Source organism: Lolium perenne, chromosome 4 (assembly GCF_019359855.2).
Source record: "Lolium perenne isolate Kyuss_39 chromosome 4, Kyuss_2.0, whole genome shotgun sequence".
Lineage (NCBI taxonomy): Eukaryota > Viridiplantae > Streptophyta > Magnoliopsida > Poales > Poaceae > Lolium > Lolium perenne.
In genome coordinates, this window is record NC_067247.2 from 168,741,403 (window position 1) to 168,812,918 (window position 71,516).

General features: G+C 44.2%; 5 protein-coding genes across 5 annotated transcripts; 2 read left to right on the top strand and 3 right to left on the bottom strand.

The window, feature by feature from the left end:
* Positions 1–33,375: 33,375 nt before the first annotated feature.
* Positions 33,376–37,841, top strand: LOC127294755 (heterogeneous nuclear ribonucleoprotein Q). Its single transcript, XM_071818896.1, has 9 exons — positions 33,376–34,364; positions 34,476–34,916; positions 34,996–35,106; positions 35,576–35,716; positions 35,816–35,995; positions 36,082–36,286; positions 36,371–36,552; positions 36,655–36,737; positions 37,231–37,841. The coding sequence occupies exons 1-9, from the start codon at positions 34,092–34,094 to the stop codon at positions 37,451–37,453; spliced, it is 1,839 nt and encodes a 612-aa protein (XP_071674997.1). The 5' UTR covers positions 33,376–34,091; the 3' UTR covers positions 37,454–37,841.
* Positions 37,842–39,390: 1,549 nt separating this feature from the next.
* On the bottom strand, positions 39,391–44,256 carry LOC127294756 (uncharacterized). The gene is made up of 5 exons (XM_051324638.2): positions 43,359–44,256; positions 40,639–40,685; positions 40,343–40,518; positions 39,825–39,843; positions 39,391–39,736 (listed from the first exon to the last, which is right to left on the bottom strand). The coding sequence occupies exons 1-5, from the start codon at positions 44,146–44,148 to the stop codon at positions 39,632–39,634; spliced, it is 1,137 nt and encodes a 378-aa protein (XP_051180598.1). The 5' UTR covers positions 44,149–44,256; the 3' UTR covers positions 39,391–39,631.
* A 5,300-nt stretch (positions 44,257–49,556) lies between these two features.
* Positions 49,557–51,537, bottom strand: LOC127294754 (pentatricopeptide repeat-containing protein At1g06140, mitochondrial-like). Its single transcript, XM_051324634.1, has one exon. The coding sequence runs from the start codon at positions 51,494–51,496 to the stop codon at positions 49,649–49,651; it is 1,848 nt and encodes a 615-aa protein (XP_051180594.1). The 5' UTR covers positions 51,497–51,537; the 3' UTR covers positions 49,557–49,648.
* An 8,891-nt stretch (positions 51,538–60,428) lies between these two features.
* LOC127294753 (scarecrow-like protein 3) lies at positions 60,429–64,173 on the bottom strand. Its single transcript, XM_071818897.1, is given in 3 exon segments — positions 60,429–60,840; positions 60,842–61,765; positions 63,046–64,173. Coding segments are annotated over 3 exon segments (1,368 nt in total). The 5' UTR covers positions 63,424–64,173; the 3' UTR covers positions 60,429–60,774.
* Positions 64,174–64,880: 707 nt separating this feature from the next.
* On the top strand, positions 64,881–68,194 carry LOC127347445 (uncharacterized). Its single transcript, XM_051373632.1, has 2 exons — positions 64,881–65,580; positions 67,953–68,194. The coding sequence occupies exons 1-2, from the start codon at positions 64,881–64,883 to the stop codon at positions 68,192–68,194; spliced, it is 942 nt and encodes a 313-aa protein (XP_051229592.1).
* Positions 68,195–71,516: the final 3,322 nt, after the last annotated feature.

Below are 71,516 nucleotides of genomic sequence, written 5' to 3' on the forward strand. Positions count from 1 at the left end.
CTCTTACTCTCTCTCTCCTCCATTGTTGAACTAGAGAAGCTTGCACTATCTCTCAATCCCTCCATGATTCTTGCCCCCATTTGAGGGAAAAGAGAGAGGAGATCTAGATCTACATTTCTACCAATCAAATCCATCTCTTTGTGAGTGGAACTCTCTAGATCTTGATCTTGGTATTCTTTGTGAATTCCTTTGTTCTTTCTCTCTTATTCCCCCAATAGCTTTTGTAGCTTTGTTGGAATTTGAGAGAGAAGGACTTGAGCATCTTTGTGGTGTTCTTGCCATTGCATTTGGTGCATCGGTTTGAGTTCTCCACGGTGATTCGTGGTGGTGAAAACAAGAAGGTTGTTACTCTTGGGTTCTTGGAACCCTAGATGGATTCTAGGCCTTTGTGGCGGTTTGTTGGGAGCCTCCAATTAAGTTGTGGATGTGTGCCCAAATCTTTGTGTAAGGCCCGGTTTCCGCCTCGAAGGAAATCCCTTAGTGGAACCGTGACCTAGGCCTTTGTGGCGAGGGTCACCGGAGATTTAGGTGAGGCGCCTTCGTGGCGTTCGGTGTGTGGTGTGAGTACCGCATCTTGGGGTGAGGCCTTTGTGGCGTTGGTGTGCATCGAGCAACCACACCTCAAGGTGAGCCTCTTGTGGCGTTCGGGAGCACTAAGCCACCGCACCTCTCCAACGGAGATTAGCACTCGCAAGAGTGTGAACTTCGGGATAAATCATCGTCTCCCGCGTGCCTCGGTTATCTCTATACCCGAGCTCTTTACTTATGCACTTTATCTTGTGATAGCCGTCGTGCTTGAAGTTATATATATCTTGCTATCACATACTTGCTTGTATTGCTTAGCATAAGTTGTTGGTGCACATAGGTGAACCTTTGCTTAGAATAAGTTGTTGGTGCACATAGGTGAACCATAGTATATAGGCTTTGGGCTTGACAAAGTAAACGCTAGTTTTATTCCGCATTTGTTAAGCCCATCTCGTAAAAGTTTTAAACCGCCTATTCACCCCCCCCCCCCCTCTAGGCGACATCCGTATCCTTTCAATTGGTATCAGAGCAAGGTCTCTCACTCTTAGGCTTCACCGCCTTGAGAGTAAAGATGTCGGCTAGAGGATTAGTGCACAATAACTTGTTTATATTTGATGGCACAAATTATGCTCTATGGAAAATTTATGTGCTTAAAATTTTACGGGGTATGTCCCCGGACATGGAGCGGTTTCTTGACATGGGTTTTTCTTCTCCTAAGGATCCTCACAATTTATCTCTTGAGGAGGAGAAAAACTCTTGCCTCGATGCTCTTGCTTCTCATGTGTTTTCCATTGTTGTGAGCAATGTAGTTACTTCATCAATCATGCCTTTTGGGAGCTCTCATGAATTATGGACAAAGCTTCAAGACAAATATGATGTGTCCAATATTATTGAGGATGATTGTATTGCTTCCACTTCCGGCCGTGATGAGTTGTCACCTTCATCCACTTCACCAAAGTGTGTCAAGACACAAGGTAATGATATGGTGAGTGGTGATGAAAATTGCAATGTTGATATTGAGCTTACTATTGATGATTCTTCATCTCTATCTCATTGCAATGCTTCATCTACGGACTCAAACACATCTAGCACTAGAAATGATTTACATGCTTGTGTTGATAGTCCTTGCATATCATGTGTAAGTTGCTTGAATAAATCTAATGATGATATGCTTGCATTATCTTGTGGCCATGATAAAAATGCTTCTATTTACTCTAGTTGTTGTGTGTCTAACAATGTAGAGGAAACCAAAGATTCTATTAGTCAAGACAAGATCTTGAAAAGAGCCTCAAGTATCTCCTCATCTTTATCTCACGGTCCTCATGTATGCCTTATGGCCAAGGGTTCCACGGTACCTCCTACCATGGAACCTAATATGTCTCGTGGTGATAATGATGAGGATGAATATGAAGAAGAGGATTGGGTTGTCTCTCTACGCGATAAGGGTAAGAGTGTATTCAAGGTTCTTTGCAAAGATAAAATTGCTAGCACTCACTTCTTTGAAATCTTGACTACCGCTATTGAGAGCCAAAAACTTATTTGGATGCATGAGAACACCATTGATAAAATGGGTACTCTTGAACGTGAGTACGCCAATGATGTGGCATCTCTAAAGGATGAACTTGAAGAAGAACAAACCACCAAGGAAGCTCTTGAGGAAACCTTTGCTCTAGAATTGTCTAGAGAAAAGGAAACCCATGATAAAGCTCTTGAGGTGGCAAATGAACTAAAGCTAAAAAATGATAAGCTTGTGTTTGTTAATGCTAAACTCCTTGAGGATTTTGAGCAACTCAAAAAAGGCTCAAGGGTTATTGAGAGTGTGCTCACCAAACTCACCGAGTCGCATGAGCAACTTAAAGCTTCTTATCTAAAAGAGCATGACAACTTGCCTTCTCCTATTTCTATTAATAATGATGCTTGTGCTACTAACTCTACTTCTTGTGAAGCATCTATCTTGAAGGAGAATGTTGAGCTAAGGGCTCAACTTAAATTGCTAACTAGCAATTATGGGAAATTGGAAGAAAATCATGGAAAGCTTTCTAGCTCCTATGAGGATCTTCTAGCCTCTCATGATAGGCTAAAGTTAGCTCATGAGGCTATAATATCTAAGGCAACACCTTATGAGCGTCATGTGGGTACTAGCACTACTACTCAAAATGTTATATTGCCATGTGCTAGTTCTAGTAATTCATCCACTCATAATATTGCTAAATCTTGTGATGAATTATCTTCCTTGCCTTGTTGCTCTAACAATGAAGGTTCTACTTCCTCTAGTACTTGTGTTGTTACTAACCATGTAGAGGAAATAAAAGAGCTCAAGGCCCAAGTCTCTTCTTTGAAGAACGACTTGGTAAAGAGTCATGAAGGGAAATGCAAACTTGACAAGATGTTGAGTGTGCAACAATCCCCCGATGATAAGAGTGGACTTGGATTCAACTCCAACAACAAGAACAAGTCCAAGAACAACAATAAGAAGAAGGGCCAAGTACAAGTCAAAGACCCGGCCAAGATTGTTTGCTTCAAGTGCAAAATTGAAGGGCATCATGTTAGATCTTGCCCTTTGAAGAAGAAGCAAAAAGGGAAGCGGCCTCAAGCTCAAACTCATATTCAACCTCAAGTTGAAGAAATGCCACTTCCCAAGAAGAATCAAGCCAATGCTCCCATTGTGGAGAAATCTAGTGAGAAGAAGGAGAAGAAAAGAACTTGCTACATATGCCGTGAGAAGGGCCACATCTCCTCCTTTTGCACTATTGGTACCTCATCCAACTCTATCACCATTGATGATGTTTATTCTCTTCGTAAGGATGAGGGTGGCAATGTGATTGCCAAATTTGTTGGTGCTCAAAGTGGTGTCAAGAAAAGAACCATTTGGGTTGCCAAGCCTATTGTGACTAACCTCTTAGGACCCAACTTTGTTGGGGACCAACAATACAAAACTTGATCAATAGGTGCATGTTGGAGGGCATTGGAGACTTGGCTACATCATGAAGAATTAAGGGATCTTCATCATTTATATTATATCAAGCGAAGTCTTTTGATTATCTTGCTACTATCATATATCCAATGTTCCTCCTTGCGGTAACATGTGCTCAACTCATTTATATTGAAAGTTACTCGCCCCTTTGCATGTGTTAGTTTTTGTTCCTAACATGTGTTTGTATATGTTGTGCTTCCTACTTGCTTTTCTTGAGAATTCAAGTCTATGCATGTTGGGTTGCACACCATGTATTTGTGTTTGTGTTGGAGCCACTTTGCATCTTGTTGTATCTTATATGGCTCTTATGAGTGATTAATGGACTATCCCATTTTGGGGGAGTGATATTCCTTTGGGAATTTAATGATCCTAACAATGTGTGTACATGAGGAATATCACTTAGAATTGATATTGCAAGATTATCTAGTCTCTATGTGATATGTCGTATTCATGAGAAATTCAAATTCTAATGTCCATTAATATCTCTAGTTGGATCTTATTTGCCTCTTGTGAAAATAAATTCCTTATCACATTATGGGGGAGTAATAAGCTTTGTGCATATTACAAGCCTAGAAAATGTGAACATTTGAGGTTGTGTCACATAGAATTGATACCGTAATTTATCTCTCTCCTATGTGGCATGTTTGCTCAAACAAGTTCCAATTTGCTTAAAATGGCTTCATTGCTAATATCTTTGTGGATCTTATTTGTGAAAGTTTTTCTTGGCATGGTTTTTCACAACGTGTCCTTCAATACATTTTTGGAAAACCATGTGCTTCAAGTCATACTATTAATTGCTTTGCATGTTGGTATGAATACTATTAATTGCTTTGCATGTTGGTATGAATACTATTAATTGCTTTGCATGTTGGTATGACTAATTGAAGCTATCAAGAAACTATCTTTGCATGATGGTTAACTCTTATGTTTTACCATATGCTTTATTCGTTGTAAATATGATCTCATGAATTCTTACAAACTACCACCGGGAAATATTTCCTAATACCTCTTGTCCTAGGACAATTGGTAATTATGAGGTAGACATTTATTGATCATATCTACATTGGCACTTGTGTTTAAATTGCCTTATTTATTGCCATGAATTTGTTGTGCTTTGACTCCCATGTGTCTTCCTTGCATCTTATGAATCTAATTTGTCTATTCAAACTTTCTTAGCATTTTTGTAGATATAGGTAGCGTGATGATCCTAGTTTTGTGCATTTTGTATTCATATGCAAAATCCTAGATAATGCACTAATCTTGGGGGAGCTCTCCTATATTTGTTAGAATGCTTGATATCTCTTGAGCATTATCAAAATTTGGTTTTGGGAGACATAAATCTTTTTGGTACTTTGTGCCATCATAAAAAGTTTCGAGGGTTTGGTTTATTTGTTGGAACCTTGCTCTCTTGGGAGTTGGTTATCTCATTCCTTTGTGTTTAGGTTTAATTAGCTTCTTATAATGAGATAATTCTTTGGAGTCAATCTTGTGTTGATTTGATTCTTTGATATAATTTGGACAACCATTGTCTCTTGGTTTATTTGGTGTTTTGTCCAAATTGTATCTTCCCTTGGTTCTTGAAAGTATTGTGCATGCATATTTAATATATGTATATCTTATGGCATGTGTCACTTTTTTGATCCAATATATAGGGTAAACTCTATCAAATCCTAATTTGGCTAAGATGTGCATGAAATTCAATTTCATATCTATATGCACATAGAATTGTGGAGTTTGTCCTATATGTTGTAGTGTGTCTAACTACTTCGGACCCAATTAGTTTGGGGACCATTTTGTACTTACCTTTGTGTTAGGTACAATGGATATGCATTGAATGCTTGTCTCACTCTTGGAAAGAAGTGGTGACTCAATGGTAACTTGAGGCAAGCTAGGATGGTCAACGAACACATATCTACTACATCCACACCAATGCTATCTTGGTAACAAGTATCTTCTCATGCATACTTTTCTTGTATCCAACCTTATGGTTGCATCTTGGCATGAATCTCTTGATTTGCAAATATTGTGCTTCTTGCAAAAGTCTTAATGAAACCTCTTTATTGTGAATGTGAGTAATTTGAGATGAGTGCATTTGTTGGGAAGTATTTTAAATCATGCTCATGATTCATCCATCCCAACTATGCTTATCTAGCAATATTATTGCATATCAATTCCTCAAGGCTCTCACATGTGCAATATAGATGAAAGTGCAAATTTAGTTACTTCTTTTGGTATCCTCGTTTGTGATACTTGTTGCCTTTCTCAAATGCATCCCAACTATCTTCTATCCCTTGTTGATATTTGTGATGTATTTTAGTTGTTTGTGGTTGAAGTTCATGAATGTACAATAAGATAAAATTGAGCCTTTGGCCATGCTATTAAGCAAAAAAAATTCTTATTGGTATATTGCATGACTTCGTCTTGGATATCATACTATTCTTCTTGCGTATCTATTTTGTGTGTGCATGTTTCTTTGTGGATAAATATCTTTGTGATATTTCCCACTTAGAGAAACTTATACACATAAGAGATGATACATCTCCTTTTGATATCTTATTTATTTATTGCGTGTTGATTGGTCATGCTAAGCAATATAATTCATTGAAGACTATGATGATGCTTTTTGCTCATCCTTGTAATAGTATTATAATATGCTTTATCATGACTTTCACATATCCTCTTGGTTGAGCCTTCTTATTATGGTGCCTCTTACTTGTTGCTCAACTATTTGTTTGTTGCAAGTGTTAAGCTTATTTTTCTATCTATGATCTATTGCAAATGTTTGTGTTTTAAATGGTAATGAGGGAGTGAGGATTCCATGTTATGCATATTGTATTCAAATACAACATTTTAATTTATGCATGTACCTTGGGGAGCTTCCTCATTTGATTTAGAGCACTATCTTTTGGTGATCATTAGAGTTTGGTTCACTTGGTATCTTTTGTTTTTTGAATGATATTATGGGAGTGATGATTCCATGTTTGTGCACTTTATACTCCAATGCAAATTGTCTAGTTTTGTGCACTAACCTTGGGGAGCTTCCTCATATTATTTAGAGTAATCTTCTTGATCTTATCATAATATCTATGTTTCTTTTGGTATCTTCTTTGTGGTTCATTTGGTTGCTTGCTCCATTTGTTGAAGCTTCTAGACTTTGTTATCTTTTTGCAATCTTTGATCCTATCTATAGTGTGATTCCTTCCGAATATTCGTCATTGGATACGTGCATTTGATTCCACTCAAATTATGAGAAATGCACACGCTATGGAGGAACTCTCACTATATTGGCCTTCTAAATTTTTCACCCATTTCGGCAATTGGTGCCAATGGGGGAGAAGTTTGGAGGGTTTAAGGGAATTTGGTTATGTCTTTGCTTTGTGCTTAAGCATGTGCCTTTATTGCATTGCATCTTGTTGCTTTGCATATTTGAATAGTTAGAGGAAACTCCACTAGGCTTTGAATGCCAATATATGCAATGAAAGTCAAGATCATTCACACACGCATATATTATGGGGAGTTTGCTCTATATATTCAACTTGTTTGCTACTTCAATTCCTTATATAAACCCTCTCAAAGAGATTGTCATCAATTACCAAAATGGGGGAGATTGAAAGTGCATGGAGCCCCCATGTGTGGTTTTGGTAATTAATGACAATCCCTATGGACTAGTGTTTGCATTGAGTTATATTTGTAGGAGTTGTCCATAGGCAATTCTTGAACCATTTGTTGGCTTCAAGGTTGCAATAAGAAGAAATTGATGAAGGATATCAAGTGTCAAGTATGTCTTGAAGAAGAAGATGAAGTGAGCCCTCAAGTGACTTCAAGACATCAACATGATGAAGAATGAAGTGCAAGTTCAAGATGAGCCATCTCGAAGAGATCCTTTGCTTGAGTCTTGCCATCCATATGATGATCATGGATATGTGAAGATGCGCCGAAGAAGAAGCTCTCCCATGGTGGATTATGGGGGAGCAATCCACATGGTGGTCATGGTTAAGTGAAGATGCGCCGAAGAAGAAGCTCTCCCATGGTGGTTTATGGGGGAGCAATCTACAAGACTTCGTCAAGCAAGCACAAGCAAGAAAGGCGTTCCATCTTGTTGAGGTCAAGATCGTCGTCATCAAGCTCAAGTGGAATGCGCAAGTATAAGGTTTGCTCTTGATAGGGTTTCTTTCTCACCGGTCTCATAGTGTAGTTGGAGACCGGTTTATAGTTTAGTTGCCGTACTATCAAGAGGGCTCTCGAGTGAGTAACTCGATCGTATCGTTCGGAGAGAGCTCAAACCTTTGCATCCTTGCATCATCTTTCTTGGTTGTTATTTGGACCTTATCCATGTGATGTTTTAGAGCTTGTGCTTATTCTCATGACAAGCTCTAGTTCATCAGCAGTTTCGCATAGATCACTTGTTGCGTTTTCGAGTTTGATTCATCATCTTTCTTGGTTGTTATTTGGATATTATCCATGTGATGATTTAGAGCTTGTGCTTATTCTCATGACAAGCTCTAGTTCATCAAGAATGGTTTTTGCACGGGCAACTTGTTGCATTTTCGAGATTGGAGGTTTTACCGGTATGTCTTTTTTAGATAGGTCAAACCTTTCATCATTGGTTTCTATCCTCCCTTGTTGGACTATGATGGTTTCCTGCATGATCTTGTAGAGCTTGTTCCTAGCTTCAAAACAAGCCCAAGATCATCAAAATCGGAGTCCGGATGCTAAAGTTATGCCCGTTTTAGTTTTGGTGTTTACGGTTTTGCCAGGCCGGATTTTTCAGAAATATCCGGGGCGCATTATCCGGGCCGGATCTTTCGGAAATATCCGGCCCCCGAAATCGACTAAGGACCAGAAGAAAAGCAGCTGCGGACGGGGCCAGATTTTTACCTGGTTTTGTCCCTGAGGCCGGATAATCCGGCCCCCGGATAATCCGGCCCTTACTTAGGCCGGATTATCCGGTCCTGGTTTTGCCCAACGGCTCGATTTTCTTGGGGGGTATAAATACCCCCCTTCTTCCTCCTTGGGCTGTAGCTTCTCTTACTCTCTCTCTCTCCTCCATTGTTGAACTAGAGAAGCTTGCACTATCTCTCAATCCCTCCATGATTCTTGCCCCCATTTGAGGGAAAAGAGAGAGGAGATCTAGATCTATATTTCTACCAATCAAATCCATCTCTTTGTGAGTGGAACTCTCTAGATCTTGATCTTGGTGTTCTTTGTGAATTCCTTTGTTCTTCCTCTCTTATTCCCCCAATAGCTTTTGTAGCTTTGTTGGAATTTGAGAGAGAAGGACTTGAGCATCTTTGTGGTGTTCTTGCCATTGCATTTGGTGCATCGGTTTGAGTTCTCCACGGTGATTCGTGGTGGTGAAAACAAGAAGGTTGTTACTCTTGGGTTCTTGGAACCCTAGACGGATTCTAGGCCTTTGTGGCGGTCTGTTGGGAGCCTCCAATTAAGTTGTGGATGTGTGCCCCAATCTTTGTGTAAGGCCCGGTTTCCGCCTCGAAGGAAATCCCTTAGTGGAACCGTGACCTAGGCCTTTGTGGCGAGGGTCACCGGAGATTTAGGTGAGGCGCCTTCGTGGCGTTCGGTGTGTGGTGTGAGTACCGCATCTTGGGGTGAGGCCTTTGTGGCGTTGGTGTGCATCGAGCAACCACACCTCAAGGTGAGCCTCTTGTGGCGTTCGGGAGCACTAAGCCACCGCACCTCTCCAACGGAGATTAGCACTCGCAAGAGTGTGAACTTCGGGATAAATCATCGTCTCCCGCGTGCCTCGGTTATCTCTATACCCGAGCTCTTTACTTATGCACTTTATCTTGTGATAGCCGTCGTGCTTGAAGTTATATATATCTTGCTATCACATACTTGCTTGTATTGCTTAGCATAAGTTGTTGGTGCACATAGGTGAACCTTTGCTTAGAATAAGTTGTTGGTGCACATAGGTGAACCATAGTATATAGGCTTTGTGCTTGACAAAGTAAACGCTAGTTTTATTCCGCATTTGTTAAGCCCATCTCGTAAAAGTTTTAAACCGCCTATTCACCCCCCCTCTAGGCGACATCCGTATCCTTTCACTTCTCCTCCGACGCGCCTGTCTCCCTCTCCTCCCTCGCACATCCGTGGAATATCTTCATGTCCAGCACCTCGTGTAGCTCTTCTTCTTCCCGTGCAATGATTGATTCTCCTTCATACCTGATCATACATAAATGCAAAAACTTATGTAGTATAAAGCTCTCAACATGTATATCCGCAATATCATTTAGGAGTGAATTCACCTATTGTTTAAGTAGTCTTGCACGAGCCCTTGTAATGGGTCCAATCTTGACTTTGTTGGAATTGAGCTTCACATCAACATCTTTATCATCATGTAATGATGGAGGTAGTAGTGCATAGAACCATGACAAACTCGCGGTAGATAATTCCTGCCACAGGAGAGAAACAGGCGAAAATCATGCCACGACATAACCACGACAGGACTCACGGCAGGATTTCCTGTCATGGTAGAGAAAACAACAGAAATTGTGCCACATCAGACTCTAGATTTGATCAAAAACTAAAACAACCAGCAACTAAAACTTAAAATCAATGCAGTCTTAGGCTACAACAAACCCTAACCCTAATATTTTTGGCATTTTCTCTATAGGACACAACTCACAACTCAACTATGGGGTTGATTTGTGGATGCTTACCGAGGAAACGCTGGAATCTGATACCAAGATGATAAGGGGTGGCCCGATCTTCTCAATGGTGTATTAGATCGATGTGAATTGGTGTATAGAATTCAGTAGTATTGCGTAGAAATCAAGTATGAACTAAGGTTTATCTTAAACGTGGTCTAAACCTAATTTGGGGGTGTCTTTGGGGTTTATATAGGCGTCCAGGACAACTAGGGTACGAAAACAAGGGATAGAAACCGACCCAAAACGGGATTCGGCCAAACTGGTTCGGACCCAAGCGGTACTACCACTGGGCAGGGCGGCAGTGCCGCTGCTCTTGTTTGACAGTGTCGTGATGATGGGCGGCAGTGCCGCTGAAGTTCTTCTCCTTCGACGCGCTTGCCTCCCTCTCCTCCCTCGCACATCCGTGGAATATCTTCACGTCCAGCACCTCATGTAGCTCTTCTTCTACCCATGCAATGCTTGATTCTCCTTCATACTTGATCATACATAAAATGCAATGACTTAGTTAGTATAAAGATCTCAACATGTATATCAACAATATCATTTAGGAGTGAATTCACCTGTTGTTTAAGTAGTTTTGCACGAGCCCTTGTAATGGGTCAAATCCTGACTTTGTTGGAGTTGAACTTCACATCAACATCTTTATCATCATGTAATAACATAGGTAGTAGTTTAGTAGGGATGTCCTCATCAGATGGAGTTCCTACAACGACACGATTTTGTTGAAGTTCTAGTCACCCTTTGGGCGATCTGAACGGCGAGGTGAAAAGCCATTCATGAGGAGATTTTTCAGAGCCCATTATCTACACATTTAATGTACGGAGATTTCTTGATGACTTAGCCTTGGTCACAAAGCCGAAGCCACCTTCTGCTCATCCAACACCAATGGCAACTTCACCTCGATGGATTCCTCCACCAGACGATCTTGTTAAAGCAAATATAGATGGGGCGGTCTCGCGGGATGATGTCTACGCCCCCTCCTTTTCCTGTAGACAGTGTTGGGCCTCCAAGAGCAGAGGTTTGTAGAACAGCAGCAAGTTTCCCTTAAGTGGATCACCCAAGGTTTATCGAACTCAGGGAGGAAGAGGTCAAAGATATCCCTCTCATGCAACCCTGCAACCACAAAGCAAGAAGTCTCTTGTGTCCCCAACACACCTAATAGGTGCACTAGTTCGGCGAAGAGATAGTGAAATACATGTGGTATGAATGTATATGAGCAGTAGTAACGGTGCCAGAAAAGTGCTTGCTGGCGTGTAGTGATGGTGGTAATATTGCAGGCAGTAGAAACACAGTAAAACAGTAAACAAGCAGCGATAGCAGTATTTAGGAACAAGGCCTAGGGATCATACTTTCACTAGTGGACACTCTCAACTTTGATCACATAACAGAATAGATAAATGCATACTCTACACTCTCTTGTTGGATGATGAACACCACTAATTGCGTAGGATTACACGAACCCTCAATGCCGGAGTTAACAAGCTCCACAATATTCAATGTTCATATTTAAATAACCTTAGAGTGCATGAAAGATCAACACGACTAAACCAAGTACTAACATAGCATGCACACTGTCACCTTCACACTATGTAGGAGGAATAGATCACATCAATACCATCATAGCAATAGTTAACTTCATAATCTACAAGAGATCATAATCATAGCCTACGCCAAGTACTAACACGGATGCACACACTGTCACCATTACACCGTGCAGGAGGAATAAAACTACTTTAATAACATCACTAGAGTAGCACATAGATAAATTGTGATACAAAACACATTGCAATCATAAAGAGATATAAATAAGCACTTCACTATGCCATTCATAACAGTGAATAAGTATTCTGTGAAATATAGCCTAAGAGACCCACACGGTGCACACACTGTCACCTTTACACACGTGGGACAAGGAGTCTCCGGAGATCACATAAGTAAAATTCACTTGACTAGCATAATGACATCTAGATTACAAGCATCATCATATGAATCTCAATCATGTAAGGCAGCTCATGAGATTATTGTATTGAAGTGCATAGGAGAGAGATGAACCACATAGCTACCGGTACAGCCCCGAACCTCGATGGAGAACTACTCCCTCCTCATGGGAGACAACAGCGTTGATGGAGATGGCGGTGGTGTCGATGGAGAAGCCTTCCGGGGGCACTTCCCCGTCCCGGCAGCGTGCCGGAACAGAGACTCCTGTCCCCCAGATCTTGGCTTCGCGATGGCGGCGGCTCTGGAAGGTTTCTCGTACCGTGGCTTTTCCGTATCGAGGTTTTAGGTCGAGGGGGCTTAAATAGGCGAAGAGGCGGCATCAGAAGGTCAACGAGGTGACGACACCATAAGGCGGCGCGGCCAGGGCCTGGGACGCGCCGGCCTGTCATCTGGGGCCCATGTGGCCCCCCTCTGGCAGCTCTCGGGTGTTCTGGATGCTTCCGGAGATTCTAAGATGCTGGGCGTTGATTTCATCCGATTCCGAGAATATTTCCTTACTAGGATTTCTGAAACCAAAAACAGCAGAAAACAGGAACTGGCCCTTCGGCATGTCGTCAATAGGTTAGTTCCGGAAAACGCATAATAATGACATAAAGTGTGCATAAAACATGTAGATATCATCAATAATGTGGCATGGAACATAAGAAATTATCGATACGTCGGAGATGTATCAGCATCCCCAAGCTTAGTTTCTGCTCGTCCCGAGCAGGTAAACGATAACAAAGATAATTTCTGGAGTGACATGCCATCATAAACTTGATCATACTATTGTAAGCATATGTAATGAATGCAGCGATCCAAGACAATGGTAAATGACATGAGTAAACAAATGAATCATAAAGCAAAGACTTTTCATGAATAGTACTTTCAAGACAAGCATCAATAAGTCTTGCATAAGAGTTAACTCATAAAGCAATAATTCAAAGTAAAGGTATTGAAGCAACACAAAGGAAGATTAAGTTTCAGCGGTTGCTTCCAACTTGTAACATGTATATCTCATAGATAGTTGTCAATGCAAAGTAATATAACAAATGCAATATGCAAGTATGTAAGAATCAATGCACGGTTCACACAAGTGTTTGCTTCTTGAGGTGGAGAGAAATAGGTGAACTGACTCAACATAAAAGTAAAAGAAAGGTCCTTCAAAGAGGAAAGCATCGATTGCTATATTTGTGCTAGAGCTTTGATTTTGAAAACATATAGAGAGCAATAAAAGTAAAATTTTGAGAGGTGTTTGTTGTTGTCAACGAATGGTAGTGGGCACTCTAACCCCCTTGCCAGACAAACCTTCAAAGAGCGGCTCTCATTTTATTTTATTTTTGTGTGGCACTCCTTCCAACCTTTCTTTCACAAACCATGGCTAACCGAATCCTCGGGTGCCTGCCAACAATCTCATACCATGAAGGAGTGCCTTTTTATTTTAGTTTTATTATGATGACACTCCTCCCCACCTTTGCTTTCTCAAGCCATGGCTAACCGAATCCTTCGGGTGCCGTCCAACAATCACATACCATGGAGGAGTGTCTATTTTTATTAATTAATTAATTTGGGACTGAGAATCCCATTGCCAGCTCTTTTTGCAAAATTATTGGATAAGCGGATGAAGCCACTAGTCCATTGGTGAAAGTTGCCCAACAAGATTGAAAGATAAACACCACATACTTCCTCATGAGCTATAAAACATTGACACAAATCAGAGGTGATAAATTTTGAATTGTTTAAAGATAGCACTCAAGCAATTTACTTTGGAATGGCGGAGAAATACCATGTAGTAGGTAGGTATGGTGGACACAAATGGCATAGTGGTTGGCTCAAGTATTTGGATGCATGAGAAGTATTTCCCTCTCGATACAAGGCTTAGGCTAGCAAGGTTATTTGAAATAAACACAAGGATGAACCGGTGCAGCAAAACTCACATAAAAGACATATTGTAAACATTATAAGACTCTACACCGTCTTCCTTGTTGTTCAAACTCAATACTAGAAATTATCTAGACCTTAGAGAGACCAATTATGCAAACCAAATTTTAGCAAGCTCTATGTATTTCTTCATTAATAGGTGCAAAGTATATGATGCAAGAGCTTAAACATGAGCACAACAATTGCCAAGTATCACATTATCCAAGATATTTTACCAATTACTACATGTATCATTTCCCGATTCCAACCATATAACAATTTAACGAAGAAGATTCAACCTTCGCCATGAACATTAAAAGCTAAGAACACATGTGTTCATACGAACCAGCGGAGCGTGTCTCTCTCCCACACAAGCATTTATTCAAACAAAAACAAAAACGAAAACAAACAGACGCTCCAAGTAAAGTACATAAGATGTGACCGAATAAAAATATAGTTTCAGGGGAGGAACCTGATAATTTGTCGATGAAGAAGGGGATGCATTGGGCATCCCCAAGCTTAGGCGCTTGAGTCTTCTTGAAATATGAAGGGGTGAACCACCGGGGCATCCCCAAGCTTAGACTTTTCACTCTTCTTGATCATAGTATATCATCCTCCTCTCTTGACCCTTGAAAACTTCCTCCACACCAAACTCGAAACAACTCATTAGAGGGTTAGTGCATAATCAAAATTCACATGTTCAGAGGTGACAAAATCATTCTTAACACTTCTGGACATTGCTCAAAGCTACTGGAAGTCAATGGAACAAAGAAATCCATCCCACATAGCAAAAGAAGCAACGCGAAATAAAAGGCAGAATCTGTCAAAACAGAACAGTCCGTAAAGACGAATTTTATTGAGGCACCAGACTTGCTCAAATGAAAATGCTCAAATTGAATGAAAGTTGTGTACATATCGGAGGATCACTCACGTAAATTGGCATAATTTTCTGAGTTACCTACAGAGAATTTTGCCCAGATTCGTGACAGCAAAGAAATCTGTTTCTGCGCAGTAATCCAAATCTAGTATCAACCTTGCTATCAACGACTTTACTTGGCACAACAAAACACAAAACTAAGATAAGGAGAGGTTGCTACAGTAGTAAACAACTTCCAAGACACAAATATAAAACAAAGTACTGTAGCAAAATAACACATGGGTTATCTCCCAAGAAGTTCTTTCTTTATAGCCATTAAGATGGGCTCAGCAGTTTTAATGATGCACTCGCAAGAAATAGTATTTGAAGCAAAAGAGAGCATCAAGAGGCAAATTAGAAACACATTTAAGTCTAACATGCTTCCTATGCATAGGAATCTTGTAAATAAACAAGTTCATGAAGAGCAAAGTAACAAGCATAGGAAGATAAAACAAGTGTAGCTTCAAGATTTTAAGCACATAGAGAGGTGTTTTAGTAACTTGAAAATTTCTACAACCATATTTTCCTCTCTCATAATAACTTTCAGTAGCATCATGAGCAAACTCAACAATATAACTATCACATAAAGCATTCTTATCATGAGTCTCATGCATAAAATTATTACTCTCCACATAAGCATACTCAATTTTATTAGTAATAGCGGGAGCAAATTCAACAAAGTAGCTATCATTATTATTCTCATCATCAAATATAGGAGGCATATTGTAATCATAATCAAATTTATCCTCCATAACAGGTGGTAACAAAAGACTACTATCATTATAATCATCATAAATAGGAGGCAAAGTATCATCAAAGTAAATTTTCTCCTCAATGCTTGGGGGACTAAAAAGATCAAAACCAGCTTCCCCAAGTTTAGAATTTTCCATAGCATTAGCAACAATAGTGTTCAAAGCATTCATATTAATAACATTCCCATTAGCACGCATATAAAGTTCCATGGGTTTTTTAATTCTCTCTTCAAACACATCATGTCCTAATTCAAGATAAAGTTCATAAAGATCTCTCATATTTTTGTTGTTTTCCATTATGCCTAACTAGTGTAAACAAGAAACAAAAAGTTGCAATTGCAGGATCTAAAGGAAATAGCTTTGAGCACACACACAATGGCGCCAGAAAAGTACTGTTACCTGGAACCGGAGTATGAGTGCCTTTTACCTTTCCTCCCCGGCAACGGCGCCAGAAAATAGCTTGATGTCTACGCCCCCTCCTTTTCCTGTAGACAGTGTTGGGCCTCCAAGAGCAGAGGTTTGTAGAACAGCAGCAAGTTTCCCTTAAATGGATCACCCAAGGTTTATCGAACTCAGGGAGGAAGAGGTCAAAGATATCCCTCTCATGCAACCCTGCAACCACAAAGCAAGAAGTCTCTTGTGTCCCCAACACACCTAATAGGTGCACTAGTTCGGCGAAGAGATAGTGAAATACAGGTGGTATGAATGTATATGAGCAGTAGTAACGGTGCCAGAAAAGTGCTTGCTGGCGTGTAGTGATGGTGGTAATATTGCAGGCAGTAGAAACACAGTAAAACAGTAAACAAGCAGCGATAGCAGTATTTAGGAACAAGGCCTAGGGATCATACTTTCACTAGTGGACACTCTCAACTTTGATCACATAACAGAATAGATAAATGCATACTCTACACTCTCTTGTTGGATGATGAACACCACTAATTGCGTAGGATTACACGAACCCTCAATGCCGGAGTTAACAAGCTCCACAATATTCAATGTTCATATTTAAATAACCTTAGAGTGCATGAAAGATCAACACGACTAAACCAAGTACTAACATAGCATGCACACTGTCACCTTCACACTATGTAGGAGGAATAGATCACATCAATACCATCATAGCAATAGTTAACTTCATAATCTACAAGAGATCATAATCATAGCCTACGCCAAGTACTAACACGGATGCACACACTGTCACCATTACACCGTGCAGGAGGAATAAAACTACTTTAATAACATCACTAGAGTAGCACATAGATAAATTGTGATACAAAACACATTGCAATCATAAAGAGATATAAATAAGCACTTCACTATGCCATTCATAACAGTGAATAAGTATTCTGTGAAATATAGCCTAAGAGACCCACACGGTGCACACACTGTCACCTTTACACACGTGGGACAAGGAGTCTCCGGAGATCACATAAGTAAAATTCACTTGACTAGCATAATGACATCTAGATTACAAGCATCATCATATGAATCTCAATCATGTAAGGCAGCTCATGAGATTATTGTATTGAAGTACATAGGAGAGAGATGAACCACATAGCTACCGGTACAGCCCCGAACCTCGATGGAGAACTACTCCCTCCTCATGGGAGACAGCAGCGTTGATGGAGATGGCGGTGGTGTCGATGGAGAAGCCTTCCGGGGGCACTTCCCCATCCCGGCAGCGTGCCGGAACAGAGACTCCTGTCCCCCAGATCTTGGCTTCGCGTTGGCGGCGGCTCTGGAAGGTTTCTCGTACCGTGGCTTTTCCGTATCGAGGTTTTAGGTCGAGGGGGCTTAAATAGGCGAAGAGGCGGCGTCAGAAGGTCAACGAGGCGACGACACCATAAGGCGGCGCGGCCAGGGCCTGGGCCGCGCCGGCCTGTCATCTGGGGCCCATGTGGCCCCCCTCTGGCAGCTCTCGGGTGTTCTGGATGCTTCTGGAGATTCTAAGATGCTGGGCGTTGATTTCGTCCGATTCCGAGAATATTTCCTTACTAGGATTTCTGAAACCAAAAACAGCAGAAAACAGGAAGCGGCCCTTCGGCATCTCGTCAATAGGTTAGTTCCGGAAAACGCATAATAATGACATAAAGTGTGCATAAAACATGTAGATATCATCAATAATGTGGCATGGAACATAAGAAATTATCGATACGTCGGAGACGTATCACGGGACAATGGAAAAGGTTCGGCAGCTTTTATTTTCAGAGATAGAGAAGGACACTATTTGGAAACTTCAACTATTGTCTTTCTGGGAGTTACAGATCCGCCATCTGTGGGGCCCCGGACTTACCAGTCCAGAACTCCTGTTATGCATACAATTTCACGATCCCAAGATCATTCCATCGTGAATACATAACCGAACTGATACCAGATTACAACATCCATTGCAGTACCGAATTACAAGTATTACGTAAGTACAACATCGGCCACCAATGCCGTAATTCAACAAACAGCAGCGAAAACAACTTGACTTCAAACAGCGGTGGAACCCATGTCAGGCCTTTACCCTACAGGCGGCTGACTAGGAGAGCGTCCTAGTTCGCGTCTTCGGCGTCGTACTCTTCTTCTTCGTGTTACTCCTCTTCAAAGTCTGGCCAAGTAAATAGCCAGGACAACAATGCCAATGAGTACGTTTGAATGTACTCGCAAACCACCTTAGAGAGAAATAAAGGATATGCAGTATGGCAGTAGCAAGGAACAGGCACTACACTAGGGTGACAAGGAGCGAGAGGTGGTTCCTCTCGAGAGTATGACATCTATATACCTTTGTTGAAAACCTTTTTGAAAACCAGTTTATTTGAAGACTAATAGGTAAGGAGGACCCATTTTCATTTCCGGTCATCGGAGAGACCAAAACACTTTCATCTTTCCACCGTACCTCCCAGGTACATCCCCACCAGTCCCACTGGTATCTTTCCGTACCTCCCAGGTACATTTCCAAAATCTGTTTGGAAAACACTTTTGTAAAACAAAACTCCTTCAATGCCAAGCAACAGCCTTTCCCATGTCCATAACCGTGGACACGGCTATTCGAATAGATTTACACTATGCAGAGGTTGTACACTTTACCCACAAGATCCGAATACTCATCGTGTGGGCATCATCCCTGCATAATCAACCTATGCCACGACAAGTACCCGATTGTAGTTTTTCGCCTGCTCGCCTTAGCCTAAGACATGCCGAATGAGTTGTACCTCCCAACACCAGAGTCCGAGGGCTGTCCAGGAGTAGCAAGGTCCCCAGCACACTCGACCCTCCGGAATGCCATCCAACCACTTAGGCATATTTCAATGGGAGCTCATAAGTTGTACCCCGCGTACCTAAACAGGCAAATAGGTTGCGTCCCTTCTCATGGGAAGAACCCCGGTCGAAGCGTCCATGGTCGGACTGCCACTACACTTGCAGGACTCAAACTAAGGTGAGACAAACTACTATGCTACGCCCCGTCCCACGTAAGGGTAATGTGGTTGTACTGGCTAGGTCCGGTTAGGTACTCAGTCACCAAAGTTTTTCGAAAACAATTTTCTCCACTTGCCTCCAGCAACTTTTCTTCCCGAAAACCTTTTCCTTTTCATAAACTCACACTTGGGCAGGGCTAACCCATTCCAAGGTTTTCGAAACACTTCTTTCATGAAAACAATTTCACAAACCTTTTTAAAGAGGGCTCCCGACCTATACTCCGACTTTTCTTTGAAAAGCGGCGACAAGGATGATAAGGTGCTAAGCACCATATCACTAGCAAGTGTTGGATCAGTAGGTATCACAAGGGCTGCACCCATAAGGGTGGAATAATAAAACTTCGAGTGGCGGAACCACTCACATAAATAAATAAAATACCTGCAATTTAACAAAACCTGTGATAATGCAAGAGTAAGATGATTAGGATGAGACATGCATCAAGAGGTGGTTTGCCTTGATCAGCAAAGTGTCCCTGGCCTTCTTCCTCAAATCCTCCAAATTCACCTCCTCCTTTATTTCCGGCGGCGTTCGAATCTAGCGTCGCAAAAATAAAAAGAAACAAGCACACACCGAATTAACAAACCATTCCAGAATAGTGCACACAAAAATTTGGTAAAATCACAGTGTGTAAAGGTTTACAAATGCAAGCTAGTGAAAGTGGTTTCACTAATTTATGATTTTTAAAACAAAAGATATGATTTTTACAATTCCAGAAATGACTTAGGAACCATTTAAATGGTCTAAATCTTTCTGTGAGTCACAAAAATACATGCAGCAAACCTATTGAAAGCTAACAAAATGTATAACACACTTGCACAAGAATCACTTGCAAATAATTTTTTAAATAATTTAGACAATTTAAATGAGACAGAAACCAGAGCACATAATTAGCTAGCCACACCAATATCAGAGCATCACCAACCAAAACCATTAATACCTATGGATAGCTAATACCAAATGTGAGCTAAACCCACTGGTTTGGCATTTTTCTGATTTGTGAGTGATTTTACAAAAATCATATACTGAAAAGGTATAATGTTTCAGTAATAAAATTCTTAGAATTAAACTACAACTCTGAAAAATATTTCCTTTGGCACAAAATTACCATATAGATATATCTACCAGTAGCACTTGGTTTTGTGTCAAAAACATTTATAGTTTCCAAATTAAAAATCAGTGAATAGCTCTCTGGTCTAATTTTAATTTGCTAACCAAACAAAATCAAGGAAGCTTCTGCATGTGAGGCTAGTGCCAAAATAAAACTACTTACATATACTTCACAACAAAATTAACCTAATGCAGAAAGGGTTTATAAATCTAACACAATAAATAAAATACAAAACCAGACACTTTTTAGGTTTTTATTTAATAGCACATATTTACCGCACAAAATCACATGAATGCCATTTCCTGAGGTAGGGATTTTGTTAACAAGCCTCCAGAATTTTGAATCATCAATTTTGGACGTTTTATGAATTTATGGCGATTTAAAAGCTGGACAGAGATTTACTGGCAGGTTTAAAAGAGTGGAAATAGAAAAAGCAATCGGGCCAGGGATCGGCGGCGCGGCCCAGATCCGGCTTGGATCAGCTGCTGGGCAGCCCACCCGCATCCGCGGACATGCGGGGACACGTGGGTCCGTGCCGGCCGACGTGGATGCCACGCTGGCGCGCGGGCCAGGGGCACGGGTGCATGCAGCGGTTGGATGTGAATCCAAGGATCAGCTGTTGGGCAGCCCATCCGCATCCGCGGACATGCGGGGACACGTGGGTCCGTGCCGGCCGACGTGGATGCCACGCTGGCGCGCGGGCCAGGGGCACGGGTGCATGGAGCGGTTGGATGTGAATCCAACGGCCGCCGACATGGCAGGGACGACGGGGGAAACTCTAGCTCGTCTGAGGCCTCGCGTGCTCACCTCGGGACGCAGTTTCTGCGAGAGCGTGTGCGTTGGACTCGGCGGAGGACGGGCTCTCGGGCGGTGGTCGAGGGGATGGAAACAGCGGCGGTCCGGCGACGGTCGACGGTGACGGGTCACGGACGCTGCTCGGAACGGCGTCGTCGGCAGGCGTCCCTGGGAAGAGGTGAGAGGCGCATTAGTACTAGTAGGGGAAGGAGCTTCCAGTGAGCTAGTGTAGGGGAGAAACAGGAGCGCCGGTCGACTTCAACCTTCACCGGAACCAGGCCGGCGTCGAACTCGCTCACGGGCGACAGGGAGAAGAGGAGCTTTCTCCGCTTGGTTGGGGTCAGTGGAGTGGCGGGGGAGTCTGGTGGCGAAAGATGGTTGCTTGAGCAGGCCTGGAGCTCTTATAACGAGTTGGACATGCCCACGGTGAACCGAGTGCACGCGTCGACAAAGGGGAGGGCGCGGCGGCTCTCTACTGGGCACCGTGGGCGGTGGAGCTGTGCGCCCGGCCTTGGAGACTGGTTTGGAGCGAAGCGGATGTCCGGAGCATGAGTGAAACAGAGGGCGGGGGGTGCGGTCACGTCCGCCAGCCAGCCGCTCGACGGAACGATAGCAGGCATGGCGGGGCTAGGCGCGTGCGGTTCAGGGCGGGCTATGGCTTTCCCGAGCATGAGTGAAGAGTAGGGCTTCGTCCTGTTCATAGAGAGGCGGTTTTAGGGCACCAAGGAGGGACCGTGGGGTTGCCCAGGTGGACATGCTCCGGGGTGACGCGCTGGACGTCCATTTGGGGTCCGTGACATGGCTCGTGGCGAGTGAGGCTCACAGATCGTGTCAAGAAGGGAGAGAAGGGGTGCAGGGAGATGTCGAGAGCCTCTGGTCTCGTGAGTATGCACAGCAGGGAAAGAAGAGGAGGAGGTTGTCTCCATGTGGGTGGCCACGGTTGAGAAAGGACGGGAGAGTCTCTAGCTTGATTAGGGGAGGGACAGGAGGGGGATGCAGGGTTAGCTGTAGAGCGTGAGAAAGGGGAGTGGCAGGTTTCAGAGAGATGCTTTGGTTTGACATGTGTGGAGCGATGCTCAATCTGCATGCACACACACACCAAACCCGGCCATCCTCCTCTCTCCACCTCTTTCTCACTCGACTGATTGAGTTGGGTCCATACATGCACACATATGTAGAGGTGAGGGGAGTGACGGAATTAAGAGGGAAGAAAGAAACAAAAAATTTAAATAACACAAGAGGGAGGAGAGGAAAATAAATGGATGTGGTCTTACATGACCATTTCTAAGATGATGCACGAGTTCATAATCTTGGCATAAGTAGCCTCCTTAGAATTTGAGCAAGGCAAGGACAGATTTGGGATGGGATTATTAGCATAAGGCTAAGGAAGTTTACAAAATAAAATTTTGTTAGAAAATGAGAAAGAAAAGTCAAAGACAAAAAGAGCTACAATATGATCTATGAAGATCCATGCATCTACTAGTAGCAACTTAAGTCCTAGGGTTTAGTGAGAAGGAGAATTTAATTTCACAAACCAAATAAAAAAAATGACAAAACTCCAAAGATTTTTTTAAGCAAGGTTTAATTAAATAAAACTAGAAATAAAAGAAAGGGTTGTCACATGTGAAAAGGGTTTCTGGGGTTGACACTCCATTAGAGATTTTACAAGACAACACACATGCACTCATTCAAACAAGAACAAGATCAATCATGCATGAAAATTTTAAGATAGAAAAAGTTTTTGTTGGCCCTAAATTTTGCATTCCAGAATTTAAAACCAAAGTGAAAAAGTTGGGTTGTTACAAACCTTCCCCCCTTAAAATGAATCTCGTCCTCGAGATTCGGTGGCTAAGAACTGAAGAGTGCGGGGAAGTCCTTTCGAAGTTGATCCTCTCGTTCCCAAGTGGCTTCTTCTTTTGAGTGATTACTCCATTGAACCTTACAAAACTTAATCTCCCTTCTTCGGATGAGACGAACAACTTCTTCCAGAATCCGAAGGGGTACTTCTCGATAAGTTAAGTCAGTGTTGAGGTCGAGGGTGTGATAATCGATGTTCTTGAAGGTCTCAGGCTTGTCAGGTACTTGGAGGCATCGTCGAAGAAGAGAAATATGGAACACATCATGGAAATCCGCTAATTCAGCAGGTAGTTCCAATTGATAGGATACTTCACCTCGACGAGCAAGAACCTTGAAGGGCCCAATATATCTGGGGGCAAGCTTCCCTTTGACGTGAAATCTCTGCATTCCCTTGAGTGGAGTGACACGAAGATAGGCATGATCTCCAACCTTGAAGGTCAGTTCGCGACGCTTGGAAACAGCATAACTCTTCTGGCGGGATTGAGCGGCCTTGAGGCGATCATGGATCAGTTGAACTTGTTCTTCAGCTTCCCGGAGATGGTCAGGTCCAAAAACTTGACTATCTCCGGTCTCGGACCAATTGAGAGGGGTTCGGCAACGGCGACCATATAGAGCTTCAAAGGGGGCCATCTGCAGACTGGCTTGGTAGCTATTGTTGTAAGAAAATTCCGCGAAGGGTAGGCAGTCTTCCCATTTTGCTCCATAGGCGAGAACACATGCACGAAGCATGTCTTCAAGAATCTGATTTACTCTTTCGGTCTGGCCGCCGGTCTGCGGGTGATAGGTGGTGCTGAAAGATAAATTGGTTCCTAAGGTTTCATGAAAGCTCTTCCAAAATCTCGACGTAAACTGCGTGCCACGATCGGAAACTATTCTCTTAGGAACTCCATGAAGACTCACTATTCGGGACATGTAGAGATCAGCCAACTTGGTTCCGTGGTAACTGACTTTTACGGGAATGAAATGTGCAACCTTGGTAAGCCGATCGACAATAACCCAGATGGAGTCGTGACCACGTTGAGATTTAGGAAGTCCAGTAATGAAATCCATTCCAACTTCTTCCCATTTCCATTCAGGAACTTTCAGGGGTTGGAGTAATCCAGCTGGCCGTTCATGCTCAGCCTTCACTTTCTGGCACACGTCGCAGCGAGCAATGAAAAAGGCTATCTCTCGCTTCATACCGTGCCACCAGAATTGCTTCTTGAGATCTTGATACATCTTGGTTCCTCCGGGGTGGATTGAGTAGGGGGTGTCGTGGGCTTCCTTCATGATGAGTTGCTTCAGGTCTTCAATATTGGGTACACAGAGACGTCTGTTGTACCACAAAACTCCCTTGGCGTCAATTTCAAAACCTGGAACTTCCTCCCTATCCATTCTACGCTTGATTCCTTCAATACTCTCATGACCCACTTGAGCTTCTTTGATTTGGTCGAATAAAGTAGGCTTCAACTCAAGGTTGGCCAGAAAACCATGGCTAACCAGCTCGAGGCCGAACTCCTCAAGTTCTTCATATAGCTTGGGTTGAGCAATTTTGATCAGGGCGTTCAACAAACATGGCTCTCGACTAAGGGCATCAGCTACGACATTGGCTTTACCGGGGTGATAATGAATGCCGAGGTCGTAATCTTTGATAAGCTCCATCCATTTGCTCTGCCTCATGTTCAGCTCCCGCTGGGTGAAGATATACTTCAGGCTCTTGTGATCTGTGTAGATCTCGCAGCGATTCCCAACTAAATAATGACGCCAGGTCTTCAAGGCGTGAACTACCGCAGCAAGCTCTAAGTCATGCGTGGGGTAATTCATCTCGTGCGGTCGAAGTTGTCTTGACAAATAAGCAATCGCCTTGCCTTCTTGCATCAACACACTTCCCAAACCAAGCTTCGATGCATCGCAGTAGACATCAAAATCCTTGGTGATATCGGGCATGGTCAAGATGGGGGCTGTAACTAATCTCTTCTTGAGTTCTTGAAAACTGGCTTCACATTTCTCGGTCCATTCGAACTTTTTATCCTTCTTCAATAGCTGCGTTAAGGGTCTCGCAATGCTGGAGAATCCCTCAACGAACTTACGGTAATAACCTGCCAATCCTAGAAAGGCGCGGACTTCGGTCTGATTGGTAGGGGCTTTCTTCTCCATGATGGACTGAATTTTGGATGGGTCGACAGATACTCCTCCGGCAGATATGACATGACCTAGGAATCCTACCTCTTTTAGCCAAAATTCACATTTACTAAACTTGGCGTAAAGCTGATGGTCTCTGAGAGTTCCCAAAACTATCCGCAGATGTTCAACATGCTCTTCTTCATTCTTGGAGTAGATCAGAATATCATCGATGAACACCACGACGAACTTGTCAAGGTACTTCATGAACACCTTGTTCATGAGATTCATGAAATAGGCAGGGGCATTGGTTAGTCCAAAAGACATCACGGTATATTCAAAAAGTCCATACCGTGTGGTGAAGGCAGTCTTAGGAATGTCTGACTCTCGAACCTTAAGTTGGTGATAACCAGTTCGGAGATCAATCTTGGAGAAAACTCGGGCTCCATTCATCTGGTCAAACAGATCTTCAATCTTCGGGAGGGGGTATTTGTTCTTGATGGTGACATCATTCAGCTTCCGGTAATCCACACACAGGCGGATGGTACCGTCCCGCTTATCCGCAAAGATAACGGGAGATCCCCAGGGTGATGCGCTCGGGCGAATCAACCCTTTCCTCAACATGTCTTCCAACTGCTTCTTCAACTCAACTAATTCTTGTGGGTTCATCCGGTAGGGTCGCTGAGCGATGGGGACATTTCCGGGAACTAGCTCAATGATAAACTCAATATCCCGATCAGGGGGCATACCGGGTAACTCATCAGGGAAAACATCAGGGTACTCACAAGCTATGGGTACTTCATGCAAGGTTGGACTGGCGACACTCTTCTTGCATAGGGCCTTCGATGATGGCATGGTGGCTACATGCTCAACTACTTCACCGTCCTCAGCAGTCAGGGTTATAGCTCGGCGAACACAATCTATGTGTCCCTTATACTTCACCATCCAATTCATTCCGAGGATAACCTCTAAGCCTTGCTCTCCTAATACGATCAGATCCGCGTGAAAATGCTTTCCCTGAATTTCTATGGGAACCTCCTTGCATGAACTTTGGGTTTTGCTGGTGGATCCAGGGATTTGGACTAACATAGGTCGCTTCATGGGGGTGGGGGTTAAACCTCCTTTTCTCACAAATGGCTTGGTAACGAAGGAATGCGAGGCTCCGGAATCAAACAGAACCGTTGAGGGTACTGAGTTGACAAGGAACGTACCCAGAACAATATCTGGAGCTTCTTGAGCTTCTTCAGCGTTGACATGGTTCAGGTGTCCTCTAGGTGGTCCAGCTGGTTTCATATGGTTCTGGTTCCTGCCAGAAGCAGTGCGAGATTTTCCTTGATTTGGCTTGGGCGCATTGGGGCGCTGTCCGGAAGTCACTTTGTTGGGGCACTCGTTAGAGTAATGATCCGGGTGTCTGCAGGCGTAGCATCCATTGGGGGGTTTGCGAACAATGTTGTTCTGGCGGTTATAGTTGGGATTTTGGTTGAGGCTGTTGAGACGTGGTGCAGGCGGAGGGGTCCACTGTTGCTGGGGTGCTGGCCTAGGTGGGGGCAGACTGCGGGATTGCTGAGGGCTGGAGCTGCCCTGCAACATCATTGCCTTGCGCTTGCGGTTCTCAATTGCATTCTTGCGCTTGCTCTCAACCAGGATAGAGGCATCTACCAATGACTCAAGATCTGGGTATGGCACAGCTACCAGGATACTTTGCAGCTCATCGTGCAGACCATTCAGAAAGCGGTCCTTCCTCTTCTCTTCAGTGTTGGTATCTTCAGGAGCATACCTAGACAGGGTGGTGAACTTGTCCAGATAATCCACCACAGACATACTTCCTTGCCGCAGGTTCATGAACTTGTCCTTCATGAGCTTGATCTGCCCAGAGGGGATATGCGTCTTGCGGAACTTGGCCTTGAATTCTTCCCAGTTGATGACGTGTCCTTCAACTTGCATGGCTTTGACGTTTTCCCACCAAGCACGTGCAGGTCCAGAAAGAAAATGAGTGGAGAACAACACTTTCTCATCATTGTTGACTCCGGCAACCTCCAGGTTGTTCTCAATGGTGCGAAGCCAATCATCGGCGTCGAGGGGTTCAGTGCACTTGGCGAAAACAGGAGGGTTGGTACTCTGGAAATCTTTCAGCTTAGAGTGGGGGTCTCCATTCCCGTTCCCGCCATTATTATTGTTGACGTTTCCGGTAGCAAGCTGAGCGAGGTGCTGGAGAGTAGCAAGGCTAGCTTGGCGCTCTGCACGGGCTGCCTCACGGTCTTCCATCATAAGGCGCAGAAGTTGCACCATGGTTGGGTCTGGAGGTGGAGGGGGGTTTTGGTCTGACCCGCTGGCGCTTCCTCTACGGGTGTCGACCATCCTGAAGAAGGGTGGATTCAGATATTAATGGGGGAACAAGGAGATGGGCAGCCACCTAAAAGGGGATGGTTTGGTAAAAACGAAAGTTTTGAAAACGGAAACAACAATGCAAAAGTAGGCGAAAAAGAAAGCATATCATATCAGGGGTGCCAAAGGCACCAAATAGCGTCACACAACAATCACACCCAAACAATCGAGCTCAAACTTCTGAAACTACAACAACTACGTGAATCTCGGATAGGACTAGTTCCAAAGGACACCTAATATTTGGGTATCCTATTCGAAACAACTGAGCTTGTCATGTCTTCAATACCTCGAGTCCGGTGAGTCTGAGTTGGGGAACATCGCCAAATATATAGGTTTGGAAGAGGATGAGACAATAGAATAAGAACTTTCAAAATCGCTAGAAATCAGAGAGGTAAGAATTAGAAGTTTTTGAATGGGTAAGAAAGATAGAAGCTAAACTTCTAGTATTTAGGGAAATAGGTTTAGTAAATAATTTTACCAAAGTAGTATTTTCCTAACTAACGCCCATGCTAACTAAGGTCTCCTACAGTCAGGATGGCTCTGATACCAGCTCTGTGGGGCCCCGGACTTACCAGTCCAGAATTCCTGTTATGCATACAATTTCACGATCCCAAGATCATTCCATCGTGAATACATAACCGAACTGATACCAGATTACAACATCCATTGCAGTACCGAATTACAAGTATTACGTAAGTACAACATCGGCCACCAATGCCGTAATTCAACAAACAGCAGCGGAAACAACTTGACTTCAAACAGCGGTGGAACCCATGTCAGGCCTTTACCCTACAGGCGGCTGACTGGGAGAGCGTCCTAGTTCGCGTCTTCGACGTCGTACTCTTCTTCTTCGTGGTACTCCTCTTCAAAGTCTGGCCAAGTAAATAGCCAGGACAACAATGTCAATGAGTACGTTTGAATGTACTCGCAAACCACCTTAGGGAGAAATAAAGGATATGCAGTATGGCAGTAGCAAGGAACAGACACTACACTAGGGTGACAAGGAGCGAGAGGTGGTTCCTCTCGAGAGAGTGACATCTATATACCTTTGTTGAAAACCTTTTTGAAAACCAGTTTATTTGAAGACTAATAGGTAAGGAGGACCCATTTTCATTTCCGGTCATCGGAGAGACCAAAACACTTTCATCTTTCCACCGTACCTCCCAGGTACATCCCCACCAGTCCCACTGGTATCTTTCCGTACCTCCCAGGTACATTTCCAAAATCTGTTTGGAAAACACTTTTGTAAAACAAAACTCCTTCAATGCCAAGCAACAGCCTTTCCCATGTCCATAACCGTGGACACGGCTATTCGAATAGATTTACACTCTGCAGAGGTTGTACACTTTACCCACAAGATCCGAATACTCATCGTGTGGGCATCATCCCTGCATAATCAACCTATGCCACGACAAGTACCCGATCGTAGTTTTTCGCCTGCTCGCCTTAGCCTAAGACATGCCGAATGAGTTGTACCTCCCAACACCAGAGTCCGAGGGCTGTCCAGGAGTAGCAAGGTCCCCAGCACACTCGACCCTCCGGAATGCCATCCAACCACTTAGGCATATTTCAATGGGAGCTCATAAGTTGTACCCCGCGTACCTAAACAGGCAAATAGGTTGCGTCCCTTCTCATGGGAAGAACCCCGGTCGAAGCGTCCATGGTCGGACTGCCACTACACTTGCAGGACTCAAACTAAGGCGAGACAAACTACTATGCTACGCCCCGTCCCACGTAAGGGTAATGTGGTTGTACTGGCTAGGTCCGGTTAGGTACTCAGTCACCAAAGTTTTTCGAAAACAATTTTCTCCACTTGCCTCCAGCAACTTTTCTTCCCGAAAACCTTTTCCTTTTCATAAACTCACACTTGGGCAGGGCTAACCCATTCCAAGGTTTTCGAAACACTTCTTTCATGAAAACAATTTCACAAACCTTTTTAAAGAGGGCTCCCGACCTATACTCCGACTTTTCTTTGAAAAGCGGCGACAAGGATGATAAGGTGCTAAGCACCATATCACTAGCAAGTGTTGGATCAGTAGGTATCACAAGGGCTGCACCCGTAAGGGTGGAATAATAAAACTTCGAGTGGCGGAACCACTCACATAAATAAATAAAATACCTGCAATTTAACAAAACCTGTGATAATGCAAGAGTAAGATGATTAGGATGAGACATGCATCAAGAGGTGGCTTGCCTTGATCAGCAAAGTGTCCCTGGCCTTCTTCCTCAAATCCTCCAAATTCACCTCCTTCTTTATTTCCGGCGGCGTTCGAATCTAGCGTCGCAAAAATAAAAAGAAACAAGCACACACCGAATTAACAAACCATTCCAGAATAGTGCACACAAAAATTTGGTAAAATCACAGTATGTAAAGGTTTACAAATGCAAGCTAGTGAAAGTGGTTTCACTAATTTATGATTTTTAAAACAAAAGATATGATTTTTACAATTCCAGAAATGACTTAGGAACCATTTAAATGGTCTAAATCTTTCTGTGAGTCACAAAAATACATGCAGCAAACCTATTGAAAGCTAACAAAATGTATAACACACTTGCACAAGAATCACTTGCAAATAATTTTTTAAATAATTTAGACAATTTAAATGAGACAGAAACCAGAGCACACAATTAGCTAGCCACACCAATATCAGAGCATCACCAACCAAAACCATTAATACCTATGTATAGCTAATACCAAATGTGAGCTAAACCCACTGGTTTGGCATTTTTCTGATTTGTGAGTGATTTTACAAAAATCATATACTGAAAAGGTATAATGTTTCAGTAATAAAATTCTTAGAATTAAACTACAACTCTGAAAAATATTTCCTTTGGCACAAAATTACCATATAGATATATCTACCAGTAGCACTTGGTTTTGTGTCAAAAACATTTATAGTTTCCAAATTAAAAATCAGTGAATAGCTCTCTGGTCTAATTTTAATTTGCTAACCAAACAAAATCAAGGAAGCTTCTGCATGTGAGGCTAGTGCCAAAATAAAACTACTTACATATACTTCACAACAAAATTAACCTAATGCAGAAAGGGTTTATAAATCTAACACAATAAATAAAATACAAAACCAGACACTTTTTAGGTTTTTATTTAATAGCACATATTTACAGCACAAAATCACATGAATGCCATTTCCTGAGGTAGGGATTTTGTTAACAAGCCTCCAGAATTTTGAATCATCAATTTTGGACATTTTATGAATTTATGGCGATTTAAAAGCTGGACAGAGATTTACTGGCAGGTTTAAAAGAGTGGAAATAGAAAAAGCAATCGGGCCGGGGATCGGCGGCGCGGCCCAGATCCGGCTTGGATCAGCTGCTGGGCAGCCCACCTGCATCCGCGGACACGCGGGGACACGCGGGTCCGTGCCGGCCAACGTGGACACCACGCTGGCGTGCGGGCCAGGGGCGCGGGTGCATGCAGCGGTTGGATGTGAATCCAACGGCCGCTGCCCTTCGTCCACCAGCGACATGGCATGGACGACGGGGGAAACCCTAGCTCGTCTGAGGCCTCGCGTGCTCACCTCGGGACGCAGTTTTCTGCGAGAGCGTGTGCGTTGGACTCGGCGGAGGACGGGCTCTCGGGCGGTGGTCGAGGGGATGGAAACAGCGGTGGTCCGGCGACGATCGACGGTGACGGGTCACGGACGCTGCTCGGAACGGCGTCGTCGGCAGGCGTCCCTGGGAAGAGGTGAGAGGCGCATTAGTACTAGTAGGGGAAGGAGCTTCCAGTGAGCTAGTGTAGGGGAGAAACAGGAGCGCCGGTCGACTTCAACCTTCACCGGAACCAGGCCGGCGTCGAACTCGCTCACGGGCGACAGGGAGAAGAGGAGCTTTCTCCGCTTGGTTGGGGTCAGTGGAGTGGCGGGGGAGTCTGGTGGCGAAAGATGGTTGCTTGAGCAGGCCTGGAGCTCTTATAACGAGTTGGACATGCCCACGGTGAACCGAGTGCACGCGTCGACAAAGGGGAGGGCGCGGCGGCTCTCTACTGGGCACCGTGGGCAGTGGAGCTGTGCGCCCGGCCTTGGAGACTGGTTTGGAGCGAAGCGGATGTCCGGAGCGTGAGTGAAACAGAGGGGCGGGGGGTGCGGTCACGTCCGCCTGCCAGCCGCTCGACGGAACGACAGCAGGCATGGCGGGGCTAGGCGCGTGCGGTTCAGGGCGGGCTATGGCTTCCCCGAGCGTGAGTGAAGAGTAGGGCTTCGTCCTGTTCATAGAGAGGCGGTTTTAGGGCACCAAGGAGGGACCGTGGGGTTGCCCAGGTGGACATGCTCCGGGGTGACGCGCTGGACGTCCATTGGGGGTCCGTGGCGTGGCTCGTGGCGAGTGAGGCTCACAGATCGTGTCAAGAAGGGAGAGAAGGGGTGCAGGGAGACGTCGAGAGCCTCTGGTCTCGTGAGTATGCACAGCAGGGAAAGAAGAGGAGGAAGTTGTCTCCATGTGGGTGGCCACGGTTGAGAAAGGACGGGAGAGTCTCTAGCTTGATTAGGGGAGGGACAGGAGGGGGATGCAGGGTTAGCTGTAGAGCGTGAGAAAGGGGAGTGGCAGGTTTCAGAGAGATGCTTTGGCTTGACATGTGTGGAGCGATGCTCAATCTGCATGCACACACACACCAAACCCGGCCATCCTCCTCTCTCCACCTCTTTCTCACTCGACTGATTGAGTTGGGTCCATACATGCACACATATGTAGAGGTGAGGGGAGTGACGGAATTAAGAGGGAAGAAAGAAACAAAAATTTTAAATAACACAAGAGGGAGGAGAGGAAAATAAATGGATGTGGTCTTACATGACCATTTCTAAGATGATGCACGAGTTCATAATCTTGGCATAAGTAGCCTCCTTAGAATATGAGCAAGGCAAGGACAGATTTGGGATGGGATTATTAGCATAAGGCTAAGGAAGTTTACAAAATAAAATTTTGTTAGAAAATGAGAAAGAAAAGTCAAAGACAAAAAGAGCTACAATATGATCTATGAAGATCCATGCATCTACTAGTAGCAACTTAAGTCCTAGGGTTTAGTGAGAAGGAGAATTTAATTTCACAAACCAAATAAAAAAAAAGACAAAACTCCAAAGATTTTTTAAAGCAAGGTTTAATTAAATAAAACTAGAAATAAAAGAAAGGGTTGTCACATGTGAAAAGGGTTTCTGGGGTTGACACTCCATTAGAGATTTTACAAGACAACACACATGCACTCATTCAAACAAGAACAAGATCAATCATGTATGAAAATTTTAAGATAGAAAAAGTTTTTGTTGGCCCTAAATTTTGCATTCCAGAATTTTGAACCAAAGTGAAAAAGTTGGGTTGTTACACCATCTCTCTTTGGCGGCTGATTTATCCATACAAAGACTATGTGTTGCATCTGATTGCAAGCAAGTTGTTAATGACATTGCTGCTGATTCAGGAGGCGTTTATGCATCGATTATCAAAGAGATCTTAGTACATCGTTTAGAGTTTGAAAAATCCACCTTTATCCATGAAAGAAGAAAATCAAACACGGAAGGTCATAACTTAGCCGGTCATGCTCTTTCTTTAGGCCCAGGGCGCTACCTGTAGCTTCTTGAACTCCATGATATTTTGTTAATTCCTGTTGTTTTGGCCTTTGATCAATATATAAAACGAGCAAGTTATCCTAAAAAAAAAAAGGAAATCTCAGGGAAGAGACTGTGACGACGGAAAAGACTGAGGGGCTAGATTGAAAACTTCCTCACTAAATGTGCCGCGACCTTGTCGGGCCTCTTCTTCTTCGTCTCCCTCTAGCTAGGGCTGGCTGCTCCTCTTCCCCTTTCGCCGACGCCCCGCCTCCTCCATCTCCGCCTATCGAGCTGCGCCACCACCCCGCTGGATTCGAGCCGCGTTCCTTCCTCGCCGATAAGAGAGAGAGAGGTAAACTCGCCGAATCCCTCGCCAAGATCTGTCCTTTTTCCGGGCTCCGATTCGGTGCGATTTGGGTTCTATGCTGCGGCAGAGGTGCCGAGCGATGTGGATAGGATAACTTGTGAATCCTCCCATGTAGGGCAGACCTTGTTTTCTTTTGCGTTGATTGAACTGGTAAAATCATCATTCTCGTAAAAAAAAACTGGTAAAACCTGGCTAAAATGATCGATCTTCTTGCGTCGGTTGCTTTGCTAGCGAAGTGCAATCCAATTTGTATCCGCTCGTTTGTAGGTTTTACTACTAAATGGTGTGATTTTACCCACTTATTTTTCTTCGTTTTAATTTTATGTTAATTCAGATTGTGTTGCCGACGTGTTGCTATTCTTCTTCTGTCGTTTGCCATTAAAAAAATGGCTACTAGGTTCTTTAATTTGCACTCCACCAAAACACGAAATTAGGTCCAGCTTTACCTCAAGGATGCCTTGAACAATTTAATGATCGGTACACTTGTTATGGACATTGTGGCACAACCAACAGTAGTGGTTACTTACTTCCCCGATGAAAAAAAATGAACGGTTAGTTTGCTGTGCCTGTCAGTATGGAAGTCATTTGCGTTGTAGCCTGTCATGATTCTGTCCAATCCTTTGCAGGTTTAATTAAAATCTGTGTAGGACGATCATATTTCATTTTGTCACCAGTCAGATTCTTAACTAGCGCCATGCTATTTACTTCAGTTTGTCTTACATTAGAATAGATGCACATATTATGTACATTATTATCTACTTTCTCACTGTGCTTTTTCTTCCTGTCCCTTTCCTTTTCATTCCATTCATTTCATGGAATATTGCCACCTTTCAATTACACCATCAGCATGCTTGTCCCCCGTTTGTATACCCTTGCCGTCTCTCTCTCCTTGCTTGTTCAGGATTGTGTTCTTGAGAACCTCACCCTGAGCATACGCAATTTCTTCATTTGCTCCTTAAAGCAATTCCGTGCTATCCAGTTTGTCACCTATGGCTACATCCAAGTTGATATTAGTGCATACCACTTGTTCTACTTGTTTCTGTTGTTTTTTGTCCTATCCACATGTCATCAATTTGCTCTCCCGATATTTTTGGCTCCTGTGCTCTTTCCTTAGTTGCCTTGCAACTTCGAGCTCTTCAAGATGCCTAGGAGGACAGAAGATGCTGCTTTTCCCAACCAAGTTGAACCAGAAGAATGCTTGGAGTTTGATGATCATGAAGAGGAGGTAGAAGAGGAAGAGGTTGAGTATGAAGAAATTGAGGAGGAGGTAGAGGAGGTAGAGGAGGAGGTGGAGGAGGACGACGATATTTTGGAGGAAGTAGAGGAGTCAGAGGAGGAGGAAGACCCTGAAGAAAGAGAATTTGATGACAGTGACAGCAAATTGGAAGTTGTTCATCAGCAGGTTGAGGCCGAAGATGGGAATGACAGAGAGAAGCATGCGGAGCTTCTTTCTCTTCCTCCTCATGGATCTGAAGTATATGTTGGGGGCATCTCCACTGGGGCATCTTCTGAAGATCTCAAGAAACTATGCGAGCCAGTTGGCGAAGTTGTGGAAGTGAGTACCCCCACTTTTTTAAGGTTAACATTTCTATGTGTATTTTCTGCACTTACATGTTCTCCTTTTTTGTATGCAGGTGAGAATAATGCAAGGCAAGCCGGGCAAAATGGATTATGCTTTTGTTACTTTCAGAACTAAGAATCTCGCTTTGAAGGCCATCGAAAAATTGGACAATTCAACTTTCAAGGTTTGTTTTCCACTGATCTTACACATTGACTATCATGTTCTCATGTCAATGAATCTTAACTCTTAATAATGAACTTAATGTTCATGGTTTGACATGGTACTTTACAAGTTTAAACAATTACATGTGTATCTGTGTACTCCAGACCTCCCTGGGTAAGTGAGTAGGGAGGTGTGGAATAAAGCCGTGTTAAGTACTTAACTTATGTACTCCAGTACAACTTCTGGCAATATTGAGAACTATGTGTATGTGTTTTTTTAAAAGTAAGTTTGACCTATCAAACCTTGTTGTTACGTTTAACTGCAAATTGCTATTCAATTGCAATTTCAATTTCGTGGAGGATTGTAACCTATAATTATACTGATATTTTAGGACTCCATATAATGTGGATCATAGTTTCGGTACCTTACAACATAGATGTGCATTGATAGTCTTGTGCTAACTGAAATTTGTCTGCTTCTTCTCATAACAGGGAAATAGGATAAATGTTTCTTCCTCGCAGGCTAAGAACAAGCTATTTGTTGGAAATGTTCCTCGCAGTTGGGCACATGACGATTTGAAAAAGGCTGTGGAAGAGGTTGGTCCTGGAGTATTAAAAGTTGATCTCATTAAGGTAAAAAAAAATTGATGATCAAAACTAGAATAGTTGACCAACTACACTGTGCAACCCCACACATATCTTTTTACCCTAAAATAATTTATGTTGTTATAGGACAAGCGTACGGATGGCAATAAAGGTTATGGTTTTGTTGAATACCATAATAATGCATGTGCTGAGTATTCGAAGCAGAAGATGTCTACAGAAGATTTCAAACTAGATACAAACTCTCCTACTGTCAGCTGGGCAGATGTTAAGAATGTTGATTCTACCTCTGCCGGCTCTACTTCACAGGTTCTTGAATAATCAGATAGACAAATCCTACTCTTTTTTCTGGTTTCTTATCATGATATCTTATATGAACTTGTGTTCGGTTTTAGGGAAAATCTGTATATGTCAAAAACCTGCCCATGGATGTTACTCCAAAGCAGCTGAAAAAGCTGTTTGAGCACCATGGTGAAATTATAAAAGTTGTTCTCCCCCCTTCAAAAGATGGTCATGATAATAGGTATGGTTTTGTTCACTTTAAGGACCATCACATGGCCATGAAGGCTGTGAAGAACACAGAGAAATATGAGCTGGACGGTGAGCTTTCCTCTTGAGTTGGAATTTTCTAGTCTTGTTTGTTATATTTGGTGCACTTAAGATCATTTTTTTCTTTCTCAACAGGTCAGCTCCTGGAATGCTCGCTTGCAAAACCTCCTGCCGATAGAAAGGACGAGGCCGTATCAGTATCTAATGCAAAAGGTGGTCCGTTGCTCCATGCCCCACTTGGATATGGTATCATGCCACGACCAGATGCCTATGGTGCACCTCCTGCTTACGGTGCACCCCCTGCTTATGGTGCACAGGTATATCACATCTTCCAGAAACTGTTTCATATGGTAAATTGATGATGCATATATGTAAGGATTAAGGAAGAAACCATGCTAAATGTCTTGCAACTTTTGCAGCCTTTGTTGTATGCCCCAGGAGCTCCTCCTGGTGCAGCAATGGTTCCAATGCTTCTACCGGATGGACGTCTTGTATATGTTGTGTAAGTACTACCTTGTGCTGAAATCCCTACAAGATACACCCATGAACTCTTGATTAGCTGCTGTGAGGAGTAGATGGGTCCCTGTTTTTCATCGGATTCCTGGAGTTATTATCATGTAAAGTTAGTTGTTTATACAAGTCTGTGGTAAAAAAACATGAGTCACTCTCTTGTCATAGATCATTATATTCACTACTTGCATTAAATTATCCAGCACACGTTAAAAGTCGAATACTGTAACAAAGAAATGTGCGACAGTTGCACATGTTACTTAGTAAACAGCACACGCCTATCTTGGTAAAGACGAGGTCGGAAAATTATGTGTGCTAGCCAGATACCTGGGTGTCATAAGGCTGTTCTTTGACCAATTTGTGTTGGCCAGAGACCCATATATGTCATGTCGTTTTAGATTTGATGATCATTTGCTGCCATGCTGATTCTCGTTATATTGATATACATTTACAATGCTGAACTCACATTCCATTCCTCTTTGCAGACAACAGCATGCAGTGCAGCAGCACTACGCTTCCCCTCCACCCCAAGTGCGGCAGCATCAGCATTTCTCATCTCATTCTTCACATGCACGGCAAAGTGGACACCATGGTGGTGGTAGTGGTGGGGGCAGTGGTGGATCAAGCAGGTACGGGTCTGGTACAAAGCGGCCGAGGGGAGATGACAACAGCAGCAGCAGCCGCAACAATGGCCGGCAACGTCGATAGTGGACTTAGGAGGTGTGCGGTACTTTTGGTTCTAGCATCAGCTAGGAGTAATAAGTCCATGTTTTCCCCCCTCAGATTTTTTGACAAACCTACCTGCTCAACCTTGTCCCTGTGAACTGCAAAACCATCTTTTCTGCACCACTATCTTTAGTTTCTGCTATGGCGGGTCCAGTTTAGAACCGACAGGAACTACACTGGTGTCTGATGTTCGTGCTAGCTAGGCTGCCCATCCAGAGCAGACTGCAGAACAACAGCAAATGACACTCTTGTGTGGACTAGCTTAGTTTCAGTTCATTCTACAGCTATGAATTTGTTTGTTGATCCTTTGAATTGCATGCACGAACAGAAATACCAAATGGTTTCATAAAATTAGTATCAGTTAATACAACATTCATGTGATGGCTATCGTCAGATAACTCAGTTACATATTTAATTCTACAAAACCTTTTTCTACGTAGAAATTATGAGGCTTTTAGTTTGCCTGAACGTTGAGAACATCATGGTGCCCGTTTAAGGGACTAACGTTTTCTGCACCACCACTTTCCGCAGCTGTGTGAATTACATCTTGAGGTCGTTTTTGGTTTGTCTTTGCGTAGTTTCTGCTATGGCGGATACAGTTTAGAACCGACATGAACAGCATTGGTGTCTGATATTCGTTGTAGCTAGGCTGCTCTGGCAAGAAGAAATCCAGAGCACACTGCAGAACAACAGCAAATGGCGCTCCTGTGTGGACTAGCTTAGTTTCAGTTCGTTCTACATCTATGAACTTCTCTGTTAATCCTTTGAATTGCACGGACGAGCAGATACGTGGTTTCATAAAATTATATCAGTTGCTACTAGATTCATATGATCGCTGACATCAGATAACTCAGCTAGGAAGATAATTCTAGTACAAAACCTTGAACTCAGACATCAAGTTTGGCTGAACGTTGACAACATCATCCCGCCCTTTGGCTTGTTTCATGGTTCGTCGGTGCCCCCAGGGCTGACTGCCGGCGCCGGTAGGCCGAATCGCACCACCTCCCCGTTTGGACGCACCATTACCAACGGCTTCACGTCCTCCATCTTGATGAAAGCGCCGCCGTAGTTCGGTTGCAGCCAGGCTGTCGTCCCGGCGGCGGCGGCGGCGGCGGCGGCACCATCAACCGTGTCAGGCACCAAGTTACCTGCATCCTCGACGACGAACTTGCCATCTCGCTGCTCCTCCTTCACCGCCATTGCCGGCCTCTTGGTCCCGACGTGCTGGCGCTCCTCGTCGACCGCCGGCGTGGTCGGCGCCTTGGGCGATAGGTACACCTTGCAGATGACCTTGACTCCTTCGCCGTCCGTGGCCGCCGGTAGGCCGCTGCGGAACTCCACCATCATCCACCCCGTGCTCCTGCCGTCCGCGTCGCGGTACTGGAAGCTGTGCTGGCTGGCGCCCGCCTGCCCCCAGCGCTGCCAGTAGCCGCCTCCTTCCACGGCTCGGTTCATGACCGCCGCCGGCCGGCTCCTTAGCGCGGCCGCCCCTCTCACCTTCCACTTTGTGACGCAGAGGAAGTACCAGTGCTGCCCGTCGTGGCCAAACTCCCTGAACCTCTCCGTCAGCGCCGCCGGGTCGCTGCCGTACACGTCGGCGATGCAGACGACGGAGGCCAGCTCGCCCAGCGGCTGCCCTGCGATCCAGGGTTCCAGGTAGTTGTGGACGAGCTCCTCCGCGGACGGCGTGAAGTGGTATCCCGGCGGCAGGCGCGGCGGCGCCATCGGCCCCCGCATGCGTGTGTGGCGTTGCAAAACAATCACGCGCGAGAACTGTGGAAGGATTACCGACTGTGGTAAGCAAGATCGCGTGCAGCACGGCGTATATATAGGAGGTTTCCCGTGCCCGAGTACGAGACGGCTTTCAGTAGCCAAAGGAATAACATTATGTTGGACTCCAAACCGGATACAAAGAGCAATGAACATCATCTCCAGAATCCATATATAAACTGCACGGTTTACTTGTCTGTATTGATTCTCGGAGGGAAAAAAAACGTGTCGCACAGCAAATTAAGCACTAAACATCCATTACTTTCGACTCCCCTGAATTACAGCCACGCAGCTAGTTGCAATAACAGCTATAGCAACAGGTATAACCGTTTTGACACAATAACTCGCCGGCCTTATTAAGCTGCTCAGCCCTGAAGCACCACGGTTGAATCATGCGATGAGGAAAGGGAGCACAGTCAGCATGAAAGCCTCGTAACCGAAAGTTGCAGACCCCGAGTACGCCATGTCCTTCTCCTTGAATTTCTCGGTCAGACCCTGCGAAAGTAGTTCAGCCAAATGAGCTCGGTGAAGTACGAAATAATAGTACTGTGTTCAATTTTCCACAGTATGGCGGAGGAATTACCTTCACTGTGAGGCAGCATCTGCATACATGCAGAACAAACAATCAGGAATGTCTCAAAATGGTACTAAGTAGTAGGGTTCAGATTATTCCTCAGATTAGAATCATAAGGCTAATTAGCTTTGCTTCAGAAAACAAGGTGGAAAATAAAGAATCGATTTGATGACCGACCATTTTTTCAGTTTGATCTTTCACAAGTTGGACAGGATATTTGTATTCATAAGTGGAAGAAACCAAACAGCAGAGTTAATGATGTAAGTACAAATATCAGCAAGATATGCACAATTTAATCTAGTGATGCACGTTTTCCAATATTGCATGAGCACATAATGCTGAAATTAAAGAACATTATCACATTGTGCTAAGCTTTGAACAGGAATGCAGAGTATTTCGCCAATTTTGATCTTAACTGAGAAACTACATAACTTTAAGCTATCCAAGTGTCAGTACATTAGAGGATGCAAGAATGCTTGTGCAGTTTGATGGAAAACAGCAAAGTTTAATTGAAGGAGTGATCTTACTCAATGAAGTTGTCATATTCGACAGCTTTGTTCTTGCCCCCAGTCTTGTCAAATTTAGATACAAGCAAATCTAGCACAGTTGGGGAAACTGAATATCCCAGATCGAGAAGAGCATCACGCAGCTCTGGTGCATCAATTTTTCCACTTCGGTCACGGTCAAACCTGTCAAATATACCCTGCAAAATACATGTGGAAAATTTAAAATGCAATGTTCAGAATCAACACATACAGTTAGCTGATTGGTTCCCCCACAAAAAAGTAAGGAAGCTTGAAGCTGTACTGATGTAGCATCTCACCCTCCAGTTCTGAAGACTGTAAAACACAGAAGTGAACTCCTTGGGCCCTGAAAGAATTGAACAAAAAATATTAAAAATTAAGAAGTTAATGAAAAAAGATACTGAAGATAAGATGAAAATCGATATGTAAAAATATAGTACATGTGTACTGTGCACCCGAAACAAACGAAGACAAAATACAAATGGCAGATCATTCTAGATAGCAAGCTAGAAATGTGAATTATGAGGCAGATTAAGATGACTTCATGTATTTCGTAAAAATTTCAAGCCGTAAACTACAAATTTCTTCTAATGTGATCGACTTCTCACCAAAGAACTAACATCCTACTGATTTTATCCTGCAGAAAAATTACCAGCAAACAGTAGTTTATCACAAAAGAAGCTACCTCTAGTTTTGGTGAAGGGAAGTTATGAGACATAACTCAAACTTTCAAGGGCAAAACTTTCATCAAGAAACTTTGGTAAGACTAACTTGAAAGCAGTTCAAGCATTGAAGTTTGGAGAAAACTAAATTAAACTGTTGACTCAGATGCAACATAGATACTGAGAGCTGCCTACTTATCTTTTTGGAGGGAATAACCATGTTAAATATTTTTACCTCTGGAAGTGTGATAAGGTCATACAGTTTCAGGTTCATTATGAAAAATTATTATTCTTTGCGATAATTCGTCAGGAAAATTTTGTATATGAGTATTTGCATGATAGTAAATTGACTATGAACTCCATTATGGAGCTACTTATGTCGTGTGGAGTTCTCAATCTATACAAGTGACCACAAATTTCTCAGTTTTTTTTCTTGAACCTGCACCTAAATGTGTATCATTTTCATCAGAAGAACAACAAATGAACTACAAAACTGAAAGCAGCAGACGGATAAAAGACAGAAAGCTACGAACAAGCTACTGAAAATCAAGACCAAAAAACTGTACACTATCCTATCGCTAGATATTATGACCTTATGAAAACTTCTACTTCAGATTTTTTTTTTGGAAGATCAACTCCAGAGATACAATTGCTCTACTCATTCTATGAATTGCGCCCAAAATAAGCCTTTCAATGCTGACCTTGTTGCCTACAACTTAGAGCTATACTCAGTGACATCTTAAAAAAAGTTTTCATAATGGAACAAGTTAAACTGAAAGTGGAGAATTTACAGAGCTTGTACTAGGAAAATGAAGCTCGGAGAAGCAACCTGCAGTTCCACGTCTACTGAAAACCATTTCTGACACTGTGTCAACAATCACCAGTGGCTAGTAATATGACCATAATAAGAAAACAACTTGGTGTTTTTGTACAGGAACCTTGTGTCCTCATTGAAGTGCTAACTCCGGTCCAAACAATCTCCAAAATGACAATACTTGGCATGTGTTCCATTGTATGTAATGCTAGTCCACAGGCAGACAGAGTGAAATCCAGTCAGGCTGAGCTAATGTTGCACGCACTCCAACCAAATCCTTACCCAGAAAGGAAATGGATCCACTTGTTAATTTCAACCTTTTAAAATTCGGCACTAGACGCTCTCAAATTGCGTGCCCGAAAGACTACAAAGACACCCCCAGCTACTGAAAACCAAGACCAAAAAACTGTACACTGTCCTACTGCTAGATATTGTTACCTCATGAAAACTATATTTTTTACTTCAGAGATTTTTTTCTGGAAGATCAACCCCAGAGATAGAATTGAAAATGATACTGCGTAATCGCTCTACTTGTTCTACCAATTGCGTAATTGCTCTACTACTGCGTAATTGCTCTACTTGTACACAGTCCTACTGCTTGCTCTACTCATTCTAAGAACTGTGTCCAAAATAAGCCTTTCAATGCTGGCTTTGTTATCTACTCTACTACTTAGAGCTATACTCAATGACATCTTCAATAACGTTTTCGTAATGGAACAAGTTAAAATAAAAGTGGAAAATTTACATAGCTTGTACTAGGAGATGAAGCTCTGAGAAACAACCCGCCGCGTCTACTGAAAACCATTTCTCATACTGCTAAGATAAGAAAAATACAACAATCACCAGTTGCTAGTAATATGTCCATAATAAAAAAATACCTTGTTGTTTTTCTACAGGAACCTTATGTCCTCATTGAAGTGCTAACTACGATCCAAACAATGTCCAACATGACATATTCGGCATGTGTTCCATTGTGTGTAACGCTAGTCCGGAGGCAGACAGAGTGAAATCCAGTCAAGCTGAGCTAATATTGCGCGCATCCCAACCAAATCCCTACCCAGAAAGGAAATAGATCCACTCGTGAATTTCAACCTTTAAAAATTAGGCACTGGACACTCTCAAATTGCGTGCCCGAAAGACTAGAAAAACTTCCCCGGCTCAAAGTTGCAAAGAGAGAGGGCCTGTTTGGTTCCCAGCCACACTTTGCCAAGCCTAATTTTGGCAAGTGTGGCAGCCACAAAAGTGTGGCTAGGATTTTGGAAGCCACAAAGTGTGGCAAAAGTTATAAAAAATTCACTCTATGATAAGTGGCCATATGGATAGTGATGTGTGGCAGCTCTAAAGTGTGGCAAGAACCAAACACATGCCAAATTGCCAAACTTTGGCTTGGCAAAGTGTGGCTGGGACCAAACAGGCCCGATCGTGTGAGAGAGCTGAGAGGCAGAGAGACCGAAATCCTAGAATGATGATGTGATTCGTGCAAGTGACCTGGTGAGAGGGCGAAAGAGAGAGAGAGATCGGTAGGGAGGGAGAGAGGACTTGCCGATCTTGCGGACGTTTGTGTTGGTGAAAAGGTACATGAGGAGGTGGACGGTGCGGAGGCTGAAGCCGCTGTAGCCGGAGAGCGCGGACTGCAGCTCCTTGTCGTCGATCATGCCGCTGCCGTCGCGGTCCGCCGCCTGGAAGCACGCGACGATGTTGGGGTCGGTCCCGGGCGGGAACGCCGAGGGCACGAGAGCCGCGAACGGGCTCCCGTAGCCGCCGCCGTACGACGAGGGCGGAGGGGCGCCGTAGGGCTGCTGCCCGGCGGGCGGGGCTCCGTAGCCACCGCCGTAGGGCTGCTGCGGGGGCGGGCCGCCGTGGTAGGGGTCGGCGCCGGAGGAGGCCTTGCCTTCCTTGGGGGGCTTCTGGCCGTAGGGCGGCGCGGGGGCTCCGTACCCGCCGCCGTAAGGGGGCGAGGAGCCGTGGTAGGGGTCGGAGCCGGCGGAGGTCTTGCCTTCCTTGGGAGGCTTCTGGCCGTACGGTTCTGGGGCTCCGTAGCCGCCGTAGGGCTGCTGCTGCTGGGGCGGCGCGCCGTGGTAGGGGTCGGAAGCGGAGGTCTTTCCTTCCTTGGGGGGCTTCTGGCCGTAGGGCGCTGGGGCACCGTAGCCGCCGGCGCCGCCGTAGGGCTGCTGCGGGGGCGGGGCGCCGTGGTAGGGGTCGGAGGCGGAGTTCTTGCCTTCCTTTGGGGGTTTCTGGCCGTAAGGATCGGTGGGTGGGGCTCCGTAGCCTCCGCCGGCGGCAGGGGCGCCGTAGGGGTAGCCGGAGCCGGGGGGTGGGGGGTAGCCGGCCATGGGGAATTGGGGTTACTGTGCTCGGGTCAGGGAGATCGGCGGATGGCGGAGCGGGACGTGGGTTGGTTTCGTTTCGTTTGCTTCGCAATGGAAGAAAAATGGAGCAGATCGAAAGCGCGTCGCCGAGGAGAGGAGGAAGACGACGAACGCGACGGCGGCCTAGCGGTGACGGTAGCCGTGTTGACTGACGGAGTGCGTCGCCACCAAGTCCTGTTCTTTTTTCCGTGAGGTAACGTGCCATTTAGACCAGGTATTGTCATTTTTTCTTGACCTGTATTGTCATTTTTTATGGGGACCCTGTATTGTCATTTGTTGGAGTATTTTGAATCAGAAGGCTCTCAAATTAACATTGCGAATTATTGGACCGGTTTTATGTTCACACTAGGAAGCATTGGCACGGCGGCACGCCGTGCCCGTAGGGTTATCATATGTAGTTTAATAAAAGTTGTAATATTATTTTCTTGAAAAGAAGAGGCGATGGAACAGATATTTGTGTCGAAATAACTATGGAAGAAGGTAGTATTATTCTTGTAAGGTGATCGTGAGCCGATTAACAGAAGGTGTTAATATCATTTTTTAATAGAAGAGGCGTCAAATAGTAGAATATTTTATTTCTCGCAGATACATCAAGCATAACAATGAAGGTACTATAGAAAAAAGGAACTACAAATGGAGAGTTACCATTGGCAAATTATTGCTAAAGATTACTGTCCGTGCATATTTGAAAATTACCGATGAAGATTGCAGCATCTGCACCTTTGAAAATTATTACTGGTAAGAAAATACCACAGCTGAAGAATTACACACCGTTGAAAACCCGTTGTTAAATAATTACCATATGGCAAATTACTATTTGGGAACTATGATTTGCATGGAATAACTACCGACACGTCGATAAAGGAATAATGTCAAATAATCATTGTTGAGGTCAAAATTTTGTGGGCAGAAATAACCATCATAGAAATCGATAAATCACCTTCGAAGTTACCATGGTAAAACTACGAATGGAAAAATATGTCAGAGAATAAATAAAAGGGAAAAAAGATAAATTACTGCCAGAGAATTACTATAAGAGAAATACTAACTATAGAAGAGGTACCTTGGGGTAACTACCGGTGGGACATGACAACCGGGAAGCTATCTCAGAAAGTTACGGTTGAATACTAAAAGGAACAATTTTTTTTTAAGAAGTACCGTTATAGAATTTCTCATCGTCGAGGAGGTACCGTGGGGTAACTACAAGTAGAAAGTTATCGGCGAAAATTTATCTCTGGAAGTTAACGTCAGAAAATAAAAAGAGTGGCATGTAAAAAAACATATATATTTTTTCAAACAAAGGGCGACACTGTAGACGCTGATTTGTTGAAAATGATGGCTCTCCAATGCCCACGCAGTGGAGCTGTGTGAGCTATATATATTCCCACCGGTACATAGTATATATATGTATACACCGGTTACACGATATATTATGACCGATGTGTATTTTCCGATGCATGTAGTAACACGGGAAATTTATAGCCTGACGGAAAATTATGCACCCTTGAAGAGTGAGAGTATGAAAACCGTGTAGAGAAACTACGGCTAAAATGTTATGTCAGAGACTTACCGTCTAAGGGAAAGTTTACAGTTGATATCCGACTCAAGCGAGGGTACAGAGGAAGAACGAAACGAAGTGAGAGGCCGGGGGGCAGGGAAAAGAGTCAAGTCGATCGACCGGGAGAAGCAAAACGAAATCCGGATTTGGCCGAAAAAGATGCAACGATTACGGCCATAAAATTGCACAATCTCAAAGACTTGTGGTAGGGTAACTACCGCTTGAAATTTAGGGCCTGGAAATTCGTCCAGAAAATGACCATCGGGTAATTAAAACGAGTTGGAAAAAATACTATCGTAGATGTACGCTAACTACCGTCGAAAACGTACGGACGAAAATGTGCATCGAATCAAGTTGTGTTAAATATTACAGCCGAAAAGTTGTGCCGGAAGATTACCTTCAAGTATTTTTTTTTTAAAAAAAGAGCTAAAAAAGTATGCCGTCTATAAATTATGGCCATAAAGTGTGTCCAGAAATTCCCACCAAGAAGTTTTAAAAGTAGGGATCTAGAAAACGCCATTGCAGACGTAGGTAACTTTTTGTTTGAGAGGTATATCGTAGGCAGCCAGAAAATTTTGGATGAAAAATTGTTGTGTCTAAAACTATGATTCAGAAATCTTAAAAGAGAGGGAAAAAGAAAAAATATATTGTAGCATATGCCACGTGTTAGAGATTGATTGGAAGAAAGTGGGCATCTACAGTGCATGAAAGTGAAGCACTCTGGTTCAAGCACGACCTGGTCCAATGTGCATAGTTGGTCCGAAGTGTGACGCATGCCACAATACGAGTTCAAATACTCTCCTTGTATGCGAGACCAAGACAATCACTCCCTCAGCCCATAAATATTTTTTTAGATTTGTCTAAATTTAGATATATATATATATATACACTAAGTAATGTACATATATATCTACATTTTGACAAATATATATAGCATTCAGTTCAACCAAATTTAAACAGGAACCGGTACGTGCAGAGCTGAGAGGGGAGATCGTGAGCAATTTCTAAAATCCATCCAAGATTTCATCCCCTTCATCGGTGCTGGCGCCTCTCCGCTTCGCCTCCGTTGGCTTAGGACTTTAGAGATGTGGCGCACCACGACCCCTTGCCGGTAGAAAGGTTTTCATTCTATTTTAAGGTTATTTTTATATTTTCAAGATCTGAAACTACCAGTGATAACGAAAAGCTGACCGAATTAGATCATTGACCAACCCGCAAGCCCATTTTGCATCGAAAGTGCAAGCTAGCGCTTTCTTTCTGCGAGACTACTCCAGAACAAGTCCTTAAGGCCAAATATAATACTAATAAATGCACTGTTAAACTGTTTCATTTTTTTCAAGATGTAAAGTTAGAACTTTGCAGCAGGAGGCTCTGACATTAACATTACGATTTAGACCAGCGGGCACGCTTGAGTGAAACAACCCGGCTTATGTTCACATGCTATAACCTGGTCCAATTTGTATATTTGGTCCGATGTCTAACACATGCCACAATTGGCATGTTCACAATGAGCTGACCCATAACAAACCAGCCCCCCCAATCGAGGTGTCCAAAAGGTTCTTATGTAGCTATGTCGATGCCCGCCTAATGATTAAACAACACCCAACATCCGATGCCTGCAAGGGTAAGCAGATCATCTCATACTCGGGACGGGTTGTGAAGTGTAAGCCGAAGGAGAGCACAACAACAATTTTGAAAAAGTGGGACAGACCACCACGAGGAAGACTGAAACTGAATGTTGATGGCAGCTATGTGGAGCACTCAGGAGAAGGAGGGGCCGGGATGATCCTCCGGGGTGATAATGGAAAGGTGATATTCACTGCCTGTAAGAGTCTGCCGTACTGTGCATCGGCACTAGAAGCAGAGATGGCGGCATGTGATGAGGGACTAAGGTTAGCTATGAGTTGGTCGACGGAACCGATTGATCTGGAGATGGACTGTGCAATTGCAGTAAATATGATATCTGCCAAAGAGAATGATCAATCAACCTTAGTCCATTTGTTACGCAACATACAAGAAAGCCTTGGAGAAAGGGAGACAACAATCAGGAAGATTGACAGAAGTCAAAATGAAGCCAGCCATACCATGGCAAAGATGGGTAGGGAATTAAAACGTACCCAGTTCTGGATGAGAAGCTTTCCTTCTGTCTTAGAGAATGTTATAAACAAAGAATGTAATGTTTCTATGATTTAATATATTCCTTTTCCTCGCAAAAAAAAATAACACATGCCACAATACCTAGTCCAAACTGCAAGTCACTCTTCTTTTATACGATACCAAACAATTACAGCGTCGCTATGGAAGTGCCATTTCTTTAGAAACCATCTGGTATGATGATCTTTGATTTTGTCAGATGTGATCAAAGTTATTTTGCAGATTGCGATGCAGAAACTGATTGGTGAGATATCTAGGTACGGTGCATACTCTCTTCGTTCCATGAACAAGTGTACATGTAGTTTTGGTAAGTCAAACTTTGTGTAGAATTTGATAAACTTTTTAGAAAATAGTACTCCCTCCGGTTCAAAATAAATTGTCAAAAAATGGATGTATATATACAGTATCTAGTGTGTAGATACATCTATTTTGGGGGATTTATTTTAAACTGGAGGGAGTAGCAACATATACAATATCAAATTCGTATATTGTAAAACTGTATTTCAAGATGAATCGCTTTGATCCAATTCGGCTCACATGTGCATATAAATTCATTGTGTGAAAGCATATTTTAAAATGTCAAAAAATTCTGAAATAAATTTGTTCATGTACATCTAAACATTCTATGTTCGTACACAAGTGTTAGGGAAAAAAGAACATACTTTATGTGGAAATTTAGGGAAATAAATTGGCCAAGTATGAACAACAGAAAGAAGCTTCTTCACCAAACATAATCTCAGACCAACAGCCACAAGAGCACCCAAAAAATGGAACCAAAATCAGGTCAAACAAAGCACCTTGAAGATATGAGGGCTCAAAAGGAAATGATTGTCTCACGGGCTATCAAAACTGCCATAGAAGCAATAAGAATGCTGCCTTCAATCATTGCTGGCAGCAATCTTTTCCTCTTAAGATTGCTGGTTAAGTTAGCTAAACTATCAGATAAGATAGCTGCATTCAGATTCTATAGAAGCAATAAGATTGCTACCTTCATTTATCTTACATCAGAGTAAATGTTTGAATCGTGAGCTCATCAAAATATAGCATAGTTGTCACTACTCAGTGTTATATAAGGAAATAATTCATCTGACCAGCTTGTCAGCATCTACCATCATCAACCAAAGTTCTCATTATCACAATATAATTTTAATATATACGCAAGTCCAATATCAGATCAAATGCTTAACTTATCCTCAACCAAATAGTTAGTTTTAAGTACGATGGGTACAGAGAATTTTTAAAACTCCCTCCGTTCCTAAAAAAAATTCTCAACTTTGTTTAGATACGGAGGTATATAGACATGTTTCCCATTGACTTCATAAGCTTTTTTTTTCTCAACAACTAACACCCCAGGCACATAACCACCCACGATTTCCATGACCATATTATGGGATTCAAGTCATACAGACTTTCTCGCTCCCTAAATCAATTGAGAGGCTGCTTTACAGCTCTAGTTATTCATCTTCATGATTTTCTTAAGAAAATTTTGTAGACATTTAGTGGCATAAACAAAAGAGTTCCTACATCCACAATGTATATACTGAAATAAATGTGAATGAATAGAGGCAAGACCTAATTTACTACTATGATGTAGTAGGTTGCATTGCATAAGTAAAACATTTTCCCACACAAAAAATACTATCTAAGTTGGCCATGCAAGTCATCCTAAGCCGCACATAGAATTAGTTTGAATCGTGAGCTCATCAAAATATAGCATAGTTGTCGCTACTCACTGTTATATAAGGAAATAATTCATGTTACCAGCTTGTCAGCATCTACCATCATCAACCGAAGTTGTTGCAGAACATCATATGTCTGTTCAAATTGTGCATCTGGACTAAAACCAGCCCTGAAACATTGGACTTGACCACCAACATCAATCCAGCTATTTCCTGTGACTTTACGAGTTCCCCTTGAAATCACAGCGTCCCTCAGGTCACGCGCATCATCCCATTCTTCATTTGCAATGTACATATTTGAGAGTAGAAAGATGGACGATTCGTCATCTGAATTTTTCGCAAGAAGCCTCTTGGCGATGCGCTTAGCCATTTCAAGGTTACCATATTTTCTACAGCCATTAAGCAGCGTGCCTAGGACAACAGCATCATGCTTGAAAGGCAAGTTTGAAATGATCTCTTCTGCTTCATCTAACCATCCAGCTCGTGCAAAGAGATCGACAAGGCAAGTGTAGTGCTCTGAAACTGGTTGTATATGGAAGTCAGTAACCATCTGAGTAAAGTAGGTGCAACCTTTTTGGACAGCACCAGCATGGCTGCATGCAGTCAGGACGCCCACAAAGGTCACCGAGTTTGGGGTGACAGATTCTTGATGACGTCCTCGCAGCATTTCATCATATAGGTCCAGAGATCTCGCTGACTGGCCATTCTGAGCTAACCCACATATCATCGCATTCCAAGATACAATGTCCCTCTGTGGTATGATGCCAAACATTCTTATCGCATCATCCATCTCGGCGCACTTTGAGTACATATCGAGCAAAGAGCTGGCAACTACAGGAACAAGCTCCAGCCCGTGCTTGACTGCGAGAGCGTGGCACTGCCTTCCACTGCCGAGGTCATTCACGGAGGCGCATGAGCTCACGACGCTGCCAAAGGTGAAGGAATTGGGCACCGTCGCGGCTTTCAGCATCTGACGGAATATGCCGAAGGCATCAGCCTGGTGTCCGCTGGCCGCAAGCCCAGAAATCACTGCGGTCCACGACACGACATCCTTTTGAATCATTGCATCGAACAGATTCTTGGCCAGGTCAACGTGACCGCATCTCCCGTACACGTTCAGCAACGAGTTGCACAGGAAGAGATCCTTGAGGTACCCGGTTTTGAGAATAAGGGAGTGCAGCTGCATCGCCTCTAGACCAGCATACCGGTCGGCGAAACCGTTCAGGAGGGTGGCGAAGGTGAACTGGTCGGGCCGGACCCCGGTGCCGACCATCCTGAGAAAGTCCTGCATGCATGACCCTGCAGCTTCACCGGAGGACCTCGTAGCGCAGTCCAGCAGGACGTTCCACGACATGGAATCTCTGAGCGGCATGCAGTCGAACACCTTCCGCGCGTCGTCCATGGCGCGCAGCTCCGCCGCGTAGAGCCTGACGAAACCAGTGCCGACGCAGGCGTCCGCGAGGACGCCGGCCTTGAGAGCCCTCGCGTGGACCTGCCGCGCGGTTCCCAGGTCGCCGCCGCAGCACGGGGAGACGATGGAGTAGGTGAAGGCGTCCGGCGCCACGGTGCCGCGCGTCATCTGCTGGAACCTTCGCAGGGCCTCGCGCGTCCGGCCGGCGCGGGCGAGACCGGAGATTGCGGTGTTCCAGGACCAGGAGTCCCTGTGGGGCATGGCGTCGAGCAGGTCGAGGGCGGCGTCGAGGAGGGCGGGGGAGGAGGCGTAGCCGGAGAGGAGGGTGTTGTAGGAGACGAGGGTTGGAGATGGCATGTGTTGCAGGAGGGCCCGGGCGTCGGCGAGGGCGCCGCCGCGGGTGTAGGCGCCGAGGAGGAGGTTGCAGCGGTAGGCGTGGGCATGGTGGCCGGACTTGAGGAGCGTGGCGTGGAGCTTGCGCGCCTGGAGGAGTCCAAATGGACGCGGCATTCATCCCAACTCCCAAACTGTGGGCTAGGCCACGATGGACATCAAACTGGAGATGGGTTGCTAGAATTCAGGCGCCTGAGATTTATTAAATGTCAGTCACCTCATCCTCAATTAGATTAAGTACATCAAGATTTGTGCAAGCTTCCTGTTTTATCGTCAAACTTTTTATACATGGGCTGCACGTTGACATTTTTGGCCATGGGCTGCCGCAACTTTGGGCTGCTGCTTTTTTCATGTGCTCCTTTCCTCTGCTTCTTTATCATGCATCTGTACTGTAATTTAGCATATTTTTTTTCCTTTTCTTTTTGTGTACTTTGATGTTGTTCTTTAAAAAAAAAAAAGCGACACATGTGTTGTAGCTAAGAAATAAATCCAAACTATTGAATTGTAATTATTCGAGATTTTTTTGAGTTGCATGTGGGTCGTAACTGTGATTTTTGCCGGTTGCATGTGGATCATAATTAAGATTTTTACTAGTGGCAGATTTTTTTTTTAGTTGCATATAGGTCGGAACAGTTACATGTGGCTCGCAAGTGAGATTTTTCACTTTGCATTGGGGTTGTAACTGAGATTTTCCAGTTGCACAGGGTGTAACAGATATTTTTGCAGTTGCATGTGGGTTGTAACTGAGAATTTTTTGTTGCAAAGAGTGTAATGGATATTTTTTCCAGTTACATGTGGGTCGCAATTGAGATTTTCTTAGTTGCATGTGGGTCGCAACTGTGAATTTTTCGGTTGCATGTGGTTCGCAACTGAGATTTTCTTGTTGCAAAGAGTGTAATGGATATTTTTTTCAGTTGCATGTGGGACGCAATTGAGATTTTCTTAGTTGCATGTGGGTCGTAATTAGGATTTTTTCAGTCGCATGTGGGTCGCAACTGAGATTTTCTTGTTGCAAAGAGTGTAATGGATATTTTTCCAGTTGCATGTGAGTCGCAATTATGATTTTGTTAGTTGTATGTGGGTCGCAACTGAGAATTTTTTACAGTTACATGTTGGTCGCAACTAGGGCTGGAATTCGAGCCGAGCCGAGCCAGCTCGGCTCGACTCGTGAAAGCTCGGTCAACAATCGAGTTAGCTCGACTCGACTCGTTTAACAATCGAGTCTAGATTTGAAACTCGGCTCAACTCACAAAACTCGTGAGCAGCTCACGAGTAGCTCGTTTAAAATAGTCAAATGAAACATGTACAGAGTACATTATACTTTTCATAAATATTGAAGAAGAAGAATATCACGAGAATAAGTTTTGACTCATTAGGCATGGCATAATTCACGCATTCGATTAACCTTAACCAGCAACATTCAAGCCAAGTCAAGAACCATAAATATATTCACTAGGCTAGCGCTTAACATTCCAATTTAGTACATTATTTCGATAGTCTAGACAGTGGTTGCCGCTGCCGCATCCTCTTTTTGCATTCCTTTGTTCAGTACGGCAAGGGAGATGCATTAGTGTAAATCGCTTAGGCCTTGGGCAGTTAGGGTTAGGGAGTAAATTAGTGTAAATCAGGGGCTAGGTTTGGTGGGATTGGACAGTTGGGCCGACACGACTTGCCATTTGGGCTGGATTAACTAGTTTGGTCATATTATACAACATATTGTTCATTTTACCGAGCTAAACGAGTTACTCTCGAGTTCGATGAACTCAGCTCGTTTAGCTTGAACTCATTTAACAACAAAGTATCAAACTCGGCTTGGCTCGTTATAAACCGAGTTCGAGTCAAGGCAAGTCGAGTTGCGAGTTACTCGTTTAGCTCGCGAGTTTCGAGTTTTAATTCCAGGCCTAGTCGCAACTCATATCTTCTCGTTGCACATGGGTGTAATTGATTCTTTTCAGTTGCATGTAGTTTGCAATTGAAATTTTTGTAGTTTCATGTGGGTGACAGGTGTGCGGGTTGCAGTTTCCAGTTTCACATGGGTTGTAATTGAGTATTTTTCTAGTTTTTTACATTGAAAAAGATGCAAGTACGGAGATTTATTCTTTTTTTCTCTTATATACTTTATGTAAGGTGTAACAAGAAAATCATGGTCCTCACGTTCTAATAAATAATTGTGCCAGCTTCCATGGTCTTCTAGTTTGTAGTATGTCAAAGAGGCCCTAGGCAATTCGCTACAAGCTAACGTTGAAACAACAAACAGCAAACTGAGCATGTTCGTAAGAGCTGCCTTAATAATTAAGTGACGTCAGCGATTGAGATTTATAAAATCTCAGTCGACTGAGCTACAGTCTTTGTGCAAACTTGTCACAGGACACCATCTATTTTTTGTGACGTATTTGCTAGAACACACCATCTACCTAAAAATAGAAAGTGATGACCATGCCATGAGAGGTTTTGAAGACAAAGTGCAAGTTTCCATTTTTCAGCCCGGTTGGCAAATGTGCCATAAATTTGTAATGATACCTGTCAAAGTCATAATTAGATAGTGTGTTTTCGCGAACGTCAGAAACTAACGATATCCTATAGCAAAGTTTTCCAAATTTTAACTATGGAACGAGAAATTGTGTTTGTACCTGTAGAGAGATTTCTGGGCTGGACTAGGCCGCAGGATACACATGTTCTTTTTGGAACAAAAGTTTGCACCATAGAAATATGTTGGCTGCCCACTGGGTATAAAAGTACTCCCTCCAATCCCACATTAAGATTGTAAAACAAAAGAGAGATGCTTGTGGTAGCTATATTCTCATAATATCAAACACACTTTATTAAAATATAAAATAAACCTATAAGGTAATTAATGCAACTATTAATCTCTATGTTACCATGTACTACAACAAAGATAGTAACATTACTCTCCACTAAGACAACTATTTTTTTTTTTGAACAGGGGATGCGGTCTCGAAGGACCGCGAGCTTTCATTCATTAAGCGGTGGCAGCATAAATTACAAAGAGGGCCCTGCAGAATCTAGAAATTACAGTCAAACCCTTACATTTTGCACAAAGGACCTCGGAAAGAAAATTGGAAAAGCGATCAGGTCCAGCTCCACCACCATCGCAGATGAGCATGACACAGGCAACCTCAACTCCGCCGGGGACGGAACCACTTGGGGAGGAGAGGCGAGAGCCCACTGCATCGTCGCTGAAAGGCCTCCGTAACGGCATCTGAGCCTGGAGGTTGAAGAAGTCCATCAAGCGCTGGCCGGTGATTCCCGTTGCCAACGCAAGAGGTGGGAGCGGTCGCCTTTCGACTCTGAAGAACGACGGCGAGGTCGCCGCCGTGATGCATCTCCCCAGAGAAGCAAAGCTTCTCCCCTGCCGCAGATCCATCCACGAACTGCCAATAGAAAGGATCTCCTGCATCCGCTCGCCTCCATGACGAGCAAGAAGAAGGGGATCAATCCCTTGAGCAGCAGCAACAGATCTGCAAATGATAAGCGAGCTTATTCGTGAAGACGTCGCTGGCGCTCCTGCTAGCAAGTCGCAGCTCCACGCCGCCAGGAAGAGCGTCGCCGACTGCCACCGCACGCCGCTCGGAGACGGCAGCGGCAAAATCTCCAACTTCCCAAACGGCATCACGCCAGCCGCCACACAGGGACAAAACGAGACCTAAACTACAAACCCTAGCTACTACTGTACATGGGGGAAGGGACCCTCACCCAAGCTCAACGCCGGCCGACGCCGGAGAAGAGGCGGGGGAGGGGCCTACCGGCCCTGGAAAGAGATAACCAGAAGGTGGGTGGGGGGGGGCACGCGAGAACGGGGAGAAAGAGGAGCATGATTATTCCACTAAGACAACTAAGACTAGTCTAAGGGCAACTCTAACAGGCTCGGCAACAACATCTGGAAAGGGAAAGAAGGCCTAGCCGCCCCCAACCCAGCCGCCCCCAACCCTAACCCTCCCGCACCCTGCCCTCCGCCGCCGCCGCCGGTAGCGCCGCCGGGGGCAAAGTCCCTCGGGGCGTGGCGGCGGCGGGGGCCCTTCCTCGTCGCCGCGTGGAGATCGGCGGCCGGATCCCCACCTCCTCGATGCTTGGCGGTGAAGACGCGCGTGGGATGGGCGACGGCGGCGGCGGCCCTCCTCCCGTCGGCTGTCCCCTGGCGGACCGGTCAGCGCGGGTGGGATGGGCGGCGCTGCGGTCTCCCTCTTCTCGTCGGCTTCCCGCAGTACTCCGGCAGGGGTTGGTGGTGGGCGGCGGCCAGACCCTCGGTCTGCGCCATGCCATCCACCCCCGCCTCTCGTTGGTGCGTGGAGGCGATCTCGGGCATCTTCCGCGACACGAGGGCGCCCGGGGCAGCAGCCTTGGGTTTGACGGAGGAGGTGGCCTCTTCTTCGCCGGAGAGGGTCGGCCTGCGGTTGGTGGTGGTGGATTTTTGATCTATCATCGCCATCCGGCGGTGAGACGGATGTGCATGGAAGCCGGCGATGGTGTCGCCGGTGGAGGGTTGGGTTGGCCAGCCCGGGATGGTCACCGACGTGGGGGTCCGGCCTGAATAAAGGCGGCGGTCCTAGGGCCTCTCTTGCGTGAAGAGGAGGACCTACCGGAGGCCTGGACTCGTGATCTGGCCGGAGGGTTGAGTTCCGGAAGGCTCCGCCGGCGAATGTAACAGTGCTTTGCCTGGAGTTTGCTGGATCAGAGGTATTCGGTCGTGCGCACCCATGCGTTTATTCCGACCGTTTGGTTCTGGAGGGAGCGGCGCGAAGCTCTTTTTCTGTGTTGACATCAAGTGACTATGGATCTATGATGAAAGTCGGAAGAAGAGAATTTCATGAAGGCCGGAGGGGAGGACTAGCTAAGGGAGGTTCAAGTCCCCGCGCTGTTGAGGGGCTTGCTTGGTGTCCGGGCTTCACAGCAGCGGTATGAAAGTGGGGGCAACAATACATGTGAAGCGCAGAGTCCTACCTTTCAGGGTGAAAACCCAAGGTCTGGCCTTAACTGGTTGTGCCTGGCAGTGACCTTAGTGGAGGCATTGTTTTGAGAGTGGGGACTATCTTCAGGGTGAAAACCTAAGATCTTTGATCGGGCGACGACGGTGTTGGAGCACTGTTCCCTTCTTGGAGGCGTCGTTTTTTGGAGAGTCTGCAATTCAGGTGTTGTCATGGTGGTGGTTGTATTGCTGTTGTTAGGTCGGTGATACTGTAGCGGGACTTTTGTTTCTTAGTTTTCTTTTCCTTTTTTTGGCTGTGTGTATCCGTAGTGTCATTAGGGTGGTGCGTTGTTGCAGAGGCTGGGTGTAATTGGTATCTTTCGATATTAATATATTCCCTTTATCGAAAAAAAACTCTAACAGGCTCGCCCATTTTAAACTTAAAATATACCGATTTTGTATGTATGGCTGACATCGTAAGGCAAGCGTTCTGACCCATGTCACTACGAATTGGCAATTTGATTAAGTCATCCCGGCACACAACGTAGTACCAAAATGATCACATGAGCGCTCACGCTTAGAGTGGCCTCATAGTTCATGCAAGACACACGATATCACGCGAAAAGATCGAGCGGTCACCCACCGTGGATCATATTTTGCTTCTTCCTGAATCAAGCCAGCCCATGATGCTCAGATAGAGCATCATGCATTATCTTCGGTGAGTAGAGCGAGCTCCACTTTCTTTTGTTTGAGCTCTACTTCTTGCTCATGATCGAGTATTGTTCTCATTAATGTTGAGCTTCTTTTATTGTACTTGGAAGTTATGTACTTATTCCTCTCTCTCCCGGTGTTTTCTCTCTTCTCTATTGTCACTTGAAATCTCCTTTGGGGCCATCAACCCCTTCAATTTCTCTTGCAATGGAGTGGGTGGCGGCGTGAGATCACCACCCACCGAGAGAACCTGGCACCGGCACAACATGTCTCGCATGTCTAGGATGGTGGTAACACAGTCCACTGGCTCGTGCTCTTCAACGCAGACCATGATCGCAAGCTCAGGCAGAACAAGAGCGGGTGGGGTACCGGTGGAGCGAGCCAGGGTGCGGTATCGACATCGTGATGGCGCACATCTTCAATGGCGGGGAGCGCCTACCGACTGCTCCTTGATCGTACCGGTTCTAGAAAAAAAGTTTGAGCCTTCCTTAGCTAACAAAGATATAACAAAGAAATAAACATGTTACTTGTCGAAATATATACAATAGTTCAAGAATTAGTGAAATAGAGATAAACCAGGCTATTCTGCCAGTACCTCAGGGCATTTCAAACTTTACACAACTAAAAGCCGACAACCACCAACCAGTTTGCCAAATGGTTCCACTATCAACAACAGCTTCCTAAAACAATAGGTCTTCCTAGAACAATAGGTCTTTCACTGCTTACAGTCGGCAATTGCTTATATGAAAGCGAAAGGCCAACCAAACACCTTCTTAGTATATTATGCAGCACCAGCTCTTGGCTGCAACTCAGTAGAGTTGCCGACCCAGTTGTGACGTCGGCTAGATGATAGAGTGGCTCAAGGTGAGGATCATGCTCGGATCGGGTGTGGCCTCTTTCAGGCCTCGTTCGTTTAATCCCTTGGTGACAAGGTATCGACTTGTCAATGCCTACGGATTGTAGACTAGGGTTTTTGTAAGAAGTAGAGGGAAAGTAGATCTCGAGGGTTCAGCCGGAAAAGTACTCGACTGCTAGAAAACTGGGGTTGTGTTGACAATGAAATCGACCCCCTCTTTCTCCCTCGACTCCCCCTTATATAGGAGGCGGAGCCGAGGGTTTCGTGATGTACAAGTTACAAAGTCCGGGAGACTCTTTGAGTTCGTTCCGTAATAATTACAAGTCATTATTCCTAGTACAACTCTATCTTTCCAAACTATCTCTTAATTGGGCTTCCGGGCTTTCATAAACTTTGGGTCGTGGGCCTTCGGTAAACCCCGGGTACTATCTTCGGCAGGCCCATTGGAGATGCCTATGTCAATAGCCCCCCGAGATTTTGCTTAAATCGAAGAATCAGGGGAAATCTCCATCATTACAATTAACACCTGATCTCTTCAAGTTATCAAATGACTTCCATAAATCAATCATATATTGTACAGGGATAACGGTAATTGGGGCTGGTTCATCTGACGGATCAGGTACCAGTTAACTGCTCTTGTGGCAATCCCGCAAATACCTACTTCAAGATCAAGTCCCTGGACATGATCTCGGTATACTGGCGTAGTATCGACATGTGCCGCTTAAGGTCTTACCATATGCCGAACTCCAGTCGCGTTTTATCGGGTACCTAACGCGTCCGTTAGGATTTTTCTTCGCATCTGTTGATACGGAAAAAAGTAGCAGAGCGCATTCGGGTGCGATGCCACGCTGCGCAGGACGGATCCTGGGGTCTTACCTTCGCAAAGTATTGCGGCATTCAGAGATTAAATCGCGACGGAGGCACTCTGAGAATATATTGTCGAGTGCCTTTTTCGGCTGGAATAGCACATTTGTTCGAGTCATACGATGACTTTTATATTTTTCACCTTGTCCTCCCGATGGGAGTATATGAAAAGTTATATCATAACTTGAAATATGCTCACCAGGATTTCTTCAATTTCATCGGGTACGCGAACAGCGTTCCCGATGGGAGTAGCCCCCGAGGCTACAGCCAAGTGCTTGTACTTGGTTGTGCTACATATATCTTGTGCCTATCTTGTTTATCTTAGTTGTTGTTGTTGCACTTAGTTGAGCCTGGTTTTGTTCATGTAAAATAAACGTTAGTTTAATTCCGTATTCTTACAAGCCAAATCCGTAATAGTTTTTAAAACGCATATTCATCTCCCTCTAGGCGGCATTCCTTTCATTATGGACCAAAATGTCACCTGATAACAAGAAAGAACGAAGCTTCGTGCGGCTCCCTCCAGAACAAATCGGTCGGAATAAAAACATGGGTGCGTACGACCGAATACCACCCGATCTAGCAAACTCCAGACATATGGTGCACTGTTACATTTCTAGGGAGTCTTCCGAAACTCCACCACTCCGGCCAAATCAAGAAGAACATGCCTCTGGAAGGTCACCATCTTCGTACAAAAGAAACCCTAGGTGCCATCGCCATAGATGAAGAGGCAATGCATCGGGGGAGGCACAAGAAACGATGTGTTTGCGTGGTTGACAATTATACATGCATAACTCGCATATGGATGCCCTATCTTTTCTACATGTGTTATGTTTGCATGGGGAACATGTGCGACGACGAAGAGAGCTAAAAGAGTTATGGCAACGCACGCGGAAAGTGTCTTTGGCTCCTGGGCACTAGTGCTCCTGTTTTAAAAAAATTAAAAATATATAAATAAGTTTCAGAAAAGTCTGATAATAAATCCAAACATAGTAAAGGACATAACCTACAAGCGTATAAAATTTCAATGTAAAATTCTTTATATTGTAGGCTACACAAAAAAGAGAAAAGATGTTAAAATTTGAAGATTTGAAATATGCATACACAGATCCACACATTTGTCATTTTTGTGTATCCCAGAATACAAAACATTTCAAATTGATTTTTTTCACGTTTGTGGGATAAATCATTGGCTACAACATGAATTTTTTTCTAATGTTTTTTAAAACTCATAAATATGATTTTTTTAATTTTTGAAAGCAGCAGTGGTGCCCATGAGCCAAAAATCTCTGTCCCAACGCACGATCATATTTACCTGGTATAATACGGAGTAACAAATATAAACGTCTTTCAAGCTGACATATCCACACAAGAATGACAATTACTATTTGTCAGGAATTTAAAAAACCATCACCCAGCTTCTTTCAATCCATATCGTAATCAATGTCAGAACTAGACTCTACACATCGGATTTGCCGAAATTTACAAACGTTCGGTGATTGCAAGGTGGCTTCTATGGATTAGCATTTGACCACATTGATTTTTTTCTCTTAAATAAAATGCTTAGTTCTGGCCGTCAAATTTGCACACAAAGTTTAATACTGAAGAAAACAACGGGGATAAAAGGAAGTACATTCTTGTTTGCAAGAGAGACGACAAATGACATATCCATCACAAGAATGACATGTTTTTGTGCATTGTTCAATCTTGCCAAGCGTATATACTTCTTTTCCAAGTTTCGCGACAAATTCTGCTCACTTTCCAATGTAACTTAGAGCATCAAGAATATACTGGTACAACATTAGACACTGAAAACATATCCACCTAATTCAATAGACAAGATACAAATGATGCTTAATGAGAAGATAGGCATCTCTGGCATTTCCATTCAGTTTGGCACCAGTTCTTCAGAAAACACCACATTATTTTCATCTATGCATCATACCAATTGGCTCTAAATAAGAGCTTCACACAAATCAGTTTGAGCTGCCAGACAAGGCACAAGCATACCCTGCAACAGCCTCTTCTCCGCAGCTCAAGAAATCACCATGAGCTGAGAGGCCTACTGCGCTGGCCAGCCACATTATTTGGCGCAGCGCCTCTATCTCTGTGGTCTCCATGCCGAGATCGAGTACAGACGCGTCGCACCCCAGCACAGCAGAATGTGGCCATTGTCTTCTACGCTGCGGCATTCTTTAAGCTTATAGCTGACCAGCCTCTCTTTCCCCTCCCTAATGGCTTCAAAGCTGAGGGGCACATGGTCAAACTGGCATCGCTGCATGTGCATTTCCCACTGGCTTAGTCTCTCATGCCGCTCGTGCCGCTGCACCCCCTCGCACACCAGTATATTCTTGATCTCCTCCCCAAGGAGCATCTTCTCCACGCGTGCCCTCTGCTGGTTGGTGGCAGCTACTGCACGGAGGCTGTCAAAGAGGGCGGCATAGTAGGGAATCGTCTCGGCGAACCGGTCACGGAACAGTGGGGCGTTGTGGTCTGCTTCTTGCTCCATCATGACCAAGATTTTCGGTCTAAGCATGCGGACAGCGGAGAGGAAGCTCACCAGCAAGTTTGGTATCTGACGTTGAGGGGACGGTGTCTGTGGATAACTCAGTGTGGATGCTGGGCTGTACATTGAGCTGGCCATTTGCTTAAGCTGAGCCATGTTTGCCATTTGTTGAAGCTGAGCAATGCCATCAAGGCTCACGCTGTCATCGACTGTGAGGAGGCGATGCATCTTTAGAGCGCAGCTGATCACAACCGCCTCGCCGAAGTTTATCTTGAGGATCTCACGGAGATTGCTGAAGTCCAGTGTCTCGAGTCTGCCAATCACCTTGTCAAAATGGAATGATGGCATGAGGGTAGCAGCTTGCTTAGATAGGACAGCCTGCATATTGTCCAGGAACTCACTGTCTTCATGGACAACAGTGAGGCGTAGCTCAGGTGGCCCCCCAGGGCGGTCATGGAAGTCATGAAGAATCTTGAGCCACTGCCATCGGTGGGTGGTTGAGCAGGACAAGTCAATAATGCGAACAACCTGCAGCACTACGATCATTAAAATGCAGAAGTTCGTAAGCCTGCAAGATGCATACAGAGTGCTCATAAGAGTATCACAGATATATAAACAGCAGCACACAAGCCATGGGAGGAAACTCAAATTCCCCGTGCATACATTAGCTGAGCTTGCTGATCGAGCCAATATTACTTATAAGAAAAGTAAGAGACTCAAGCTGAATGTGGATTCCTCTTACTCTGCATGAAATATTTTGTTTTCAATATATGTATCAATAATTTGAGAAATTATTTAGGAATTCCATATTATGCTAACGATATGTAGTGTCTATACTTACATAAATATGAACCACTTGTAGTATTAGACACGCAACAAAAATCCTTAATCGGATAAAAGAGGACAAATCAAAACACGATCTCCTGTAAATGGAGGTAAACACCATTGATTTTTGACAGTTTATTTTGCTGGATCTGATTGTAGCGATGTAGAATTTTTACAGTTTATTTTTTTAGATCTGATTGTAGTGGTGCAGATGGATCAAATGTAACAAGAGGTTATATGTAAACAAGTACATCCTATATGTGTTAGAATTTGTGCAACCAGCACAACTCTATATTCGAAATAAATGCATGTGTTCGACTAGAGCACCTAGCCACACAATAGCACAGGACTTAAACGAGCTGTAATAGAAAAGCACTAGCTAATTCATCAGCAATTTTACAAACTTCTCAGATCGCACAGAAACAATACTAAATAACATTTCACACCCAACTGCCCTCCCTGCAATTATCGATGTAAGAATCTTTCTACAAATACTACCATCTCAGAAAAAACTAACGTGCTAATAAGCACCGCGCCTATGTGGGATTTTCTTTTCATACTTCCTTTTAAATGACTATATGTCTTGATAAGAAGGAAAGTTCTGACTACAAAAATTGTTTTAGACTGAACTTATTAGATATCAACCCTGTTGACAATAGCACTCCAATGCACAAATACAAATATTGACAATTCAGGATCAAATTAACATATTAGTGAACTCTTCGATAAATAGTAATCCAACCTAGATAGATTATCCTAGATGAAAAATATTGCACCTGCTACAAATGTCATGCTGTAAGAAAAAGGACAACCATCCCACGTTGTTCTAGCACCAACCTAGATAGATTAAACATGCCATTTTACAAAAAAAACCACATTAAGTCAGCAATTAATAAAGGTTTGATGGACAAATAAAGAGAGTTGTTGATATAATTTAGCAGTGAAAGCAAAATCTTACTAGAAAAATTAAAGTAGATGTGAACCTTTTCATCCTGGACTTGTTCCAGGATAGCCCGGTTAATAGTGACAAAACCGGTGCTCAGGAAGGGGCTGATGTTGGCGAAGTTGTCACAGGCAGCACGGAGGCAACACTGCTCGAGGTAAAGAGATGGATCGATGAGAGCAGCAGAAAACCCCTGGATGGGGCATAGGAGGCGGCGGGCTAAGCTGTCAGCGACGATCATGGACAGACGCTGCAGCGGACCATCGACTACAGAGGCAAGCTTTCTGATCTTCCTAAGGCTGTGGTCAGTCTTCTCAAAAGATCCTTCGATTACATGTGCTGCACACTCATACAAGACTGGGCCGAGCTGGGCCAAGTCATCCGCCGTGCCATTATCCTGAGCACATGCCCTGTGCATGGTTTTCTACCCTCGACAAGGATTGGCGTGTTCATGCAGGATGTAGGAACTAGTGCTTAATGGGGTGTCTTAGCTGGATCAGGTTCTATGGTGTTTGCCACTGCTACATTTATAGGATTGAGTGTCTAAACCATGATTGTACTGACAGCAACAAGATAAGAAATTTGTACTCCGTATAGAATGACTTTGGAAGGATCTGGGTGAGTTCAAAGTTTGGCATATTGACATAACCAAGGAGTAGTATTGGAATTTTCGCTGGTTCCTTTGATTTCTTCATATCCACTGGGCAGAAATAGACAAGTGTTGCAGTCAACCTCATCAGACCATAGAAGACCACTATTTGAACGTTAAAGCAAGCTTCTATCACTGATGACTTGCATATCGACAAGTATTTCTTGATTCTGAGCTAACAAGTACGAGGAGTTGTGATATACTGGAATCAATGGAAAATATGCGTCGTGTATGTACAAGTTAGTGGCAAAACTGATGCAGCGCATGTTGTTATCGTCTTTGGAATTTTGTTGCAGTCGTCGTCTGTACTTTTAGTAGTTGCTAAGCAACGTGCTTTGGTTGGACGCATGTTTGGCAAGCCCCCAGATCTGAACCATGACGGGCAGACCCAAAATAATCGGTAGCAACTGGAGCTGGTCTGCTGCGCGACTAACCTGTCCTACCATGGCATTACTCAACTGAATAACTGGACATGGACAAACACTTGATGTGGCAATCCATGGAGCACTATCAGTTAGCAATTTTACAGCCTCACATCATTACAGTATGCAAATCCAAAACCACAGCAGTGTAATTACCTCAACAAGCCGTGATTAGCACCGGGAGAGCGGCGGTCTGCCTGGCGAGGGACACGGCAGCGCCGGTTCGAGGGGGAGCCGGGGACGGACGCGCCATGGAGACCGCACGGACTGCGCCTAAGAGCAGGACTTGGTGCGCCTAGGAGAAGAGAGGCAGCCCTCCGTCGACACTAGAAGCCGTGTGCCACAAAGCTTCTCCGTCTTCGTGGCGGCGCGATGGGCCCGGAGACCGGAGGGTTTCACCGGCGACGGCGACGGCGATGGACTGACGGAGCAGGGCAGGGCTTAGTGTGGACCGCGCCGTGTTTGGGCCTTTTGGGCTGCGTGCTCGCGACCTGGTAGGCTTTCTGTCCGCCGGGCCTCGAATCGCTATGAGAGGAAGCACAAAAGGCCCTAAAAAGAAGTATGGTAGGACTCGGAGTCTGTAAAATTCAACTCTAGCCGTGTAGCCGGGTTAACCCTAAAAAAAACATTGCAATGTGGAACGAACGGACCAGTCCGAGACGGAACACAAAACAAGTTCTCGCCCGGATCGCTTGACTGCCTCTACAAATGTAGCCGGGCCGGAGCCGCCCCCGCCGGAGTACTGTTCACGTCTCGTTCGTTGTCTCGATCCGGAGGCTAGCTTCACCTGCGCGTGCGCGCGACATGGACGGCTCCGGCCAGGACAACGACGCGGCGGCCGGCGAACAGCCACACCCTCCCTCGGGCTCGGGGCATGTATTGCTCGACGCACTCATGGGCCTCATGGCGGCTTTGGGTGATGACGCTTTCATGGATGCTCGAGACGATGCCGACGACTTAGAAGCAGGCATACTAAGGTTCGGAGGCCACAATAACTGGGGCTTCGACGCCGTCCCGGCGTCCGGCGAGGCGACGCCTAGATGGGCGGTGCTTCCAAGCGGGATGGATGTCTCCGGCGGCCAAAGCAACGACGCGGAAGCCGGCGAACAGCCGCAACCTATTCCGGCGCCCTCGTCGTATGAACGTGGATCCATCCATAGCGTCGTCATCGTGGTGCCCTCGGATGGGAGCCTACACCTGTTTGCCTTCAGGGCTGGAGGAAACGGCCACGGAGACATGATGAGCGGGTATGGGGACGACGCTTACAGCGGCGGCGGCTTCGGTGCAGTCCCGGCGTCCGACAAGGCTATCCAGGAGCTGGAGAAGGCGGCCGTGGGGGAGACGAGGGAGACGGCATGCGGCGTGTGTCTTGAGAGCTTCGAGGAAGATGACCAGATCAGGAAGATGCCGTGCTCCCATGGATTCCACGAGAGCTGCATCTTCAAGTGGCTCCGGGTGAGCCGCCTCTGCCCGCACTGCCGCTACGCCATGCCCGCGGAGACAGGTTGGCTATGACTACGAGGGTGATGTTTTTGCTGCTGCTACTCATGGTGACGATCGAGGAGGGGAATGCTAACTTGATGGAAATGTAATTATGTTTTAGAGAGTAACGTGAAAGCAAGCTGTGTTTGGCATATATACCAACTCACAGGCCAATGGACTATAAGAGATTGCAATTTACAAGTGAATATTCTGCCTAAAATTTACATCTCAGTCAAGTTCTTTAAGCCAGTCAAATTCATATCTCCTGGAGAGAAACATGTCTACTGTGTCTAGTCTCTCGTGTGTACCCTTAAATTAAAGAGATGTATGCAAATTATATTTTCAGTGCAACATTAATGTTATAAAGTTTCTACTTATATTAAATAACCGACTGGCAAAGACTAACAGAAAAGGTTATCATTAACTTGGTCCTTGCCTAAATTTGACAAGTTGATTTCCTCTTGCGGAGAATGGAATTGGTAATTCAGTTTGGAACAACATATTATTGCCATTGCAATAATATAGCTTCATCACGAAGTAGTGTGGTCAGGTTCTTAAGAAATGCTCTTGCAATTGCATTTCTTGTTTCTGTGTGCCGGATAGTTGTGTTCAACATGCTCACCAACCATTGTATCCAGTCCCTCATAATAGTCGTCAGCTTAAAATTATGGGGTGAAGGAAATACTTGAGATGGTGCAAACATATGTTGCTCCTGGGGACTACCAAAAATATTACTCGCTTCGATCCATAGTAAGCGTCAATACTGCCAGCCACCAGAACACCCAGCGCAAGCCTAAAAATCCTTAATCGGATAAAAGAAAACAAATCAAAAAGCAATCTCCTGTTACATACCATTGATGTTTGACAGTTTATTTTGCTGGATCTGATTGTAGCGGTGTAGAACTTTTACAGCTAGTTTTTTTGGATCTGATTGTAGTGGTGTAGATGGATCAAATGTAACTAGAGGTTATTTGTAAACAAGTACATCATATATGTGTTAGAATTTGTGCAACCAGTACAAATCTATATTCAAAATAAATGCATGTGTTGGACTAGAGCACCTTACCACACAAGGAAAAAGTGGAGTAGCGCAGGTGCGCCCTGCGCACCCGTATCAGTGCCGTTCGTTTTCCAGATCCTGGTCCGATTCGTGTGACTTTATTGAAAGTGTGCAGCACATATGTCCAAGCAAAGCACAGGTTTGACCTTTCCTCTCTCATGCTCCAATCTCTCTCTGCTCTATGTACTCTCTCTTCCCTTTTGTAAAAAAGTTGCCAGTGTTCTCTCTACTCTCTCTCTCTTTCCTCTTCTCTCACATGCATGGACACTCTCTTTCTCTCACATGCCTGCACACTCTCTTCTCTCACATGCCAGTACACTGTGCGTCTGTGCCACCAAAGAAAACGATGGGAAGAATAGAGACAAGATGTTGTGGGACCCACTCAAATAGTAATGCCACTTTTACTGTATGGGTGCGCACTGCGCACGTGCTCTGAAAATCTCCTCTCTACCACACAATAGCGCTGGACTTAACTAGCTGTAATAGAAAAGCACTAGTTGATTTATCTGCAATTTTACAAACTTATCTGATCGCACAACAACAATAATAAATAACGTTTCACACCCAACTCCCCTCCCTGTAATCGGAGGGAGCCATGAATGAAATATAAGGGGGTCAATCTTAGTATGAGGGAGACAAAACTAGCTAAAATCACAGAAATAAGGAGCTGCCATGGCTTGTGTTCAAAGGAAAATCATGAGCATAGGGGGGGCTGCGCCCCCCCCCCCCCCCTCGTCCCCCCTTGTCTCCGTCCCTGCCTGTAATTCGATGTAAGAATCTTTCTATAAATACTACCATCCCAGAGAAAACTAACGTGCTAATAAGCACCATGCCTATATAGGATTTTATTTTTGTTAAATAATCCTTGCATCTCACGCATAAGGTGCTAGTATTGAGTGTTAAAGAAAATAAAGCAATCCTAATCTGGTCATGACCGACAGTTGTTGAGCGCAACAGTTTGTGACTCCAGTTTGTGACTCGCCAAAAAAATATAAGGCACATGCAATAATTTGGATGCGGCAAACTGTTGTACTATACTATAACAAGCAAGCAAAACATTAAGTGAAGTTTAGGAAGTCTAACGTAAACTGTACTGCCTATTACAAAAGCCAAAACCCATGGAAGTTTATCAAACATTTATATATATATATATTAAAAACATAGATCCCCGAGCTGAGCTTTCAGTGTTCTATATGGTCCTTTCTTCTCCTCATTGGGAGGTGATTTTATAAGTGTGACCGCCAACTTGGATAAAAAATTGTTTAGATAGACCTGCAATGTAGAAAGTTAATTGTGTACAATATGCTTCCAAATTAATGGTTCAATTTTCTAAGTGCAGACTAGCTCCGTCGAGGGCATCAAATCACTACCAGCACCAAGCACCCAAACAAAGAAGCACACAGAGGAGTACAATCTGCTTCTACACGTGAAAGAGGTGATCGACCGCAGCCCTTTCATGATGGAGGGCACTGGTTTCTACCTTAACGAGGATGAAGACCTGAGCTGCAAGAACAAATTTAAGATATGTCGTGGCAGGATCGACGGCACAGCTCCCAGTCTTTGTGGCGAGGCATGATTGGAGTTTTCTATGACCATCTTCTCTCCGTTGTTTAATTCAATTTCTGATGTTCGGTACTAGTTGTTTTAAATCCAGTTTTGTATTGTTTAATTCAATTTGTCATTCGGTTTGATTCAGTTGTCCTGCAGCTACGATAGGTATATCTTGTTTGATTCAGAAATCGTGTTATCCAATAAAAAAATTGTATACTCTTTATCATACCTTTCAAATAGTTCAAATATAGAGTTTTGTGAATAACACGTCTGATGCATGAAAACAAGTAAATTGGTACATCAAAATCATGCAATAAATAGTTGCCAACTGAATTAGTCCTTCAAGCACCATGATGTGATCCCAAGCCACTTCATTGCAGAGGAAAACATTGAGAATCAGAAAAGCAATAGAGGCCAACAGGTGTAATTTATAGACATGTAGAAAGAGAGAGAGCTAGTTCCTGAATCACTATTCTAGTGTTCTATATAAAATAATCATAAATGTTACATTTTACACATTTTAAATTACTCAAACTAAATCACGATTGCTGTTTCAACATGATCATTAATTAAGAGAATCAATTCTGTGCGACCTTGTTGCTTTATTCTCAAGTCAACTACACCCATCTGGTGGTATCTGATGATGCAAATGAAACAATCTGATATCTCAATTCAGATTTCATGGTTATTTATTTCACAACCACATCTTGAGTTGACCGCTGCAGCTGATCCAGCAGCCCATCGCCTCGATTGTATACATAAAACGCCTAAAAAGTGATTCAAATAAAGCACACTATAAGTCTCGGCACCATACTTTCCAAACAGAAATTACACAGCAGTCTATATTGCTTCCGATCTAATCATACAAGTTAACAAGCATCAGGAGAGAACACATAAAGGCAGGGTAGGGCAATTGTATGATGTTGAACGGACATCATTATTATATTTCAAACTATTTGACAACAAATAAGTACCAAGTACTTTAAGCAAAATAAGTAGAACCACTCTTGCAATTACATCCAGTTTTACCACAACTAGTTCACGTAATATCATAGAAAAAAACTACAACCCATCAAACACTCATTACATCTCCGTTGTGTACCAGATAGCTAGCCAATGCATAACCAGTGATCATGAATCCCGGGAGGAGCAACATCCATACATTGAATGTACCTGAATAAAACGGAGATAATATATCAGCGTCTATACATCAACATCACTCTTAACTCTCTCATTCCCACTGAACAAAGCATGGAGTCAACGAAACCCAACAGGCTCATTTCAACAGACTCCTTTTCAACAATTGTATCAGTATAATGCCATAGTAGAGATATTCTTATTTCCAACAGACTCCTTTCACACATTAAAAAGATGATAGTCAAATTAAAGTATAAATAGAGTGGATACTTCTTCAAGCCTTACATCTAGATTGCTACTATAGCAATTCGCGTGGGAATTGTCAAGTCAAATTGTCACAAGAATTATTCAATACGGTTTACCACAGGTTAGTTTGGCCTCTGGTGTTGTATTGCCTTCTAAATAGTATTTTCCCGCATGACTGTATGTCTCTATTTGTGAAAAACACCTGATTTGTTCCTCTGGTACACATAGAAAAATATATTTGCATAATTATTTATTTGTTGATATTAGTACATAGAAGGCCCACAAGCTTATATGTATATGTTTGCGTGCAAATCTAGAAATTTACAACCATGGCAATTAAGGGAGTTATCGAATAACTACAGCGCAGTCTAGTCTGAACATTGTTGGGGCTGAGTGTGTTTCCTATGGTTTGCAGGTCTAAGCTACATGTGAGAGTTTGCACCACTTTCTAAATTCCAACTAGTTAGCTACAAGGGTGTTACACAAGCAGATTAGCTGAATCCATTCCAGTTCCTTGCTATGAGATGTCTTGGGTTGCTTGCATGGGCGGTTCCATATTTATGATAGACATTGTCAGAACCTCTGTGTGCACTTAAAGTGGTCTCCTACATTTCCCAGCTGCTTGTAATTAGGTGGCACGTACCTAGCTCAAGTTCCATATTGATAACAAACAAGATCATAATCATCTCTATGCATGTACCTAGCTCAAGTTCCATATTGATGACAAAAAAGACCATAATCATCTCTATGCATGTACCTAGCTCAAGTTCCATATTGATGACAAACAAGATCATAATCATCTCTATGCATGCTAAATCTTCACATGTCTTGTAACCATAGCCTAATCTGAATATGTGCATTGTTTGCTTGCTAGATCAACTTTCTTTTGTTGGTCTGGCGAAAAGACTTTAAACTTGCATTCAGTGTCTTACATAGTGTTATTTGTTTGGTCTAATCCAAGCAAAATATGATTAAAACTTGCATTCAGTGTCTTACATAGTACAGTATCAGGACCCAATACGAGCATAGGGTTAATTTGGAGTCCCAGCTAGTTTTATTATCTATGACCACCCTTGTGATTGAGTTTGACTAGCAATTGCACAAATCTAGTAGATTGAATGAGGAACGCGTGTAATATTGCCTGTGTAGGCTTGCGTACCTGAACCTACACGATATGGTGGTGGCGTCGCTCGCTGGTGGATGGGGCGTCAGAGCGGATCAGCCCTTGTGCGACGTCGAGGCGGCGGAATGGGTGCGGTGGCGCCGTCCCTCCTCGATGTGGCGGCGGCGTTGCTGGCTGCTAGCATGGATACCTTGGCAGGGACAACTCTGTTTGCCAATTGCTGGCCGCCAAATACTACTAATTGATTTTTATTATTGTTTACAACTTGTTGGGTTGTTGGGCCTAATCTACGGCCCTCAATCGTGACCATTGCTTCAGATCATACCTCTCTCTCCTTAGAGCATCTCCAACAGACGCGCTAAAACGCGGCGCGCTAAACCTCCGTTTCGGCGCGCTGCAAACCGCTGGCGCGCGTGATACCGATTTTTCCCCCGCCGGAGGCTGTATTTTGCAGCGCGCGTTGGTGCGGGAAAAAAGCACCTCCGCCGGAGGCTGTATTTTGCAGCGCGTTTCGACCGTTTTTTCAAAATTAATCAAACGAACGATGAAATTTTGATCGAAAATACGAATATAATTAAAAAGTTCAACGATACAGCGCGACATAGAAGTCGAAAATGAAAATCTAAAGCTACTCGGAGGAGTCCCAATCGAAGTCCGACGAGTGGGAGCTCGGAGTCGTCTCCAACACCGGCGTCGACGTCCACTCGAAGGAGGAGGAGGAGGACAGAACGATCGTCGACGGCCCTGCGCCGTTCTTCTTTTCCTCCTCCTTCCTCGCCGCCTTCTTGGCCCTCACCGCCTTCCTCGCGGCGGACTCGGCGCGGCGCTTCTCGCGGCTCGC

Bases quoted from the DNA above. Each gene is read 5' to 3' on its own strand.
- LOC127294755 (XM_071818896.1), top strand. From the start codon at position 34,092: ATGCACATATTATGTACATTATTATCTACTTTCTCACTGTGCTTTTTC. The intron at 35,717-35,815 runs GTAAAAAAAAAT...ATGTTGTTATAG, and splicing joins TAAAAGTTGATCTCATTAAG to GACAAGCGTACGGATGGCAA. The intron at 36,553-36,654 runs GTATATCACATC...CAACTTTTGCAG, and splicing joins CCCCTGCTTATGGTGCACAG to CCTTTGTTGTATGCCCCAGG.
- LOC127294756 (XM_051324638.2), bottom strand. From the start codon at position 44,148: ATGGCCGGCTACCCCCCACCCCCCGGCTCCGGCTACCCCTACGGCGCC. The intron at 40,686-43,358 runs GCAAGTCCTCTC...CAATTCTTTCAG, and splicing joins CACAAACGTCCGCAAGATCG to GGCCCAAGGAGTTCACTTCT. The intron at 40,519-40,638 runs GTGAGATGCTAC...TGTATTTTGCAG, and splicing joins ACAGTCTTCAGAACTGGAGG to GGTATATTTGACAGGTTTGA.
- LOC127294754 (XM_051324634.1), bottom strand. From the start codon at position 51,496: ATGCCGCGTCCATTTGGACTCCTCCAGGCGCGCAAGCTCCACGCCACG.
- LOC127347445 (XM_051373632.1), top strand. From the start codon at position 64,881: ATGGACGGCTCCGGCCAGGACAACGACGCGGCGGCCGGCGAACAGCCA. The intron at 65,581-67,952 runs GTTGGCTATGAC...CAATTTTCTAAG, and splicing joins CGCCATGCCCGCGGAGACAG to TGCAGACTAGCTCCGTCGAG.